The following is a 72,089-nucleotide window of genomic DNA, read 5'->3' on the forward strand; positions in this document are numbered from 1 at the left end:
AATAGTTTTGTTAATTAAATCTTTAAAATCTGATAGACCTAATTAGTAATTTACCTATGTTGATGAGTGATTAATAGAAACATTAAAAAAGGGTACTTGTTTGTTATTGTCCCACCACCAACTTGTATACAATTCATCACAACTCTACCAAGTGATCTTATGTTGGTAGTCTTGGATCCAAAATTTAAAATTTGGATATTCATCGATATCTCTGCATTTCTATGATATCTTACATAGGTATAGTTTAGTTTAGTATATCTTTTATGTAAGTAAAAAAAGGTAAATACCTCATAATATAATAATTGAAATTGTATTATTTTATTATGTTAATTGTATTAGTATGTTTTCTGTGTATCACTTTATTGTATATAATTGCAATTTAAAGTTCATACCTATCTGACAAAAAGTATTAGATTATTTTAAAATATTTTTAGAAATTAATATGAGTAATATTCATTTTAAAAAGTAATATTCTATAGTTCTATACAATTTTATATTTATTTTTTAATGTTATGTAATTTTTTAGAAAAATATTCTCAAATTAAAATTAAACTATTATTATATTTTTTTTAAGATTGAAAACTCTAGTGTCTGCGTCCAGTCATAACAGTGATGAAATATTTTATGTATGTAGTATAGCGGTGTAATTCCTCAAAAAACTATGTACTTATCACACTAAATTCATAATTTATGTTTTACTTGGATAAGAAACATAACTCAATTAAATTAATATTAGAGGTTTTGATTTGTAAAAAATAGTTTTTTAGTTATTATTTAAGAATTCAGTTTCAGTGTTATAGAATTTTGGACTGTTGACTTGGTTAATGTTTTTGTTATATAATTTCTCCATTGTTTTTATAAGTCTTCTATTTTTAAATCTATCAACTAATGAAACTGAATAGTACTGAAGTTTACCTAAATATAAATAAATATATTTACTAAAAGATAAGTTTGTTAAATATTAATTAAATATTTTTATTTTTACAGAAAAATAAATATATTTAAGTTTGATACTCTACGTATAGCTTATAGTATTGTTATTTTCTGTCATTTACACTGCCATTCGGTGTCTCATTTTTACCAAACATTACATTTACTGTCAGTGATTTGTGTACTTCCCAAATATTTAAGCTGTTGTACATAATTGATCACTTGATGCTTGATTATCTAATTGTACATTGTAAATGAATAATTCTGCTTTTTTATATTTGCATTCAACATTCATAAGGCAAGGCATTGTTTTAATATTTCATTAAATGCAGCGTGTTGCATACTATTCAACCAGCTTCCATTATAACGTTAAGATTCGTATTCGTAGTGATGAATTAATTCAGGTCAACTAATAGACAAATCACAAGTGAATGTTTTGTAGTTTTACTTGGTAATATATAAATTAAACATAGAATAATTAAATATTATTTTAAATCATTAATTGAAAATGAATAGGTACATTTTTTTTCTTATCAAATAATTTATTTCACAGCTTTGCGTTGAATTTGTTGTAGTTAACATTTTTGCCATGCTTCTATACAATTATAAGTTATAAAACTTCAGTATTTAGAAATGAATTATAATAGTCTATACTCTGTGCGACAGAGCAATTCAACGTTGCTACTGTTCGGCATTCGCTGACCCAATCTAGGCAATCTAGCTAGTCGTCCGATCTCCGTTAACGTTTAACCATACCCCTGTCATTGCTGCACATAGCCAAACCACCGTGCCCAAACCTTAGATCATAGACTATGGATCATGACAAAATATATATTTTGTCAAGCTATGGACGTATAGTCACAGCGCACGGATCTATTATCCGTGGTCTCAGCGTAGAACAAAAACAATATGTTGCCAATATCACTGAATATTAGGAGATGTTCGATAAGCCCATGCGTATTGCAACTCCTCGCATAATTATCCACCGGTAGAATGGACAATTAAATTTATGTGTGGATAAATGTGCGAAAAGTCGTTTCGCGCATGCGTACATTGAACACTTAATTCGGAGACTCGTCGCTAAATCGACAACAAAATAATACACACTGTGACCACGGACTGAGGCAGATACATACTTGTCAATGGATAGGATGTCTTGGTCCGTGATTATCACTACATCCGTTATAGTATTTGATGATCGAAGAGGCGAACCGCAAACACACCGCGTCCAATAATTAATTTGTCCATCTTTTATCAACGCGCCGTTAACAGTCTGTCGATCTGCCGTTATAACAGCACTGTTTCTCGAACGACTGCAGCAGCGCAACCACGTGATCGGCAGCCGTTGTCGGAGGGGGGGGGACGGCGACCGTCATATCGTCGGACGCTGCAGTGTGTAGTCTGATACTTTGATAGTAGTGTCAGTAGTTGTGCGTTTAAAAAAAAAAAAAAAAAAAAAAACAGCATTCTACAAAGCATGGATTTTCTATGAACTCATCGACAGCCGATTAAACGCGGTGCCGATGTGCGTTCAGTGCGCTTAGACAGAGAGTGTGCGTTTCCGGTTTTTGTCAGGTCCGCGGACTTGGAAAACCGCATCGTGTGCGCGGTAGCGTGAGTGTTTTCTTTGCGGACTGCGTGCACCGACTACACCGTGCACGGCGTCATGTCGTCTCTGAGACAAGTGATGCAAGTCATCGGCTCGCATCACATTTCCAATCAGTTATTGGAATCGGATTGCGACAAGTCCGGCGGTCTAATTTCCAATGGCGAGTATGCTTGGTTCGCCGCCGGGGCGAACATCATACTTTATTCGAAACGGCTAGGGTCCATTGTTTCGTCTCGGTCGTTTGCTGCAAATCAAAAGGACAAATCGTTGACGGTAAGTCGTATATCCACGTCGTGTCCGCCCACACTCGATTGAGTTTGTGTCGGTTCAGCAAATAAATTGGTAGGCATATTAAATACTTATGATCTAGATGACTTGATCGGTTTTGGAGGGAAATAATTGTACTTAAGCAAAAACTCTGTAAGACCCCCAAAAAATTAAAATGATGTAAAAACAAAAAAATAATTGTATAATTCCGGCTTGTGTTGATAAATATGCCGTATGTTTGAAAAATTGTAGAAAAATTTGTGGGTACTGTGTTATAACGCCGCAAATATACTATACTAAGCACTAACGCCGTAAGTATTATTGAAGATATGGCATTTTATCTTAGTACATAATACAAATTATAATTGACAGACATTTTGGCTTGCAAATAACAGTTGTTTTGTTTTGTAAATTCTTTAAAAATAATTATTTACCAATAAATATAATTGTGTATAAATAATTCTTAATTATTTATACAATTAAGAAATTATTAATTGCTGCATTGTTTGCTTTGGAACAAAGTATCAAAAATGTTTACCAATAGATTCTAAGGTGCAACATGAAAAGTAAAATATCTTGTTGAAAATTCATTTAGGTTTCATTGTATTTGTCTGGTAAAATTACATAGGAAAACATATATCATAATTAATATTTAAATAATTATAATATACAATGTGTTATAATTTTAAGAAAATGCAAAATACTAAAATATGTTTTTTTTTAAATCATTCTACGGTAACTTGCAGCGTTTTTACTTACGGCCATGTACCAATACTTAAGTATCTGTAATGAATTTATGGAACAATCGACTAATTTTATAATTTATGGTATACTTTAATAATATAATATGCATATGATTTTAAAATTTAAATAATAATTAAGTAGGTAGGTATATTATTCATGTCAAAGTGAATTTCCACTTTTTTTTCATTTTATTTTATACCTACTTAAAAAATTATCAGATTATTACTATATTACGGCCTATGGCCTTAATAAGAAGTAAATCATTTTGCGCATATAGATTAATGACCAGTGATTACCTACGTTGTTTGTATATTGAATGAGTGAGAGATGCGTTAACTCAGATGTATTTAGGCTGAGACATGGTTTACTTTTCTTGAGGGCCAAAGTCTGATAGGTAAATATTTTTTGTTATGCTAAAATTCTTCTACTAAGTACCTTAAACTATTTAATATTTTTTCTTCTTCCTTACGAATAGGTTTATACGTATTAAAATATTATGCCACCTCCACAATAAATATAAATCATTTTTCAATTTCACATTTCTTTTTTATTATTATCAAGACTTGGATTTTATTTAAAAATTAAATAGTTAAAAAAATATATACTTTATTTATGTTTTAAAATTGTTAGAAAAAATGTTTGTATTAAAATTATTAGGTATTAGGTAAAGTGTTAGGTATATTGTATTTAAATTTTCAACTTTTTAATGAAAATAGAAATACCTAAAGTTAAACTGTCATTGTCAAACCATTTTCCCTTTTCAAAACTCATAATGGTCATTTTAATACAACTACTACATATAATAACAACATGTACTCTACTAATTATTTTATTATTCATCTTTGATAATAAACTAAATTATTTTGATGACAAAAAAAAAAAAAATGTCATATATTTCTGATAATAATAATGTAGTAAGTGATGCGGCTATTGTGATACAATTAAAAAAATGTTAAAAATTGTCAATGTATTCAAAAATTAGCAAAATTTGCTGAAATTATTTAGAAAAAAATAGCAAAACAGTTTATTTCATTACATATAATCAGAATGATATAAAACAAATTAATATACTTAAGAGGACATCATGCCCGCATGTGTTGTCTTCATCTTACAGTTGTATAACATGGCAAATTTTTGTTCAGTAGAATCAATTTTGTGTGATTAGCTTATAATGGGTCATTTCACTCTAATATTTAAGTTTATCACACAAAATTGATCCTACTGAACTAAAATTTGCCATATTATACGTTTGTAAGATGAATACAACATATGTGGGTGTGATGTCCTCTTAATACAAGAATTATTTTTTTATCATCCTCCTAGCCACTTGCTACCATGCGTTCTTATTCTTATTTGATATTTCATCATATAAAAAACTAAAAACATATTTAAAAAACACATTACACATTTTCCTATCCAAATGTGGTATGTGGTTGGAAACCTGTAATATATTTGTCTGTGTAGCCTAGCTTGAACCGGTATGGATAAAAAAAATTACATAGGTAATAAATTATACAAAAAGTTCAGTCCTCATCGATGTAAACGAGGATATAAATTAATTTGTAGATGTTGTAGGGCATACCAATGAGAAACTTTTATTAATAATCTTTGTTGATAATGACTAATTAGTAATAACACTATTAACCAATTATTAAAATGATTTTTTTTATCTCATTCATATTTTACTAGATTTTCTTTGATATACTTGGTACTATTTTTCTTATTCCAGATTACTTTTGTTCAAGAATTACATAAGAGCAAAGAAACAACTAACTTACTTTTGGTCGGATGTTCTTTTAAATCTTCTGGGATATTATTTGTATGTCAATTGCCAACATTAACCACAATTCGTTGTATTCATATACCAAATCCAGTAAGTTAATATTTAATTTATTCAATTACCTTAAGAGGGCACACTTCCCACATCATTAGTCTTAATCTTATAAAACAATATAAACCATTTTGTGTTAGAAAATTTACTTAAAGAATGAATTTGCCTATTAATAGGACAACAAATAGGAGTGTGACAGCCTCTTAAGTAATTTTACTAAATAAAAAACATAAATTTTAACTATTGTTTAAATTATTTAGATATCTTATATTTCTACAATAAAAAACAAAACCCTTGCTGAAGATCAACTTTGCGATGAATTTAAAGTTATGTCCACTGTATTGTTAGTTGGTATGGCAACTGGAGCAGTTTTCGCAATTGATTTAAGACAACAACACATTGAAAATCGTACGTTGAAAAAATATTATACCCTTTAGATAATAATAAAAAAAATTTTCTATAGAATTAAGAAGAAATGAAATTGTTGTAAATGAATTAAGACCTAGTAAGTTATTCATTATAAGGAAAAATGAGGATTGCCAAGAAGTAAAAGAAATGAGTGATGATAGTGATTGTCATTTAGCAATATTTATAAATGGTAAAATTATAATTCAATAAGTAAAATTCAAACAATTTATTCATAATTTATTTATCCTTATGTTTTATTTTAGAAAATTTCTGTATCTATTGTAAAAAACAATACAGCGGTAAATTAAACTTCAGCATATCAAGTTTGTTTTATAATGAAGAAATCAATACTGTTGCCATTGGATATTCTACAGGTCACTTTCAACTATGGGACTGTAAAATGATGCGGACAATGTAGTTATTTGATCTTTAGTTAATAATAATACTGTATTTGTTTTATTCAAATTTATAACCCATATTATTTTTATTATTTAACTTTAGATATTTATTAAAAGAGCCTAAATGTGTTATGCCAGTAACCCATATTACATTTCTTGAACCATCTGATGATCCAAACAATCTATGTTATCTTTGGATTATTCAATCAGATAATTCTAGACTTCCCAATGCAACAATGATTGCTTTAACATATGAACAGAGAACGATGATGTCAAATGGATGTTTTTCATATAAAGTGAGTTCAATTTTAGAAGTTTAGAAGTTAAATATTTTTATTTTTTTTTATGATATGATGTGTTTGTATGAAGGTATACAAAGGAAATGGCATAAAATTAGAAATGTCATTACGAAGAGAAACTGGAATTGGTCGATGTATATCTGCATTAAGTTTATGTAATGTGAACTTGTCCAGAAATGAAACTGGTAACTAAAATATTTATTTTGTGATTAATGTGAATCATCATCAATAAATTATATGCCAATATATGTTAACAATATTCTGTAATAATTTTAAACAGTTGTTTTTTTTTTTTTTTTTTTGTCATTGTTTAGATATGGATGAAGATTGTGAAATAAGATTATTTGCAATGTTAATGGAAATTCGTCAAAATGTGGATGCCAGTCCCGAATCTTACATTTTTTTGTTTGATATTAACCAGTGGTATAAGGCCCAGATGCCATCAAATATAAATCATCTTAAAGTATCAAATTCTTATGCTAGTTTTGTGAAATTGCCTCATATTGCCAGTTATTTAGATTTAAATATTTCCGATAAAACATTACGCCCTTTTGGTTACAATTTTAGAAATAATGTTGAAGAACTCTATTATCCATCTTCAATATATTTTGGTAACAATATAAAAGTACCTGATAGCTTTTTGTTCTATATGTATAGTTTTAAATTTTTTTTCAGAATGCGATTGTTTGTTAGACAATGAAATAATTAGATTTAAACATGCTGGCGTTCAACAAGAAATTTTGGATCAATTACTTTTAAAAAATTGGAGGTTGTTAATAAATCCAACTTTAATATTCAGTCAGTGTTTACAAACAAATTTAAGACCATTCTTTTGGGATAAAACAGATGATTACGTAAATTATAGTTTGGTAAGAAATAAAAAATAGATTTTGTTTTCATGAAAACAATTAATTAATTTATACTCAAGTTATAATATAATATATATTGGTGATCAAATTTTGGTTTTTTCAGCCTGATAAAAGAAGTTTTGTAATATCAATTATAGTGGAAAATAAAATAATGTCAGTTCTTAGTGCGTGTGCAGAAGAATGGAAAAATGGAACTTATGTTTCTAGTGAAGCAACAATCTTACATTTAGTTCAATGTCTTTGGAAACATGTCATGGTTGTTAAACAATACGCAGACAAATTATGTAAATATCTAATTTGTTCAATATGATAACATTTATCGCTTTTAATATAAATCTTTTTAGGTGTTCCGTTATTTGATTATTCTGGTACACAGCTGGGTAAAAAAAATGAAAGAATATTAAATCATTGTTTATCTCAAATGTTGTGTGTTAAACATTTCCTAGAAGATTTACATAATGCATACGGTATTCATATAATAAATGGTAAATATATCTAGTTTATGATAGTATATTATATGTAAAACAATTAAACTAAATTTTATTTTGATCTTCTTATTTCAGTTGATTATTCTTATCGTGTATATACACTAAATTTGGTTACTCAATATTTTAAAGCAGTAACATGTTTTCTTAGTTATGGACTTTTACCAGAATCCATCGAAGAAGATCCTACTCGGAAATTTATAAAATGTGATTTTTCATCTCTTATCCAATATGCTATTAAACGGTTAGTAAATAAATATTAAAAATGAAGTATTAAATTAATTAGATAATAATATTATATTTTTAGGCGAATGGAATTTGGAGATTTGCCTTTTTATCTTATCGACGCTTTTGTAAATAATGAACCTAAAGGAAACAAATTAATTGAACAATGGCAACATGAAGGTGGTGAAGCAACTAAAGGATTGTATCCACCTTCTAATGTCCAGTGTCTATTAAGAATCTATTTGAATGCTGCACTTTCTAATCAAATTAAAGATTTCATTACTATTTATTTTTTGATTGACATCTGTTCATCACAGGAGTATGTTTTAATATTTTAAATATATTAATTACTTATTAAAAAATAATAATATTTAATATGATCAATTTTAGGATAGATGTAATAACTGCTAATCGCATGTGTAATTTTGCTATTGAATTTGATATTGAAAATAAAGGATTGAATACTCTTTGTCGTGCTAGCTGGTTAATAGATCACGACATGTTTGAAGTAAATATTATTCTTATTCTCACTATTATGATATTTTATTTTCATTAATTATTTTATTTGTTAATTTTCATAGGAAGCTATGGAAATTCTGGCCAGTAATAATGAATGGATGGTTAATGATAAATCTTGGGATTGGTATCATTGGACTGTATTAAAATTACTTGTGTTTAGAAAAAAATATTTTTGGGCACGGTTTTACTTGCAACTCACTAAAATTAATTTGGTCAACATTGAAGATCATAAGTAAGAGATATTCTGGTATAATATTTTATTTTTGAATAGCCCAAAATCTGGCTATTTCTTCCATACTTGAAGATTATTGTTAAATTTGTCATCCACTTGTATTATTTATGCACTGTTTAGACTGATTGTTATTTATTTGATAATTATTTTATCAACATATACTTAATTTCATAAAATCTTTACTTTTATAAAAAAAATATAATTCAGGGTATTGAATAAGTTTGTAAATATTTTACAATTTAATTATACAACAGTGTTATTTGTTACTATTCCATGTACGTATTAATTATATTATATATTCATACAGCGATTAAGAGTTTCTTAATAAGTTTCCAACTACAATGTCTGTTATAGGTATACAAAATTATTACAATGAACGATAAATGTATATTTCTTAATACATTTTTTTTTTTTAATAAAGAGGTCTTAAATTTTAATTTAATAATTATGGTACGGGTTCTGAAATTTCATCTATATTAATAAAGGAATGTATATTAAAGTATGATGTAAAAGCACTTATCATTACATGGGTATGTAATGTCAATAATAAAGTGAAATGTCCTGTGCAATACTTTGCAATTATACAGTGTAGGCACATTACAACAATTACATATTTTTCAAGATATAACAATACTATTGCACCAAGGTAAAAATCTATAATACAAAGTTGCTATATATAGTTGTTTTTTTGTGATGTTAAGTGTGAAAATGTATAGCATTCAATTATTAATCATCATTATAGAAAATGATGCAAATCATATATAATACGTGAACTCGAAAGTCTAAATGACCACAAAGAAATATCCAGGTGGAGGACCTGGGATAAATTATTTAAGTGACCCAAATAAATCAATTATGTATATTAACATTATTAACTAAAATAGCAATTTATAATTTATTTATATAGTTTAGTATAAAAAAATTAAAAATAGTATCGATTACATTTTATTAAAATTAATTTATTTTTATTTCAGATTTTATATTAACTTGCAAATAATGGACAATCAATGTTTCGATACTTTAATATATTTACGAGAAAGACCCTTCAAAGAAAAACAAACATTGTTTGATTACTTCTTCGATCGTATGTTAATAAGTATATATTAATTAAAAACTTATTTTTAATATTTTTATATTTATTATTAGGATGCAGAGAAACAAAAAAATTAAAATGTTTAATAGAGTATCTCTGGGAAACAGAGGAAGCCGAATTATTTTTGTCTTTTTTGAAAAGATTTGATGATACTGAAACATTAATTTTTCAAGTATTATTCTTGTTACAACAAGGAAGGTAAGTTGGATTATTATTTCAAAATGTATTTATAATGTTGAATGAAATTCTTGCATGTTACAGAATTGTATTTAACTCAACATTTTTTTTTATTATTGTTTGTAATTAATAATAATACACGTATAAAATCTATTTTTGTTATTAATTATATATAATTTTATAATAGTATCCATTCTAGTCAATATATATACTACATATTATAGCAATTAAAATGTAACTTTTACTGTAATATTAAATACTCATTCAAATTAACAGTTGAGATGCTATCCAATTAATTTATATTATTGAGTGATTATCAGAAAATTTTGTGATGTTTTTAAATTTAATATGATTAATATCCCATGGACTATACAATTAGATTTAAAAAATATATATTATTGATAATTAATACTTTTTATGTTTACTGTTAGCTAGATATAAAACAGTAAATATCCAATAAAATTTGTGTATAAATAAATTATTTTTAATATTTTTTTTTTTTTAGACATAGAGAAGCTATCAAATTAAATCAAACATTAAAAGTAGGCCTTACATCAAATAATAATGATGCATTAAAAATTACCAGTGTTTTAATTGATGGACTTGAAAAAACTATTCCTGATGATATAAACCAAAATTATAGTCATCATCTTCGAAGTATATATAGTAAACCAGGTTAGTTGTTTTTTTAGTTTTTTTATTGTAATTAACCTACTATAAATTTTTTTTTACCCTTATTAATCATTTTTAGATGTTGTTATGAAATGTATGAACAATGAAAGTAAAATGTTTATTATGGATATGAATAAAACAAGTCCTTTGGTTAAAAGAAAGAGTGAATCTTTGACACCATCAAATTCAATGTAAACAATTATTCATTATTATTCTTTAATTTAAAAAAATACTACCTGAATATGTATTAATTTGAATTTATTTGTTTAGTGATCTTTTCTTACCAGCAAATACTAATTTAAGGAAGCGGTCACCTATAGATGATGTAGTTACTAATGAAAAACGAAGAAAATTAGAAGACAATTCATTAAGTACACCAAACACTGTTAATGAAATTGTAAAACCAATTGAAAAACATGTATTAGAAATACTTAATACGCCATTAGTTGAAAAGACCATATCATCACCATCTATTACAAGTTATTCATCAATTTTAAAGGTACATATTTTATTGTATTGCATAATATATATAATTTTATAAATCTTTACTTTTCTTATTGTGTGTTAATTTATTATTTTGGTTGGCATAATTACTATTGGTTTTATAAAATGCAGTTTCATACTCTTAAATAATGATTTTCTTAAATATATAGCATTTTTACATTTCATAAATTAGTTAAATTTCATATTTTACCATACTTAAATAATCAATCTAATGTATTAAAATAACAACCATTATTTGTGTACATATTCTTTACATTAGATTAAGTAGGTATTATATTAATAGTTTTATATCATTAATTAATATGTTTTAAGTAGTGTGAAGAATTTCTCAGCTTTAATTAACAAGTCATTGGTATTGTGGGGAGCGTGGCGTTTATCTTGTTAGTATTTTGAGAACTACTTATTTATTGCTTATTTGATGTTACAATCGACATGCGTCTAAATATACTTTTGTAAATATAATAATTTTATTAATATTTCTTGGTTAGATATTGACATGCAATGTTTAAATGTTAGCATTATTCATAATGTGTGCGTTACGGCCACTCAGTAATATTGATGTAATATTTTTTGAACAATGAAAAATGAATAATAATGATTATATTATTATATATAAAAAATGATAAAATAAAAAAAAAATATATATATTTTTAAGTAATTTGAAATTTGAAATCTTGGACGTTTTTCTTCAAGAGCTATATTCTTAAATAAAATATAATGTTAATTATAATTAAAAAAAAAAAACCATCTAATTAATTAAAATAAAGTTTTGTATAAGACATTTATGTATTTTATTATGTCTTCAATAAAAAAAAAAACTTATTATTTAACTAAAAACAATTTTACAGTATTATTAACGAATTCATTTTTCTTTTTATAATTATGAATATAAAATGATAAAATGTGTTTTATTGTTTTGTATTAAGTAACACAATGCAATCAAGAAAAGTAAATAGTGAATCAATTAATTCACTTTTTGTATTTTTAATTTTATTCTGATTTATAGTGTCTTAAAAAAAAATTGCCAACTATTACAAAATTTAAATATAAATTAAATTATATTAACTTATGTATATATGTATATATGAATTCAATAAGAGAAAGATACAATAAGATTTACTACTTTGTTATTGAATTCATATTCATATTTATTGATCTGTTATTAAATTAACTATGATTTCAGATGAAATTGGCTGCAAACAATAAACAAATACTGTCTCCAAGATCTTCAATAAGATTTAGTCTACCATGTAATGATGACGCTACTGTCAAAAGGTGTGTTATGATTGTTATTTATATTAGTTTTTAGTATTTATTAAATTTAGATTGTTATGATGGCACTATAGTAGATGTCGCCTTTTCCTTTATTGCATGTCAAATTGTTTTCTTGATGATAACAATTATTTGTTTTTTTATATAGTTTATCACATATTTCTTCCATAAAGTTAATTCTTTGATAAAATGGTAAATTTTCAAGTTCAGTATGAAATATTAAAAATTAATATATAATAGTGTTGTAATAATATTGGATGAGTGACATGTCATACTTTAAAATAATGTTGCTGCGGTAGTACATTAAAGTTGTGACTCAATAAAATTGCTGTATACCTATTCTTAGTTCTTTGTTAAATTAAATTTTATGTTAATTATTTGGGTATATTTGGACAATCGTATAAACATTGTATATATGTTTATTAATTGGGTATTAAAGTATATAGGTATAATTCATATAATTTATGTTTTTTGATTTCAGTATTACTGGTAAATCACATTCTATATAATCATAAAATAAATTAATTAATTTGTTTGTAATTAATTGATAAAAAAAAAATATTCATCTAGGATTGGCTTGACAGTATCAACCAGAATTTTTGGGTTGTTCCCTCATATATCAAATAATAAGTTAATTCATAATAGCTGGTGTTCTTAAACTTCCATTAATCTGGCTATAAGTTGTCGAATCAGATAACAAATTTAGGAACATACAAATAGTTTAAATATATATTTTTAAATTCATAACAGATCTGGATTACAACATTGAATAACCCATGCACAATAATAATTGGCAATTATTGGACCTCGATTTATAACATGATATGTTAATTTTATTAATAATTATTAATTTTTTAATCAAACCATAATATTTATTTTTTAGAAATGATCCTGAAGAAGTAGTAAATATACAACTCGCTGATAATCCTGAAAATGAAAGTTTTTATAGTGTTGGTAGCAGTGATGTCAATGATTTAACAAATCAAACAATCTCGGATCAAATACCTATAGCTTTCCAGGAATCGATTAAAGATAATTCCAAAATTAATATGAGTAATGAATATGAAAAAATGGATATTTCTGAGGAAAATTCATGTTCTGAACAAGAACAATTTGAAATAGATGATGTGTCTGAGAATGAAATTAAAAATAAAGAAATAGTTTCAAATTTAGAAAATGATGAATGTATTATGTTGACATCTGATGAAGAGGATGACAAAGAAATGCCAGTTTTAGCATTATTACCAAAAAATACAAGTTCAACTTTGAAGGAAGATATTAAACTTTCTACTCCAAAATTTGTTTCATTAGATGAAAATAAAACCTTAAATCCACATTCTTTGACCTTGAATTCTTCAGGCGTTGAAAGTGATTGTCTAATTCCAGATATGAAACAAAATATAATTAGTAATGAAAAACCACTATTGAATGAAGTTACAACAGACTGTTTAAAACTAGACACAAATTCCAATGACTATGATCCTGTATTAAAAACAAATAAAAATATTGATGTAATTTTATTGGATTCAGAAGATGAGCACGAAAGTGATATTTTATCTGATAGTTCATACAGTGAACAGCCCTCAGATAGTAGTGTAGATAGTGATTTAGAAAATACAAGGTACGGTAGATTTAAATCTCAAAAGAGACAATATGGTGAAGATAGTAATGACGATGAACTTGGACAAGAAAATGAGGAAGAAGAAAATGAAGAAGATGAAAATGAAGAAGATGAAAATGAAAATGAAGAAGAAGAAAATGAAGAAGAAGAAATTGAAAATGATATAGAGTTAGATATTTCCAGAGATATATCAGAACAGGATGTTGAAGATTCAGAAGATGATAATGTTTCAGTGCAATATAATGCTGTATGTGAAGAAAGTAATTTGAAACATCCTTGCCTGAATGATTTAGATCAACAAAGTGTTAAATTTGATGAAAATAATGAAGAAAAAGTAATTTATCGCATGACATATTTTCATGGAAACGAAGAGACTGGATCTGAAAATAATGTTAAAAGAAATGATGATGATAACTGTGAGAATAATTCAGGACATGTTTTATTTATTAATGAAGATGAAGATAATGATCTAGAAATCTCTGAATATGTTAAAAATGATGAATATTCAGATAATGTAGCAGATGAATCTTATAATATAAATGAAGACAATTTAAAAGATTCAGATGTCATAGTTGATGATGCAAGCGACGAAAATAACTCAGCAGAATCAGATATCATTATTGATGATTCAAGTGATGATGAAAATAATTCGGAAAAACAAGATGAAAATGAAGAAAAGGCAGATGCACTAAATGTCATTTCTGATGATGGATTGGAAGAATACAACTTAGATGAACCAACTGACACACTTGTTAGCAAAAAAGTTGAAAATTTAGAAGAACCTGTTGTTATAGTTGATGATGCAAGTGAAGAAAATAATTCAGAAGAACTTAATGTTACAAGTGAAGGAAACGATTCTGAAGAACAAAATTATATAATTGATGATGCTAGTGAAGAAAATAGTTCAGAGGAATCAGATATCTTACTGGATAGTGAAAACGAAGAAAAGAATTCAGAAGCATTTGAAGATTCAAGTGATCATAACAATTCTGAAGAGTCTGAATCTGATATCATACTTGATGACGAATGTGCAACAAATAATTTGAAATCGTTTGAAACTTTAAAAAGTGAGAAAACATTAGAAAAAAATGAATTAGTTGACTCTGATAAAATGATGGATCCTATTGATACACAATCCAATTCACTAGTAAATCTTGCCGAGGAGACTCATTCTAATAATGAAAATCAGATAAGTAATGAAGAAAATGAGAATTCTGAAAGTATTATAGTTGAAGACGACAAGACAAATGATATATATGTGTTAGAAAACGATGATAATGTTATTAAAGTAGTAGAAAATACAGAGGAAGACAATAAAGAAAGTTTGCCTGTTATTCTAGATGACGTTGACAATAAAGATGATTTATGTTTTGACCAGAATGAAGATAACCATTGTGATGAGTATGCTTCTTCTAATAAATATCATTCTTTTGAAACATCAAGAAATGAATCTAATCCCATACCTGATGATGGTTTTAATCATCTTACTATGACTGGAATTGAATCAGATCAGATAGAAATGGATGTTAATCAGTCGACTCCATTTATGTTTGGGGAATCATTTTTTGGTCAACAAGAAATTCCCGAGCAAAAACCTATGCTTCTATTTGGTCATGTATATTCTTCTGAAAATGAACAGTTGAATGTAAATGTACAAGTTGATAAACTTGAAACCCAAGAGTTAGTTGTAGTTAATACTGAAGAAGATAATACTAATAAAGAACTAGAGGTTGAAGCAGAGGGTGAAATTCAAGATATATTGGAGCTAGAATCATTACCAGAGAGTAATCCAGACGACAATATTGATACACAAAACATAGCTGAAACTAATAATTTACAACCAGAGTTCAAAGAAGCTAATGAAACATTGTCTGATGATGGCCAAAATCTCTTATTAGGTAATTCCAGCCTTCAAAAACCTATTTATTTTGGAAACATTGATTGTGTACAAGTATTTGAAATTGAAGAGCAAACTCCGAATGTAAGTGTAAATTTATCAAAAGAGTCTCTTGAACTGGAAAATGAAGATTTAACAAATCAAAAATCTTGTGACTTACTAACTATCAAACAAATAAATCAATCCGTGCCCAATGAATCAGAAGATCAATTCAAAACAGAGGGTATTCTACCAAATGATGTCGAAACTTTTGCTAAAAATTCTGTTAATACAATAGAAACAACTGATTCATCATCTTGTATCATTGTAGATGATGTAAAAACTTGTTCAATATCTCAAAGAAACATTGAAACAACAACTCAACCAAAATACTTAAAGAATATCATCAACACCCAAGATGAAGAACTTAATTCTAAATGCACTACATCAGTTGTGTCTTGTTCATCGACCATTGAACAGTTTGATAATTTCAGTGATAATGATCATCTAGTAAAATCTAAAGATATTGCACTTCAACAAGTTGATACTAATGTTTTAACTTCTACAGAAGAAAAATGTTCAGTTGACAAAGTACAAAAATGCTATCCTGCTTCATTTGAACCAAGTTTAATGCTAACGTATGATAATCCCATTGATAAAAGTGTAAGTGAAAAAATTGAGCTACCAATTGAAAATGTTGTTAAAATAGAGTCCGCAGACAATACTATTATTCTGCAATGCCCAGATGTTCCTAGTAATACTCAAAATTTTGATGATAAAAAAGAATTAAATTTAGCCGAAAAATTGGATAGAAGTCATCAGAAAAAATGTCTGGTTATTCCACAAGTTGAAAACTATAGTTTGCGTTCGTCTTCTAGAAGAAGTATTTCAAAAATAAAAAACTGCTGTTCATTGGATGTTCCTTCCAAAATAGAAAAAAAATTAACTTGTGGCAAAATTAATTTGTTATCTGATCCAATTCAAGAAGATAATTCATGTACACCTTTTGTTATCGAGCAAATAAAAAAAGCCAAATCGATTCCATCAGTGGATACCAAAATAATAACAACAAGATCAAGAGCTAAAAGTGAACCTAAACAAGTTCAATTGGAAACTATTTCTTCAAATATTTTCCGCAGTTCTGATATGGTTGAAGATAATAGTAGACAAGTGAGGGTGTCATTATCAAAAAAGAAATCTAAAAGCCAAGGAAATATTTCATCGATAAAACGCAGAAGTGGACGATCAAAATCTTTAGCTCCCGTAGAAGAATCAATAGCTACTAATAGAAGAACTGTGTTTGGCTTAGAAGAAATACCTGAAGAAGATACTTCAAATGCGGAAAATAATATTCCAAAAACTGAAAGTGCAGCATTAAAAAGAAAATCAAAATTCAATTTCTTGACTAATGCATCGAAAAAAATAGAACATAATAATTTAAGCACAAAATGTCAACAAAATACAAAAATTAGAACTCCAAGAAGATCTAAATCAGTTGAACCAGATCCTGTTCTAACATTTTCTGTTGTAAAAAAAAAACCAAAACGAAGTTCAAGTGTAAATATATTAATTTCAAATGAAGAAATTTCTACTCAAAAAGATGATTTAATAGGAGTTTTAAAAAAAGCATTGAATTCGCCCAAAAAAATTAGAAAACGTTCAGTTTCGGAATCACTCAAGAGTAGAAAAAAACAAAAAATCCTAAATGAAGTTGAGGAAGAAAAAAAAGAAGTTGCTGAATCAGAATTAAATTCAAATGAGTCTTATCAAAGTAATCATAATTCTAATTCTTCTTATTCTTGTGAACAATTATCACCAATAGCTGGAAACATTTCTCAGCATATGTTGTATACTCCAGCAAAAAAACGTTCTAAAATACGTATGGCCAACTTAAATTCTGAAAATGAAGATTCTTCTTCAGATGAATCAACAGACTCCAAACGTATTATGACTAGATCAATGATACAAAATTCTAGCAATATAGAATTAGATCCTATTCACCGTACAATTAAGAGTGAAATCAGACCACCGGTTAAATCAAAAGTACCCATTAACAGACCGAGAAAATTGTCTGTTAGCAACACACCCAAAATTAAATCTCCAAAGAAATCAGCTACAACTCTGTTTGAAAAAGAGGAATTATTGCCTAAACGCAAAGCTAAAAATATAAAGGTAAGAGTTATTTAATAATTTTAACTATTAATCTTTAAAGTGATGTTTAAAAAACAATATTATTATTTCAATTGCACAAATTTATATATAAAAAATAATAGTCTTATTAACAATATAATAAATCTAAGTAGAAAAAGTAATAAATACTTTTGAAGCATAGGAAAAAAATTATTTACAACTTACGTATTTGGTTGAGATTTTTCAATTTCTAAAGATGTTAATACAAAACCATTTATTAATTAATGTTAATAGTTATAAGAAAAAAGTAACTTAATAGTTTAACTTAAGATAATGAGTTTCTTGTCTTTGAGTAATGCAGTATCTTCAGACTTATTAAAGAGTCTCCTTTTGAACTGAAGTTACAAATATTTATAAATATTACAAGTCCAGCTTTTAAACTTTACAAAAAGAAGTTTTAAATTTTTCGCAACTTATTAGAGTATCAATAGCATTAATAGTATTATCAGTTTTTAATATTTATCAAAAGCTTACAAATATATCTGTAATTTATTTTTTGAAATAAATATCTAAAATATTTCTAAATTTAGTACTTGAGATCATAATATCTAGTTAATCCTCCTCTGAAATACTTATCAAAACATATGAAATTATATTTGCCAACCTTTCCAACCTACAATATGTTCTGTTTCAACATTTCTTGACATAATGAATAAATTATCAATGTCATAATATTGATATTTTTGTCAATATTTTAATTTTTAAACTAGGTTTGAGCATTTTCAATTTTAATATTTGATATACTCATATCTTGCATATAAATTAAAATTTATAAAAAAAATCAATCTTTCGACACTGATGTTTGTTTTAACCTTTAATTTTCATGATAGGTAAATTCTCTAATATTAAAGCTACAGCTAACACTTAATGTGTTCTACTGAACGCAAATTTGTTGCATATACAGCATATAACAGTTTGACTTGACCAAAAAATTATGCTACTTAAACATATGACAAAAATTGTTAATATTATATGACAAGTAAATAAATTAAGAAATATACTCATGTCAGCAAATTCTCAAAAATCATATTTTTTTAAAAATTATAACGTTCCAAATTAATTTAATAAAAAAATATTGATATTTTAAAAAAAAATTCTGAAAAATAAACTACTTGACTTTACCATCAAAATTATTCTTATAATCAGATTCACAAATTAGCTAATTTAAATTTATTCATAAAAAAAAAAATTAAATTAAACATGTAGCGCTAGGGTCTCTTAATGATAAATAAATATCTATCGCCATCTTAAAATTAAACCAATAATATTAATTTTTTGGGTTTTTGGTACTAAAACCAAATTTATTTTACTGTGGTAAAACCATACAATATACATGCTTAGTCATTCAAGTATTCAATTAACTGGAACTGAATTAACCAAGATTTTATGTAATATAATAATTAAATTTGCTAATGTTTGTATTTTTGAAAATAATTTGTTCAAAATTTGTACTTTAAAACTTAATTTTATATCTAAGTTTTTAAATTTTGATTCAAGACTCCTCACAAGTAGTGCATACCAAAACCTATCTATATGATGAAATCTAAAAAAATGTATAAAAATAATTATTCTTTGTAGACATTTTAAGTTCAAAATTGGATGAAATTATTTATTCAAACCTTTAATAACAATGTTAATTATTTTATTATAATTTAGAAACATTATTCATGGAAACTTAAAACTTTTTCATGCATAATAATATTATGAATTTTACTTTACAAGATGTCATTTTTTGATTTATTTTTAGATATTATTAATTTTTACTGTAATATTTTATTATAATAACTAAATACTAATAATTTAATACCTAAATGCAATGTTTTTTGGAAAAAATCAGTTTAAAGTTTTTAGTAAAATAATTTTGATTCCCAATATACTTATAAAATCCTTTTTGCATCAAAACCACACTGTAAATGAAAGTTAAAAAATAATATCACATTCGTTATTATTAAACTAATTCATCCCATTTTATTAAATATCTATCATAATACCTCATATTAAAAAAGTATATTATATTATAAAAATAATATTATATATTTTGAATTATTTCTAATTTTTGTAATTTTAATAGCTTTTTAATTCTTTAATAGTAAAAATCTAATCTGAATGATGCTATTTAATCATCTTATGATTGTAATTTTGAAGAATTGATATTTATATATAATATATTAATAAACAAATAACAATTCCACTATTTGGTAATTTTCCTTTCTAGTGTTCCAGGAATATTAGTTGATTTTTTTTTTTAATATAAGTGCTTAAACAAAATCAGCTTCAATATTTTAAAAAATTAGTTGTTTATTAAATTTTTTTCATGGTAAAACTTATATTGTATTAATTATTATTTCACTTGAAATAATAATAAAATGTATATTAATCAAATTTGAATCAACATTTAAAAATAGACTAAAAACTGTATATGAATACTCATAACATTATAAATTGCTTATTATATTCATAATAATTTAGTAGACAATTTAGTTAATAATTTATCATGTAATAATCAATATTTATGCCATGTTTTTTTTTCATCCACCTCCGTATAATTGAGCTCATCATAATAATTATTATTTTTGTTGTTAGATTTTATTGTCTACAGTCAAATAATGTTTTAATCTCAATTTTTCAAATTCTGAATTTCATGATAATTAACTATCACACATTATTTATCACCAATTTAGCTTATAAATAGTTAAATAATTATTCATTTTTTTTAAGGAAACAATCGTTCACGCACCAATAGAACCAGCAATTGTTGAACCACCTACTTCAGAAAGACGTATGACACGTTCTCTGCAATCAATATTAGATAAATCATTACAGTCTACGTCTATCATCGGGTAAGAAATTTGATTATACTGTCCAAATTAAACTGTAGAAATAACTTATATATATACATATATATATTATTAGTTACCTAAGCTATGAACATATTATTATTTTTATATGATTTATCTTTATCAATAAAAACAGATTTAATCCTTAGTAGTAACATTCCATATAAAACCCCATAAGAGATTCAAAATATGAGTTATTCTATTTGTCCAGTTTTTTTTGTACCTACTAGAATCTTTGTTGACTTTATTTAAAGAATATTTCTCTTGAAGAACAAACACGATATTTATATTTTATAACAACAATTAAGTAATACTGGAACAATTTATCAGTATAAATATGTTCTTATTAATATGGTGTATAGTTTGCTAATCATTCTATCTTATAGAAATTATATTTTTAATTTTCCTTTTTATAAATGTGAAGTCTAAATGTATAACTTAATTATATTATTAATGTTATAAATTATTTGAAATATATGAATTTTATTATTTTTTTCAGACAAGATACAACAATTAATAACACCACTGTGCCAAAACCAGAAAAGAAAAGAAATGTTAGAAAAACAAATTTAAAAAAAAATTAGTAATTAACATTAATAGAAAGTTAATATTTATATTAATAGGAATATATTTTTATTTATTAATAAAAATTAATCCTATAAATTACCTAAAACTTAAATTCTGCCGTATGTTGTTATTGTACGTATACATGTTTAAATTTCAAAAAATAGATTTTCATCTTAGTTTAGCTGTGGTCATGTAAGATTGTTAAAAAATATAATATTAAAAATTAAATCAACTGTATAATTTCAAAATTTGACTTTGAATTTTATTATTATATTTATAATTATGTATGTTTGATATTGAAATAAATACATTTTTTTAGTATCAAAACCTTATTTAATCATTTATGTTTTGTAAGTTTTGATTATACTTTGATTTTTGTTAATTGTTCACATCTCCATTCTTCCTAGTTTTTTAAAGAACAAATATAATCAAGTTATTAACTAACTTATTCTAATGACATAATGTGTATTCATTTATTTCTGTACTTAAAATTGTATTATTTAACTGTTATAATTAGGATACATTTATATTTATAATGAACTATTACAAAAATTGGATTAACATTAAATAAAATATATAACTTTGATATAAAATTGCAATTGGATGTTAAATGATTTTGATATTCAATATTTAAATTGTACTAAATATGTGTTGTTTTTATTAATTAATAATTATTGTAATTGTAATACGTCTAAAAAAAATTATTTTATTGTTCACAACTAAATAAAATGACAATAATTTTTCTAGAGAAGTAACATATTGTCTCCCATCAAACATCCTAATAGGCGCCCTCGTCTGGTATAATATTTCTAAGATATAGCTTAAGAGGACGCTACGACTACACCCGCATGTTATGTCTCAGTCTTTCATACAGACAACATATAAAAAATGTGTGTTCAGCCGAATCAATTTTATGTTGTTAGCTTTAATATTAGAGGAAATTTAAGTACCTATTATCCAACTTGAATAAAATAATATTATCAAGACCATCAAGACCGTAACTGAAAAAAATTTCAGGGGAGGATCTACCTTTTTTTTTAAATTTAAATGCTAAAAATTATTAGTCAATAAACTATATTCACTTCTAATATAGTTCTACTTTTAAAAATTTCGGTGGGAGGGGGGGTACGACCTTGGAGGCCACCACTTGGTGGTTATTGATATTATATCATTTTAAAATAAATTATAATCACCTGTCTAAAATATTTCAGTTAGTACACCTGACTATAATATACAGTATGATATTCTAATGTAAATAATGTACAAATATTATAGGTAACTATAATATATCTATTTAACAAGTATTTTATTTAAACGTAGGTATTACACAACTATTATATTTATGATTTATAATATAAGTTGTAATAAGTAGGTAGGTACTTAGTGTAATTTAATTAATTGTTTATGATAATTCTAATCAAATTAACTAGCATTAACTTAGTGTTAAGCAATATATTTTACCTACAACCTATAACAATTTGTATGAATGTTAGTATATTTTATTAATAAATAGCTATAAAATTAATCTAATTCTAAATTACATAAGTTAAACATCTATAGATATTCATACTAAGGTAAATATTAGGCACATTAATTTCATAAAGTGATTTCATTTCTGTTGTATTAAATTGACATGGTACTTATTTTCTCTACAAATATAACTACAGTTTTTGTTTCTACACCAAATATGACACCCAAGTAGATGTTTTTTTTAAAAGGTGTAAGCAAATTTACTATGAACTATTTCACTTGTATTTCATCAACTATCTCTTTATATTATAATTTCCCAAATATCGTATCAATTTCAACAAAATTTGACTTTTTTGAGCAATTGACAAGAAACAATTGAAATATTTGAAATTGTTATAATATTATAAAATTGATTTTTATGAACGTTTGAAGTTCAAATTTATTGTATGTGTACATTGCATAATTCATCGGTAAAATAACTATTTCTTAAAAATTAAATCAACCTATTAAAATATTAATAGTAAAATAAATTACTTCATGAAATGTAGGTACCAAGTTATAGGTACTTATAAGCAATAATTTTATAGACCATCTCATTTCAGAATTATTTTTTTCGTATTCAATAGTGTATCATTGAATTCAAATTTAATACTTCTATATCACAATGAACGTACTCAATACTTACGGTAGTCGGCAGTCAATTCGTAAATTAAGATAAGTAATATTACTGAATGTATTGTATAGTATATACCAGCTAGTATACCACAGATATCAATCATTGTGGTATTTACACTATTTTTATTCAACGGATAATGGAACAATGGAAGTGGATGTACATTCTAAGATTAATAAATTACATAAATAATATATAAACCTCTAGGGCTTTTTTTGATGAATACTCAATTACATAACACTAAGATACTCGCAGTCGCGTCATTTTATTAGTACGAGAAATACGCGAAAAATAAAATTAAACACTTGCTAAATGCCTAAATGTAATGAAATATATCAACCAGTGTCGGTCTAGCCCACCCGGCTAACCGGCGTTCGCCGGGGCCTGGGGGCCCTTCGATATTTTTCAATGTTAGGGGCCCATAGCCAATCGTATACGTAATAAAAAATATGTATGTGTTTAAAATTCTAATCGGGTACAACTCAAATAAATATGTAAACGTTGAACATTGATACATGGTAATTATTGTGGTCTGGTGATAAAGATAAACGCAGTATTTAGCTTTAGATCTTCATTAAGCCAGCAATATTTGGATCCTTTAACTTGTTTATTTGAGGAAGATGATATCATTCAATTTATAAACAAAGATAAAGTTATTGATATGTTAGGACCGTCAAGCAATGAATTAAAAAAATTACTTTTTTAATAATTTAATAATTTAATGTTAATTTTTAATTCAAATTTTGTATTTTATTTGTAAAATTGTTAAGTTACAATGTTGGTTTATACTTTTATATTTATAATTATATTGACAAAGGCATTGAAAAAAAGGACCTAATTATTATTATTATTATTATTATTATTATGTTTTTTATGATTAATTATGTAAAAAATAGTTTTGATATTTTATTAAATGACAGTTAAATTTTTTTTCGTTTAAGTTGAAATTAAGTTTGTAGGGGGCCCATTCAAAATTAGTTATCCAGGGGCCCAGTCATGAGCCAGATCGACACTGATATCAACCACAAAATATTACATTAAGGCTACAAAAAAGGGTTGTGGACATTTGACAGAATTTATATTTTATATTGTATATTCATAATAATCATAATATTTCAAATAAATCATAAAATCAGATAATGAAAGTGTTGTGTGTGTGTGTGTGTGTGTGTGTGTGTGTGTGTGTGTGTGGGTGCGTATACCGATCAGCGACAATCATATTAGGCTGTTAATCTATATATTACAGGTCGGGATGATGTAGGTACATGCGGGGCAATTTAAAAAAATATTATTATTTTTTCCCACAGGACGACGCGATTTTTTTTAAAATTTTGTAAATGTATGTTACTTGGTCTATTTTAACAATTGAAAGTTGTCTATTTCTGAAGCGTACTGCGTGTGTTAGATTAACTTTTAACCCCTTTTATGCTAGGGTGTTAATAATATTAGATAAGACACTCAGCTGTACCGAGTACAGTTTACTGTTTACTGTGTATTAAAATAAAATATTAATATAATATATTTTATTTTATCAATGTGTGATATTATTTAAGAGGGTGACTTGAAACGCAAAATTTGGTACCAGGGCCACATACGTAAGACGCATTTTGCATGCCGGCAGAATGAACATCACGGCGCCGTCTATATAGTTCTATATACGCAGTGTCCTTAACTCCTAAGAGAATATGAAGACTGAAGAGTGCGATGTTTATTCTAAACAATATGCTGCAGTGCTCGAATTGGAAAAAAATTGAGGACCGACGCTGGTTTTAGTTCAGAAAACACCGTTTCTTAGCAGATAAATTGTAAAGTAACCCGTTGTGGACTTATGCACAACTTATGACTTAACCTCTGCACATATAGTAAGGTACTATAAAGCTTGTATTTTTATTTTTTCCTCGCTTAATTTAATGAAGGAAGACGATGAAATCTATGAAAAAATGAAAACAGACTACGTCCGCCTGCGACCCCCCCTCACCAATTCGAGCACTGATATGCTGTCGCGCCACGATTGCGGTACGGGCGTACCGGTCAATGTAACTAAATAGTAAATACGAACGTTTTTGTTTATAGCACACTTGCCGTATTCACGTTTAAGTAGGGTGTGAATATTAAAGAGTAGAAGAAATTTTAAATTACTTACAATTGGATTGAATTAACATTTTATCACTAAAAAAACAAACATTGGCGTCATTTAACATATATACACCAATATATATTATATATTATATATAAACAATAATATTATACTATATTGTTTGTGACAAAAAAAAAAAATAATCATACAGACATAATAATTAATTATCATAATATTATAATATTGTTGTATACGATAACGACCAATAAGTATTATCTGCAATATTTTTCACAAATATATGAGTGTCTACAAAAATATTAACACATTTTCCTACAGGAAATAATAACATTATAAATAAGGCTCGTAAGTTGTAGATTTGTATTTTGTATATTATTCTATATGCTTTCAATGTATAGCAGACCGCGACCAAAAAAAGACAACTAAGCAAGAAATATCTAGTTTTTGAAATCAAATTTTACTTTAAACGGAAATTTAATATCGGACAAAAATATAATACCTAATTACATAAAATATAAGAAACATATGATATTTCAAAAAAATAAAATAATTAATTCTTATCAGTGTAAAATATAAATTAAAATAATAGGTACAAGAAATCTGTAGTCTGTAGAGATAAAATATATAACATAATTATTACAATATAATATATAATTATAACTTATAAGTAAATACTAAATAGTAATAAATTATTATTTTGTTATATAATTTGTGGAGAAGGGCTATTTATTTTACCCAAGGCCACAAAATGCCTAAATCAGGCCCTGTATGTTAGGATTATGTATATTTTTAACACAAGTTTGGAAATAACAAAATTTAACGTTTTGAATAGGTACCTATTAAAAACTTATAAGAAAAATAGTAGAATAGAAATTAAAGTAAATTCATAGAGTGCACGTATTAGCAACGTCATATACATACATTATCCAGTGTGAAATTTTCTTTTAAATTTAGTGGTAGTTGCATATTTGGACGGTCATATCGTTTCCGCCAAAATAAAAAAGGTTCAATTTTCATTTCCACCAAATCTATTTCTATTTCTATTATTTAGCTGGAGTTTGAGGACTCCTAGTCTGTAGTAGTGCTATCGACCATCGATGTACCTATGTCGATAAACCATTTAATATTTAAAATATCAGAAGAGATAATTGAAATACCTGCATAATGTAATAAATAAATATAAACTAATTTAACGTGTAGATATATCAATAGTGTCTATGTTATCGACGACGAAATTTCGAGTATTATATAGCTGCATATTACAACATTTAGCCGTAACCGCGTGAACCGTGAATAATATAAGTATTTATTAAATATATTGGAATTTATATATATATATTTTATTTTAATGGAATTCCACGTTTAGGTAAAAAAATGAATGTAATTGATGGATTTAAATTTAATTTTTCGTACAAATCATGCCAAACAAATATTTCACGGTATCGCTGTTTCGTCAAAACTTGTTTCGCAACTGTTTATGTTGATGACGACAATATTTTAATCAGTAAAACAGGTATGTTAAAAAAATATATTTATTTTAATTTTACTTTTTCTTCAATATTTTAAAACTAATTATGTGCTCATTAATTACTTGTACTCTTTTACCAAAACATTAAAATTAATTAAAACATGACATATTTGTAGTTCTTGTTCCTGTAAATCTTAAATTAAATTAAATTAAATTAAAAAATCAGAATTATGAGATCTTTATTATTTCAGAAGATATTGCAATGGGTAAATCCTCACGGGACACTGCTGTAGATATTTGTTGCTTACTTGTATTTTTTTAACTCTATCCCTAGTTTCCCTTGTAATTTACCAATAATTTTATTTATCCTCACGCGTTAAGATAAATGTTTACATTAGGCAACTAAGTTTAACGCGAGTGCAATTTGTAAGTGCAATGAAGTGCACAGGGATAGCAAGTGTGTTAACATGGCTGTATGGATACATTAATTTATATTTATTTTTTTTTAAATAATATTTTAACTCAGTGTTTATATACGTCATATATTTTAATATTTTATGAATTCATAATGCATTAATACATATAAATAATGATTTACAATATTTTTTTATTTATACTTAACACATTAATTAAACATACTTATTTTTTTATTAATTATTGTAGAGTTTGATTATAACGATTGTTATTAACTTATAAATTATAAATATGGATTTGTATAGGTAACAAATTATATAAAATGATAACCATAGAATTGGTAAAAATTGAATAAGTACTTGCGTTATTATTTTTCAAAAGTGTCATAATAATGCTTAGACATGTATAACTGTTTAATGTTTGACCTTATTTATTGCCAGAAACCATCATATAAAACGTCCTAAGAATTACATACTATAAAATATATTCTTAAATATTTTCATATTTCCGATGAGGCGAAACAATTTTATGAACTTATTTTCAAAAATATACACCATAAGAATCGATTAAAGTTCCTTTTCAATAAAAATAAAAAAATGATTGAGTTCTTATTAAATTTTTTGAAATCAAAGATGATTGCAATATAGTTTTATGTTATTATGTAACCATGTAGGTATACTTAGCACAAGCATCTAATTTTTTTTATTTTTAACGATTGAAATTCATTGTAACATAATATGCTTCGTTTGTATATATTATTATAAATCAGAAATTTTGTTTGTTTAACACGTTCGCTGCGTATCATATTTTAGAAGCACCTATCGCGGTGCGTACGCAATCTTCAAAATAAATTTTACATCGACACCATTTGGCGTTGTTAGCACTATAGAATAAATGCACACAATCGATATCAATGGATACTAAGTATAACACGTCTATATTTAAAATATAAAAATAATTATTGTGTTATGAGGATTACGGATCGTCATCGGCTGGGTGTGCCTGATAATAAAATAACATGATAAAAGTAGGTAATAGGGAAGTACGTAAATAGAAAACAAATGGTTGTTTTTAGAAACGGTTTTCAAAATAATGTTTAGCAATTTTTGTAGATAACGCTGACCAAAAATTAGTGCACAGGTTCTAACGCTGACCAAAATATAAGCCCATAAAAATCGGTATATCAGATGACGCCAATTGGAGTTGACCGCACATGGAGAGTACGCTATTGACGCCAATTGGCACGCAGCGAACGTGTTAAGAAATATTTTAATGAATATTAATATTATATGTAAATAAGATACTAATATACTATTGTACACACTACCTACACATTAATATATATTATACACAATATTGAATATGTTATACAATATGTATATGTATGTGTGTACCTACTCTAAAGTAATTATGTGTTAATTATTTACTTAATAAATAAATAAGTAATAGGTACATCATTTCATAAAACTAAGTAATATAAATTTATCATATTAATATATTATGACAGCTGTACTAAAAAAACACTTAGTACCGAGTACTCGCTTTAACTATGATATGTATAACATTGTACGAAGTAATCGTAGAATATTATTTTATTATTCTACAAGCATAATATTCAATACCACCCATCTTTGTATTTTTACTAATGCAATCAATGGCGTATAAAAGGTGGTGACGAGTGGGTAAACCCCCCCCCCATTGGCTTTTTACTTTTTTTGCTTACATTATGCAGTATGCACAATAATATAATATTTTGTCATATTATTATCCATCGAGCTATTGAATTTTGACAATTTTGTTAATACTAAATACCAATATACCATTATAATTTTATTTTATTTTATTTTATTTGTAGCAAAATAATGTTTGTTTAGTCGAAATGGTCAATGACGACTATGTTTATACTTATATTCTTATTATTTATAGAGACAATACTTTATATATAATAATATGTATGTAGGCTCGATTAAAAGGGCTATGCTTTCACTGTGAGCCTGTGTTTAAAATGTTATCAGATATTATCGTTGTTATTAAATTGTGAAAAATGACAACCTATAATGAAATCATTACCGCTACGGCCGCTACGGGTTTAGTTCACCGCGTATACGTAAGTACACTAGTACATAGTACGTAATTACGTTTATTTATTTGAAATCTAAAAAGACACTCGCGGGTTTGTTGAAAATGTGTGAAAATGTATTAGTTAAACGGCTAAATGGCCTGCTAACATTTATGCCAGTTTAAAGAAATATTTAATTACAGCAGAAGTTTTAAACTAACTAGCAAAAAAAAAAAAAAAAGAGAAAACTAAATTTGTTAATTTAATTATTATTTATTTTATTTTTTTATTTTGTTTTTTATTTTTTTTTATTTAATGATGTATCATTTTATAATACAAAAGTTTTAACTTTATGTGGATCATTGGAGTGAATACTCTTCCATATTGTGTTTAATGTGAATTATGAATCAATTCAAATTATATTCATTGTTTCTAATTTGTTCTTATATTTTACTATCAAAGTAAAAAGTTTTGGGAGGGCGGGAGAGTTTTTAATTTCCTCCCCTCTCATTTAGCTTTCTTTTTTTTTTTTTGATCCCCCCTTTCAGAAATCATGTCTATGCCATCGAATGCAGTTAACGGTTAACGTTAACATTTGTATTGTGCTTATAAATATTTTCAATAATTTTCATTATAAGTAATCTAAACGACGCCAAAATCCAAATTATATGTTAACACACAATTACAATAATCAATGATGCAAACATTTTTGAAATTTTCGAAAGCAATACTTTTCAGTTGTTCTTAAAGTTATAGGTATAAAGTACAATGTACATATATTATTATTTATTTAATTTTGAATCATTAAAATTCATGTATATATTATATGAATTGAATATGGATTTTGATTTCAGGCTAATATGAAAATTAAATTAGTAGAACCTCAAGTACAATACAAAATAGATAGTTTCTTTACTTTATTTTAATTAAATTTTAAACATACATATATACATATATAAATTCAAATGTTTTATGATGAAATCAATCGGTTAATAGAATCAAAATTATCCAAACCAATATGATCACATTAAGCGGAACTCACTGTATTTATAAAACGTTTATTTCGTACATTACTCGGGTATTTTACACGTTATCCACGACTGAGTAGGTAAAGTACTTTGATAAAATGTATACGATAAAATACCGATTGTAGATAATTGTTTTTGATGAAACACACGGAATAATATTTAGTACAGTACTAGTTTGTCTTAATACCTACACGTTCTTACGTCTTACCTCGTACATATAGGTTTTTAAAATGAATTCAAGTGAATGATTTTACGAGTGTTTTTACAAAATAGTCAATGAAAAAAATAATAATTCAGTTTATTTATCGGCAGTTAAGTATAATGAAATAATTTCGGAAATTAAAAATGTGAGATCAAGTGGAATAAAAAGTAACAAGGCAAATCGAATTTTGAAAAGGTACGACCTTATTGCTATTGGAGAAGAAAATAAATTAATACTGCCGTTGTTGGAAGGTAATACAAACATTTTGTACTATATTACTAATGAAAATATTTATGATGTGCTACACAATGTATATTTGAGTATTGGACATAGTGAAAAACACCGCATGAAAGCTGAAATTAAAAAAACGTATACAAATATAACACAAGAAGCAGTGTGCCAGTGTCTATTTACTTAAAATTTTGCGAATCATGTTAATCAGAGCAAAAATCTAAAATCAAAGGTCTAGTGATTAAACCAATGGTGTTTTCGGAAATTAATAGTAGGTGCCAAGTAGACCTGATATACAGTCGCAGGAGGCGAAGAGTTCCGGTTTATTATGGTATATTAGAATAACCTTACTAAATTCGTTCAACTAAGACCCTTAAAAACAAAGAGAGCAGAAGAAGTTGCAAAACATCTTATCGACATACTTACGATTATAGTAATACGAATACTTTATCCACAACACACCGGATAATATGTAAATTTATTGGATAATACATATTTAAGGTGGATTATATATACATTAAAATTACTTTGTTCATATGGATAAGGTTCCCATTATCCGGGTAATATGTACATTAACCGTTTTTGGATCTTACCCGTAACATATACATGACTCAGAATACAATTAATTTTGCAAAGGCAGGTTAGGTGTTCGTAGAATGTGCCGTTTTTATTTATATGTTTTCTCATATTGGTCATATATGTTATATACCTAGGTATACCTATATTATATTGGTCCCTAATGTTACGTTTGAAAAATAAGTTGACTTTGGGTTGTTATTTTGTTCATACAATTCTAGTGTATCTTTGAGTAGGTATATAATATCGGTTTTTTTTCCCAAGAATTCATATAAAGTATTTTTCTATATCCAACGGCAAAACCTGAGTTGGGTCAACGATGTTATAATAATACGTTCTCAAATTGGGCCGGTCTTTGGTTATATTTTATCTTAATGTTTTCTTGATGACAAAAGTTATCAAATTTTAAGCCATTTTAAGCACATCTTAAGCTAAATTAAATTAATTGTATAACTATTTTAATAGTTTTATAATTTTTAAATCAGACCGTTACCTTTTTGTAACAAAAACCAAAATTGTTGGTAGACTTTCTAGCAAACTTCCATTTTGTGTTTCCTACAGGTAACGCTAATAGGTTGATTCCAATTCATATACTTTATAAGATACCCCGGGATCCAATTAATGTCGTTTTTTAATTTAAAATATGGGTGGCTTTTCTAAAGGGGGCAAAGGCCCCCAAGACATCTTCCTCTTTATTTTGTCAAATATTTAATCGATTTCCCAGTATGAAAAATAGAAATTTAAATTTTGAATATAAGTAACAACAATTAAGATAATTTAAATGTATAAAATAAATCTTATGACTTTCAAAACTACAATTCTTAATTGTTTTATTTCAGGATATGGACTAAATAAATATATCCTCCATAGTCAGGGTTATATCAAAGGTGAATTTTTAAACATGCTTACAACATTTTTATGCTTAAATTATGTGTATATTCAAATTCTCATTTATACATAGTTTCAAGTTATTAAAAAACAACGTTTTTATTAAAAAAATTATATTTTAAATATTTTTGATCCTTTTTAAGTTTTTTATTTTTTTGAATGACAACATAGTTTTAATTTCATATATTCTAAAGCAGAATATTTTTCTCGAGTATTTTGATTGATAAAAATCGAATTTAGGTGAGTAGTTTATGAGTTATACATATTTAAAGTTTAGACAAGCGGAGTAGTGACAAACATTATGTGGGGTAAACCCGTATCACTTCACTACGCGCATCTAAACTTAAAATACTTATAACTCATAAACTACTATTGCCCTAAATTTCTTAGGACAATAAAAACTCAGAAAATTTTTCTGCTTTGGAATATGAAATTAAAACTATGTTGTCATTCAAAAAAGTAAAAAACTTAAAAAAATATTTAAAATATAACGTTGTTTTTTAACGACTTGAAACTATGTAAAAATCAAAATATGAATATGTGCATAATTTAAGCATAATAATGGAGTAAGCATGCTTAAAAAATCACCTTGTATACTTATTTTTTATTTTATTAATATTATTCAATTAAAAAATAAATTTTTTATTTATCATATGAATAGTAAATACACTGTTAATTTTACACTAAATAATAAAATAATACACTAATTTTTGCTATATTATAATATAAACACTCTCTGACTAATTGTAAGTATTATAGTTTAAATATATACATTCCAAAAAAAATTGCCCCCCCCCAGGCAAAGATTTGTGGCCGCCCCTGATTTGGAACACGAGTACCCACTTCAACGAACATTTTAATTTATGACTATTTTTTAGTGTTCAATACTACCTTAGTTTGAGGCACACACGTACGAGTGTTTTGAATGCATCAACGCCATCAACCCTCGCACGGCCGCACGATGTTAATTTATAACTTATTTAGTGCTGTAAAAATTCTAATAATTTTTTTCCTTATAAGCATGGCGTGTGCACAGAATCAAAATATTCGATACTGTTATTAAATACCCGTATAAAAAAGTAGTGCGTATTTACCCTACAGTACCTTGTACCTACCTATATATTTTGATTATTTGTATTATATTTTGTAATTTTGTGAGAGAAGTATTTCTGTGAGTGAAAGGGTTAATACAAGACTCCTGATGAATTAAAGGAAAGTAAAAAAATATTTCAGATGTCGCGACTATCTTCCTATACCTATTTGATTGTATAATTTCAAATATGACTAAATAATTCTAGTTTAAAAATTTAGTAATGGCAACACCTGTAGATAATTTTTTCAGACTAAATTTTGAACTAAGTATTTAATTAATTTATTATTATAAAGTAGATTATAACAATAATATTTTATGAGAAACGTGTACAGTTAATACTTAATTTCATATTTCTTTAGGGTTTTTTTTTTATTTCTATTAATTCATTGAAAGCTGGGCTATCGCTAAAAACTGTATAATTCATACATCTAATACTTTAAAAGAATTAACCAATGATAATTTAAAGCTTATTTTACAGGAAAATGTTTACAAAAACGTGTATCACTTATCACTTATATAAAATGGCTTTACTATTATCAGTCAGTTCCTCGTGTGAGAGAAACTTCTCTGCTATAGGTACGTCAGATAAAAACACGATTACAAACGTCTAATTTACTATAAGGCCGTAACTGAAAATTAATTTCGGGGGGGGATTCCCCCTTCCCCATAGGTACGGCCATGTGTATCAATATAGATTCAATCCGGTGTCTATCTTGTACATAGAAAAATACGAAACAAAAATTACAGATCGTTCTTAAAAAAATTGCAGATGAACATAAATATATTATGTTATTATAATTATTATAAAAAAAAATGTTTTTATAATGAATATAAAATTTGTATATGGTTTTGTAAAATAAATAATTTTGAAGTTTGTATTTATATTATAAATATTTGCAATTATAGCAAAATATAAATATAGGTGATGCGGGGGCGAACGCCTCTGCGGACCTATGGCCTGTTGTGATTTTAGACAGGATTTATATTATGCGCTTAAAATCTTAAGAATAAAATGTTTTTATGCTTTACAATTTTATCAAAATAATCTTTTATATATATACATAAAATATAAAAATATGATTTTTCTCAAAAATATTTTTAATACAAAAACAGTAACAGTTTATAAGTTATAAAATAGTTAAATTAGTCTTTATTTTTAAAAATTATTGAAATAGTCATATTTAATCTATTTAAGCTATTAAATAGGTAGACAGTTTAATTATATTTTATATGTGTGGCTTCTACATACCGGAATCGAGTTTTCACCAGCCCCTAGTTGGCGTAGTTAATAGTTATATACGTATAAATATAATGCAATAGTTAAATAACAAAAATATAATTGATCCACCTGTAGTAAATATAAATTCTTCATTTTCTTAAATAGTTCGATACACTGATTCAAATTCTCGTTTTGATAAGAGAAGAAAATAACGGAGGTCAAAAATGTTTTTGTATATTTTTATAAAATGTTCAAATTATACTCCAATGTGGAGATTGGTGATGTATTCCTAAAATATATTATTTTGTATAAAATATTAATTTATCTTGAAATGTGTTTTTTTTATGCGTTATAATCAACAATCTTCTTAAATAGATATATATATATATATATTCATTTATTTATAATTATAATTATTAATTTCTGGTCGAGATTAATATATGTAGACGTTGCTTGTTTATTGTCACGGAGGAACATTTTTCGCATGACAAAATATATTTTATCATAATTCTTCGTATCATTACGTGAATTGTTTCTTACAAGAAAAAGAACCAGACCACAGAATAGCCAGAAAGGACACTTTTTGAATTTAACACGGATTCTTATGGGACACAGATTTGCTTCACTTATTGAAATATCAGTGTTGCCTATGGAAAGATATTTCCCATTATTCTATTTTTCTAGCAAGACTGTGATATTCTAAATATTTGAAAGAATTTGTTATTGTTTACAAAAATGTATGCTGCAAATCAGTGTAACCAGACAAAAAGAATTTTACATTTTCGTTGTTTTATGGATACACTGATATTTCAACAAATTGAACAGTATTTTTGAGTTCATCAGCCAGCAGTGTCCCTTTTGGTTATTCTATGACCAGACAAGAACCAATGGTAAATACCATTTTCAGTAACAGAGCCGGTAACATACAACGCTGTCCGCCCTTGGTCAGTGGTCACCAAACGCGGTAATCACGATATTCTTCCAGATATCAGGAACATCCTCCGATTGGCTTTTGTTCATTCATTCTTTGTTTGGTTATATGAAGTACAACACTATCTACGCATTTAGTTTATTTGTTTAACCACGTTATTGCCTGCCTATTGGTCGCGCAGTAACTGTAAGTGTCATTAAATTATATAATCAAATTAATAATAATTTAATTATCTCATACTATAAGGTTCTTTGTACTGATTCGATTTCGCGCATGCCCTAGTTCTTGCGTTTTAACGTTTTCGGCGTTGTATACGCCGCATTTTTTTATCGGTGTTTTTCAGTATCTGTTGTTGTTTTATTTTGTTTGCAGTGTTCGCCAAACTCGTTTTTTCAGACCAGGTGTCCAGGAACAACATTAATCCGAATACTGCGGTGATTATAATAATATTATGTTGATTGTAATTCGTCTGTAATGGGTTAAAATGTTTGTATTGCATTGATATTATACAGTGATTGTTCTCACATCAACGCATCACGGATTCAACGCAAACGATGGAAGTATTAAAAACGCATAGAATCCTATTTCCTTCTGGATTGGATCGCAAAGATGTGAAGGGAGGATGGATTGACGGCACTCGGTACGTATGGTTCACGTACGGAGCCAACATCGATCTCTATTCAACGGAAACTAGGTCTGTTGAGTCTTCCAGATCGTTCAATGATGTTCAAACTGATAAATCGTTAAAGGTAAGAACATTTATATGTTATTAAATTATTGACGCTATTATATGGTCAACTGCATTGCGAGTTTGTGGTGTTCATGGTTGGTTTGTATTGTAGTATAGGTACTTTCTGTAGTGGAGTTTAAACATAAGGAGGATAATTTTTTGATTGTTGACAATTTCAAGTTTTTTATTCTTTTCTTAAAAACCGTACCGACAACACTTAGCTTCCAGGTACGCCTTACAATGGGCTTACACATATTTCATACTATGTTTGCTGTGACTGATTAAAATGTAAAATGACAGTGCTATTGAATACTGTCAAATGATTTGAATAGATTAAACAAAAATAATTTAATCTTAGAACTCGGCTACTTATATTATTATTTTAGGTTCAATACTTATAAGGTGTTCATCATTATTTATTAGAAATAAAAAAGTAAATACATAAAAAAACATAAATTCATATTAGCATGTAATAATGCAGATATTTCTATAGATTGACCAGCCAATTAACTTATCAAATTGCCCATATTTTTATGCATAACATTAATAACACTCATTGTATTATTTATATCATTTTTCATATAAGTGACTGTTGTGAAAATATATTTCTGATAATCTATAAGAATAATTTGTTTATTAACTACTTGAATATAAAATATAAGATAAAATAAGAGGTTAGTACATTAGTGATAGTGTAGAAGATACACCAGTTGTAGATAAGATAAAAGATGCATTTTATTTAGCACTACTACTGTAGTTAATGAATGCTAATCGATAATTAAACTTAAAGTACTTATAAGACTATTAATACTTTTAAATAAGTTGTATTTTTAGTTTTATAAGTACTTTAGTAATAATTTAATAACATAGCATTATTTAAAATAAATACCCAAAATTAGTTGAAAATAAAAAATACTTTTATCTAAATTTAATTTAATTACTGGGGTTCTAGATTAATAAAAACAAAGACCAATTGAAATATACTTTAAAAACAATTTATATGGTCTGGGTATTTATAAAATTTGATATTAACTGTATAATCAAATTAAGATAGTTAAAAAGTGTACTTCATTTGAGAAGAGAATGCAATTTGAACACACATGAAATTATGTTGCTCTTGCATCTTGAGGTTTAATCTTGTTATTTTTTATAAACTACTCTTCTACAATATACATTAATATTTTTAATGCTCAATTTAAGGCATTAAGGAATTATAAATGTAAATAAACCAAACTTAAAATATTATAACTATAAAAAAGAGAAAAAATATTTTTATATTTTTGACATACCTAATGAGTGATATCAATAAAAGAATTACCTAGTATACTCAGTGGCATGGCCAGGGGAGAGGTTAGGGGTTAGTATCCCCAATTTACTTTTTTTTTCGCTAACTTTCAGAAAATAAATTATTGGAGAATAGATTTGTTATAAAGACATTACTTTTGATTATTAGTAATAAGTTATTGCTTATAAATTATATTTATTATAATATATAAATTTAATTATAATTATATATACTTTATGTTCTCTCATTCACTGCATAAATCATCTATTCATTTGATAAAAATAATTGAATATTTTTACTAATCGAGAGAATCAAAAAAATTACTCGAAATATAACTATAGATTATTATAGTAAATAAATTATTTTATTTTATTTTATTATTTGTTGGTGTACTTGTAATATTATTATTAATTATAATTTATAGTTCATAATTCAAAACCATCGAGCAATTCAATAGTTAATACTTGTTATAGTCCTAATTTAGTTAGAATATATTGTATGATTATTATTCATTATTGTTTAATAGTCTCATATTTAAATTGTTAATAATACTTTTAATTAATTAGTTTTTATTGTTACATACCTACTAATTTAATATTATTACATAAAGGGATATTTTTAAAACATAATTTGTTTCATAGTTTTGACTGTTTCAGCATCTAATAATCAGTTATCACCAATGATAGTTTTTAAAGAACCAATTACTCTAATAGCTCTTTTAATTTTTTTATTAGCTTGTATTAATGTTGCACTGTGACTATAAATCTAAAGACAGTTGAGATAATTCAGACAACACATCACACATAAGTGCCAAGTCTGAAAGAAATTGTTAACTTTCTAACCGTTAATAAAGACCTTTATACTTGGATGTAGTTTTTTGATCATAACACTTATTCTGAGAAGCTTCTTTAGTTGGATATATCTTCCAAATTACTTTTACTGTTTTATAGCCATTAGCTACCAAACAAACATCGGTATTCGATCAATTTTAAAAATATTTCATTTTAACTTTTACAATTTTAATTTTATAGACGATAGACTGTACAAAGAATATAATGTGTCAAGAAAATGTTGGGAATTATACCCCGCTGTAATATCTTTTAATATATCATAAACTGCCGATTTTAACCTATGATTAATACAATGTCAACTAAATAATATTGAACATTTTTCTTTTAAATGTGCAACAAGTCCATTAGTTTTTCCTAAAAGAACACTAACACTGGCTTCATTTGTGACAAATGATATCCAATATTCTTCTAAATAAATATCAGTAAATCTATGTTTATTTAAACATTCAAGTAGTTGGTCTATGATGTTTATAGATGTTTGATTTTTCAATTCAATTAAAACCAAAAATATAAAACCTGGTAAATTATATTATGATATCGAAGCTTTGTGATAAATTAGTATACCAGATAATGAACTATTTGTAGTTCATTCATCTAATAATATAAAAATCATTGAATTGGTTTCTATACAATTTTTACAATTTTATTTCTCATTTTAGTAGTTAAATGATCAATAATTGAAGTACTTGAATATCTCAAATGTAATATTTGGCCTAATTTAACATTTGTTGTCATTCTACAAGATCTAAATTTTCATCAGACGGCCGGTTACTTGTTGCAATAAAATACACAGTATGGAAATTTTTTTTGTAGATTAATAATGTTTAGAAGTTGAAATTTCAAATAATGTACTGAGTTTACTATGCGTTTTTTTTTTTTTTGAAATATTTAAAACAAAGTTGTATGCTTTAGATCTATTGTGTCTTAAAGTACTTAAAGGAATAACCAATTTAGAATTTATAGTTTATTTGATTCCATTCAAATAAAAGTTCAACACCTTGAATTTTACATGTTTTTAATTAACCGAAATTAAACTACTTTTTAGCTACTTTACACGCCCTTATCTACCTGAAGGGTTTGCTCTCAATGGGTTTTTTAATCTAATTTAATTTATAATTTTAAAGGCTCTCTTTTCGATTTTGTGTTTACCAACTTAAACCATCTTACAACTGAAATTTCCCCTGAACCTCTTGTACCACGCGACTCCTTTCATCCTACATTATAAATCTGTTTCAATTTATCTCATTCTATTTCTTTTTGATAGTTTACATTCATTTTTTTACTTCAAAAAGGTAATTATAGTAAAATTTGATGTTGACCTTTTTTACAGCTTGATTTAAATACTGCAGTTTACTCATTCTACGGTGCACTGCATTATTCAATCTTAAACTATACTTCCACATGGTATTTTGCTAAATCTACTTTTCCTTCTTGGGTTACTAAAAAACTTAGATATTTTATTCCTAAATAATAAAGCACATTCTCATTCTAAATCTACACGTGATCCACTCAATTACATGAAATTTTTACTACTATGCGCCAAGTATAAATTCTTATCTAAGCAGTAACATTTTAGAAATTATTTTTCTAATACTCTAATTCAAATCCAAAACTACACTTAAATAAAAGTTATTAGCCTTTAATGTTTTTTAAAAGTCTTAAAAAAAAATCTTGTGCAAAGTGTGCTATAGATAATGTCAGTCTTATTATTAATAAAATTCTTATTGTTTGTGTTCATAAAATGTATATCCATTCATCATATTATTTCTAATAAACTGAAAAATATAATTAATTTATTAACTACTTAAACAAAAGCTAAGAAAAATAAGAAAATAATTCATAATATGATAATTCCAAAAGATTTATCTTCTAATATGGCTATAGATTGGAAATACGGTTCTATAACACATGTTGATGTTGAAGCAATTGTTCGACAAATCACTATTAATTTTTTTTTTTTTTTTAATTTTTTAACAGTATACATAATAAATTCCTTCAAAAACTAACATTTTAAATATCTAATTTTTTTTAATGTTTATGTCTAAATTGTATTACATGTATTAAATTTTAATGAATAGTCAGCATTCTATGATTAATATTTAATAGTAGATATAAAATATATACATATTAGACTTTTAGACCTATATTATATGTATTATTTTGCGCTTATTTTTATTGATTGTGAAAGTTTTCAAATCAACTATGTTATTTATAGGTTAACATCATCATACATTTATAAGTTTTATACTTAAGATTCTGTTCATTAAACATAATAACTTCTCAAATAAGATTGTACCATAGCTGGCTGTGGAAAAAATAGATAAATTGATGTGATACACTTGTATACCTAATTAATTTTTTGTATTTTATTTTTCAGATAACCTTTGTGAAAGAAGTACAAAGTGAGAAAATTATTGATTTATTATTGGTTGGATGTTCGTTTAAATCTTCTGGCATATTGTTTGTATGTCAATTACCAAAATTAACCACAATTTGTTGTATTGCTTTACCAAATCCAGTATGTAGTTGACATTATTAAATTAAATCTTTAGTTGTTTAACTAAATAAAAGGTATTCATATTAATTAATTTAGGTATCATATATTTCAACAATACTAAATAAATCACTTCCTAACGATCAACTCTGTAATGAATTAAAAATAATGTCTACTATATTGTTAGTTGGTATGGCAACAGGAGAAGTTTATGCAATTGATTTAAAAGAACATTACATTAAAAACCGTATGTTAACCAAGTATATTATAAAACATTATAAAAATATTTTTTATAAATTAATTTTTTATAGAATTGAAAACAAATAAAATTGTTATAAATGAATTAAAGCCTGGTCAATTATTCATTATAAAGAATAATGATGACTTCCAAAAAGCTTATCAAATTACTAATGGCGCTGATTGTCATTTAGCAATGTTTTTAAATGGTAAAATTACAGTTCAAAAGATAAAATTTAAACAGCTTATTAATCATCATGTTTCATTTTAGAAACTTTCTATATGGATTATAAAAAACACTACTGTGACAAATTAGACTTCACCGTATCTAGTTTGTTGTATAATGAAAAAATCAATGCTGTTGTCATTGGATATTCTACGGGTTATTTACAAGTATGGGATTGTAAAGTTACGCAGTCGTAAGTATTTGATCATTAAGCTTACAAAATACATATTGTGTAAATGCTATGTTTATATTTTGTTAAAATTGTTATTATTTTATTTAGATATATATTAAAACATCTTAAATATGATATACCAATAACCCACATTACTTTTCTCGAACCATCTTATGACCCAAACAATCTATGTTATCTTTGGGTGATTCAATCAGATAATTCTAGACTTCCAAATGCAACAATGATAGCTCTAACATATGAACAGAGAATTATGATGTCAAATGGATGCTTGTCATATAAAGTGAGTTTAATTTTAGAAATTTAGAAATTAAATCATTTTGTTATAAAATATTGTTGTGTTTCTTATAAAGGTATATAAAGAAAATTGTATAAAATTAGAAATGTCTCTATGGAAAGAAGCTGGAATTGGTCGATGTATATCTGCATTAACTTTATGTAATGACACCTTGGTCAGAAATGTTACTGGTAATTCAATTTCATGTAAGATAATACAGTATTAAATTAGTTATTTTATTTTTATTATACTTGGCATCTTTGAATATTTTATAGATATGAATGAACGTTCTAAAATTAAATTATTTGCTATGTTAATGGAAATTCGTAAAAATGTAAATGCCAGCTCAGAATCTTACATTTTTTTGTTTGATATTAACCAGTGGTATAAAGCCCAGATGCCATCAAATATAGATCATCTTAAAGTATTAAATTCTTTTGCTAGTTTTGTGAAATTGCCTCATAATACTAGTTATTTAGATTTAAATATTTCTGACAAAACATTACGCCCATTCAGTTACAATTTTATTAATAATGTTGAAGAACTCTATAATCCATCTTCAATATATTTTGGTAACAATACAACAGTACTTGATGATAGCTTTTTGTTCTGTATGTATACTTTTAAATTTTTTTTTCCAGAATGCGATTGTTTATTAGACAATGAAATAGTTAAAATTAAACATGCTGGTGTTCAACAAGAAATTTTGGATGAATTACACTTAAACAAATGGAAGTTGTTAGAAAATCCAAGTTTAATATTTAGCCAGTGTTTACAAACAAATTTAAAACCATTCTTTTGGGATAAGACTGATGATTATGTGAATTACAGCTTGGTATGAAATAAAATATTGTATTAATTTTTTTCATTCAAAATCTATGTACTTTGATCTGCTTATAATCTATTATAAATCCATAGTTAATTGATTAATTAATATTTCAGCTTGATAAAGTACATTTTTTAATAGCTGTTATAGTAGAAAATGAGATTATGTCAGTTCTTAATGCATATGCTGAAGAATGTAAAAATGGAACCAATGTTTCTTATGAATCAATATCTTTATTAATGCAATGTCTTTGGAATCACTTTACGCTTGTCAACAAATATACTGATCAATTATGTAATTATATATTTTTCCAATATGATTGTTTTCATTATTATTAATTTAAACTATGTTTAGGTGTTTCTTTATTTGACTACTCCGGTGAGCTGTTTTGCAATAACAATGAAAATATGTTACACAAATGTTTGTCTCAAATGTTGCATGTAGTACATTTTTACGAAAGTATGCATTCTGCAGACAGTATTCAAATATTAAATGGTAATATAAGTGAAAATATTGTTTCATTATAAATACTTATATTCAACTAGTCGAATAGTTAAATAAGGTTTATCAGAAAATATTTTGTAAATACTTTTTAATACAGATTTTTCTATAAAATGATAACTTATTTACAATATAAGAATTACAAAATTTTGATTTTTTTAAATTATTACATTTTATAAATGGTTGACTCACATAATTATAAACTATAATGCAGAATATTCATATCATATAAAAAAAGCCTTAGGCATATGGTCTTAACGACGACAATAACTTACTTCTTAGTGATGCCCAGTTATCTTTTTGATATTAATTTAAATAAATTTAAAAAAAAACTGTGGCTTATGTATGCCTTGTGGAAATTTTACTTATTTCAACAACCACCTAAAATTTTTTTTGCTAATTAAGCAATTTTTGAGTGTGGCAAACTGACAGAAACAAAAGTTATCAAAAAACCATTTATTTAGGGATTTAGTCTAGAATTTTCTGAAAATCAATTGCCATCCTAAGTTATTCTTATATAATACTGAATGTAGTTATAAATTTAATATTAAATCAGAAAATTAACTAACTTTTCAATTTCAGTTGACTTGATGAATCGAGAGAAAAAAATGAAGTGTGTCATTCAATATTTTCAGTCTCTTATTTATTTTATTAACTATAAACTCTTACCAAAACAAATGGAAGGAGATTCTATGTGTCAAATTCTTCAATTTAATTTCTCATTTCTTATACAATATTCCAATAATCGGTTAGTGGTTAATTATTTAAGAATGTACAATGTATTAATTAATTTTTAAATATTTAGTCGAATGGAATTTGGAGATTTACCTCTTTACCTTATTGACGCTGTTGTCACCAATGATCTTAAAAGATATAAATTTATCGAACAATGGCAACAGGAATTTAATAATGAGTGTAAAGGCTTATATCCGCCTTCCAATATCCAAGATCTATTAATGATTAATTTGAACACTGAACTTTCGCAAGTTGTCAAAAACTTCATTATAACTTACTTTTTGATTGATGCCTATTATTTGCAAAAGTAAGTTTTAACATTATAAAATTATTTAATTTACTAAAAATATATGATTTATTTTAGAATGAATGAAATAATGACAAATGTTTTGAATGACATATCTAAGAAAAATGATAGATTATACAAACTTTGTGGTGCCACCTGGTTTTTAGATCATGACATGTTTGAAGTAAATATTATTTTAGTCGTTTATTTTATTTTGAATAGATAATTATTTTTTAATATATTTTATTTGTATAGAATGCTATGCTTATCTTTATCAATTATAATAAATGGTTGATTGATGATGATTCTTGGAATTGGTACCATTGGAATGTTCTGAAACTACTAGTATTTAAAGAACAGTATTATTGGGCAAAAAATTACATAGATCTCTTTGAAATCAAATTAGTCAATCTTGATGATCATAAGTAAGAATTTTTTTACCTTAATATAATTTGTTTAAAAAAATATAAAAATATTAAATTGAATTTCTACATTTTTGATATTAAATATGTATTATACTATCATAAGTATACAAATGATTAAATCTCAATTTTGCAAACTATTTAATTATATTTAAATTAGTTATAAGTTCATATTACAATTATTAATATACAGGTTATAAATTATATTTTTCTAAAAATGTATTTATCTATCTTAGTTTACATTAGTAGTTTGAAGTTATTGCTTAGTTAAAAATATTTTATTAAATATTATCCAGCTCATATTATTCTGAATATGTATATTATAAGCAAAGGCACTGCTTTGTGTGTGCAGGTATGTTGAAACTGCAATTTTAGATATGGGTTTGACTTATATTACATATTTTCATTTCTATTTTCTACTGCAGCCTGTGATTGGTAGGAAGCAGATCGTCAATTATATAATACTATAATATACTTAAATGAATAAAATATTAAGCTTGAAAGTAATAATATACTATATATTGTGTTTTATCATATTATATTTAATTTGCAATTTTGTAAAACCTATGAATAGGTATTATATTTAAAACCACCAGCACCCATAAAATGCCACCGTGAACAATTAATAAATTAAAAATTTATGAATAATTATATTTTAGATTTTATGTTAACTTGCACATAATGAGTAAAAATTGTTTTGAAGCTCTGGATTATATGCATTCAAGAGGAGATATGAATGAAAAAAATATTTTATTTGAATATATTTTTGATCGTAAGATATATACAATTTATTTATTGACTTATATGTTATTATTATTAACTTGAAGTAAATTTCTTAATTTTAGAATGCAGAAATACTAACCAATTGCAAAAAATATTTAATTATCCTTTTGACGAAGACGAAAAGATCTTATTTTTTTCTTGTTTACAAAAATTTGATGACACTACATCAATTCAATTTAAATTTTTAATTGAAGAGAAGAGGTAAATTGAATTATAAATTAAAAATATTAGATTTATAACGTACATTGCAATAAGAATCTATGTTTCTCTTAAGTGTGTTTTAATTTAGTTCAGTAAGAATTGGGAACAAAATATAGAAATAAATACATTTACTAAGTTCTATAATATTTTACCTGGTGCTAAGTTTTTATATTGCTTCTTAAATAATAAGTAGTATAAAAAATACAATTATACAAACCACTTACTATTCTGAACATAAAATATAGCATAGAACAACTTTATTTTTAAGTTAAAAAAATAAAAATAGAAAATATTTTGGAGAATTATATTCTTACTGAAGTCTGGATGGGCGACACTAAATTTCCGCTCAATATACCTTTCTTCCTACCTGATTCCGCACATTTTCATAATAAAAAATATTTTTTTTATTTAATCCAAATTTAACATGATTCCGCATAAAAATTGTTGCAATGTTGCCAGTTATAAAGAAAAATAATTATAGTAATAATATTAAACAAATTATTAAAAATAAATTTTATAGAAAAATATATTTCAATTCTGTTATAAATAATATTTTGGTTTGGTTTTTACGCATAAATATTAAATTATATATACTCTATTGTTGAAGTAAAAATAAAATAATACAAAAATAATCAAATTAGTTAAAATAAATATTTAAAATAAGTAGTAAATTACAATATTTTTCCTTGATATCGAGGACCAACTTGTGATAAAAATTGAATGATATCAATTTGATTTGTTTCATACTTACTATATGCATTTATGGTGAATTCCATACGTTCTATTTCTTCCAATCGTATTAAATAATTCATCTGATTTTAGTTTCAGTTTCCGACTGAAATTCCATCAATACTATTATAACTAAATAAATATGTAAATGAGGGTGATCAAATTGGCCATTATATGTGTGATGAAAGCTTTCAGAACCATTAGTTGTCCTATAAAAAGTATAAATAACTATTTTAATTATGATATATTTTTCTTTTTAATAAAAAATTAATTTTACCTTGGATTCATTGAAAGCTTTTCTGCTCACAATTCTGATGGAAATAAGCATTCATCTTCAATGTAATTCTTCAAAATATAGTCTGAACTAATATTCTACAGCATTGTTGGGGCGAATACTTATAAGTTCAATGAATGCTTCATTTACTTCATGACATTCAAAGAAAGGTAAAGCGAAAAATTGCTTCAACCCCTTTCCGAGTTTATCATTTGAATCCATATATGGTACTCTTAAACCAGATTCACTTTGAATCTAAAAAAAAATATTTATAAAATAATTAAATAAATATATAAATATATAATAATATTGTTACTAACCTTAAGCCACCAAGATTGCCTTAAGTGAAATCTGCAAGCAATTATTTTTACATTCGGGAAAACAGATAGAACTGTCTTATGTGCACTAATTTCAAAGTCCTGATGTATTATTTTTATCTTTAATATTTTATCTCTGAATTTTGTCTTTAAAAAATATATATACTAGTAAATAAAATACATTTTTATAACTATGTATTGTGTACAGCTGTAAAAAGTACTTAGGTGAATAGTCAAATGTTCAAAATGTATAGTTATTTATTTCAATATTTAACTGAATATTCTAATGTTAGTTTTTTTGCTCTTAAAAGTATTTTAAGCAGAGCCGTGTCTAACGGATGACAAAGGGAGGCAATTGCACCGGCATCATAGTTCTCATATGTTAAGAATGGTGTCAAATATTTTTATTAGCAATAACCTATTGTAATTTGGAAAATTAATTTGCCCGCAGCGTCTTTAACTCTTAATCGGTCACAGATTTTAAGTACAAAATGTTAATAGTGTGTTATATTTTGACCTAATGAGACTTATAGCTGCTAATAATAAAAATGCTTTTAGGTAAATAAGTTTGGAAACCTCAGTTCAAAATTTTTAATGTGGCAACATAATTATATTTAAAATATTAAAAATTAAGGATATGTTATGGATGGTATTCTTTATACTTTTCATCAAATAATAAATAATTATATTTAATTTAAAAAAATAATAAATAATAATTATAGTTTAATTTTATATTAATTCATTTAGATATTCAGAAGCTCTTGAAGTATCCAAGTTAATTGGCGAAACAAAAAATTTTAATATTACATCTGTTTTGGTAGACGGATTTACAGATATTATACCTTCAACTAACAGAACAGAATTCAACAAAAAAATATATTTGGATGAAGGTAAATTAAATTATTTTTTTTATAATTATGGTATTTAAAAAATATGTATTTTCATATTACTATACTATTTTTATAACTATTACTATTAATATTAATTTTTATGATTTTTGACCATTGCAGAAATCAATAACTTGTTTATGAAAGATGATCTTTTTAATATCAAAAACACAAATGATATTGGACATAATAAATCCTTTCAAATGTATGTAATATGATTTTATTAATTGAACATAATAATTTAATTTAATTTATTAAATATACAAGATATTTTAAACTTTAAAATTGTATTTGTATATTTTTTTAAAAACATTTGAAATTATTAATCAGTTTAAAATTAATTTTACAATGTAAATTGTAAAATGCAAATTTATCACACAATTATTTGTAGTTCTGCTGTTCTTACATATTTAAAACAAATTTCAATACTGCATCTTTTATATTCTACTATAAAAACATAAAAGGCTTACAATGTAATCATCATTTATATAACCACTCAAAAATTATTCATCATACCAAATTTGTAATATTTCTAACTTCAAATACTTATACTTCATTATTAGCAATGTGATAATCAAATTTTTCTAAACTATGTTGTTTCACTTATACTTCACTTTCTTAACTAACTATATTTTTAAGAATTAAAAACTAAAAAGAAACATTAAACTCTTTAAAATAAATTACCAATACTTTATAATTTTGAAATAAATAAAATACTGATTACAATTATATATTGCTTATATTTAATTTTTTATATTCATTGGGTTATTACTTAAGTTATGCATTTTTTTTATTGTTACAGTAATCTTAATAATCCAGATGTCAAGTATAATGATGAAGCTATAGATAAATTAAGAAGACCAAAAATCATACTCGATGAAAATATTGATAAAAGTAATTTAGTAGAACTAGATATTGCACTCAAAAGTGAAGGCAATTTAGAAAAACCAGATGATGACATATTTGATAAAGAAAGTGTTGATAATAAATCTGAAAAGCCGAGTGAAGACTATTTAGAAAATGAAGATATTAATATTATTACAGAAATATTAGTGGAATCAATTAAAAAAGACAAAAATAGAAACAATGAATGTGATTTAAAAGAAGTCGACATACTTTGTGAGGAAATTGTGGACAATACTTTTGATAGCTTCGCTGTAGAGAATCGTTCAAATAATAATAATCAGGTATACGAAGAAGAAAATGAAAATACTTTTGGTAATATAATCAATGGCAACAAAACTTCTTTTATGGTTAAAGAATATCATGTTACTAAATTATTAAAAAATAAAGATAAAAATTCAAGTGCGTCTAATTATTTACTAGGCATTGAAAATCATAAAGATGATTTATGTAATGGCCCAAATGAATTTAATCCTATACCTGAATATAATTTAAATTATCATAATATGATTGGAGATAATGAAATTCACCCAATATCAATTTCTATTAGTGAATCGCTTTGGGAAAATTTTAATTTAGAAGCGCAAGCTAAAAAAAATGGAACCCAAGATTCAGCTGTAGATAATCATGAAGAAATAGTTATTGATGAGATATCAGAAAAAAATGAATCATCTTGTGTTTATAAAAATGTGAAAGATGAAAAAAAATCCTTAAATAGCGTAAAAATAAAAACGAGTGAACTAATACAAGCTTTAACTAATGAAGAAACCTATTTTTCATTCAATAAAAATTCTATGAAATCTAATAAAGATAATGATAATTTATATTATCAAGAAATTAAAGAATCTAATGACATTGCACTTGATGAAGAATTTAATGCAAAAATTTTAGAATTTGAAAAAAGTATATGCACCTTTGAAAATAACAAGTTAAAAAAAAACTATCCTTCATCATCATCATTTGTTCTACCTAACAAATCGAAAATAAATAAAGAATTTCTTCATAGTGATGTCAAAAAAAATGAGCCACCGATTCCCTTTGTTGGCACCAAAATGATAACAAGATCGAGATCAAAACAAGCCAAAGTTGAAAGTATTTCTTCAAGTACTCCCTCATCCACTTCTAAAATTATTGAAGATTGTTTAGACAATAAATCAAAAAAGAGATCAAAATGTCAGAAAAAAAATGCGAAAAAAAAGTGTGTTGGTAAACCACGAAAAAACTATTCTCCTGCATCATCAAAGCATAACAAATCGAAAATAAATAAAGAATTTCTTCATAGTGATGTCAAAAAAAATGAGCCACCGATTCCCTTTGTTGGCACCAAAATGATAACAAGATCGAGATCAAAACAAGCCAAAGTTGAAAGTATTTCTTCAAGTACTCCCTCATCCACTTCTAAAATTATTGAAGATTGTTTAGACAATAAATCAAAAAAGAGATCAAAATGTCAGAAAAAAAATGCGAAAAAAAAGTGTGTTGGTAAACCACGAAAAAACTATTCTTCTGCATCATCAGAGCATAACAAATCAATAATTATTAAAGAACTTCCTCATATTGACGATGAAAAGAACATGCTAATGTATCCAGTAGTACTTTTAGAAAGGTATGATGTTAAAGCATACAAACAAAGTTTTCAAAATCAAAAATCAGATTGGAGAATAATCCCTCCTAGTATTGAAAACATTAATGATAACACAATACTCAAGATTCGAGTTGGTCGATGTAAAAAATATTAATTAACATTAATATATGATATACTTAAATTTGTTGGTTTATATCAATTCATTTTTAAATTTAGTTTAATTTAAATTTTGTAAATATCCATGTATTAGAATTATGACAATTTTTATTTTTTTTTACCATACTTTTTATTGTATATTTATTTTATTATACATTATTGAATTTATGTAACAGTTTTATATTATTTTCACAATATCAAGATTTATTATAGGAATGCTTGTCATCATAATTTTTATTGCGTATTTTGAACAAATTTCAATATTAATACATTTATATCATTATATTCTACAATAGAAAAAAATGCAAAAGGTTTTCAGTATAATCATTTATAAATTATCCATCTTACCAAATTGTATTAATAATATTTTAAGGACTTATTAACTTAGAACATATTTTATACTCCTTTAGCATTTTTTTTTCTAATTCAAATTTATTGACGATTATGTAGATACAATATCTTAATTACCCAGGCGTCTTTTCAATGGTTTCATTTAAAATAATAGATCTTACTATCACATTGCAACAATTGATAAAATCAAGATCTACTATCTACTATACTTAATTTTTTATAAAATATAATTTACTGGTTATACAATATTTCTTACAAAATATTTTATTGCTCACAAATATGGAAGGCATAGATCATTTCCTAAAAAGCATTCTTTTATAATTGTATTGTATTAATTATTAATTAATTAACGATTTGTAGTAATTAAATAAAAATTGTTTTTTTATTTGTATAGATAATAATTACATTATTATTTATGTCACTTAATATCACACAAAATAAAGTAATACAAAAATCAATAATAATATTGTAAAATGAAAAGCTAGATTTATTTCGTAATTAATTTCATTTCCTCAATTAACATAAATTACAAAAATGCATGATACAAATATTAGGTGGATAATACATAGTTAAATATAGACTAGTATATACAGAGTACAGATATTAACTAAAATAAAAATATTATACATTGTACAGCTCATAGAATACAGATAAGTATAGCTTATCGAGAGTTAATAGTAAGAATCATACAGTTGCCAGAAAACAAACATTGATTTTAGCAAATTGTATTTCCTGCATTAAAATAAATTAACAATAATAATGATTAAAGTATCAAAATATATTTAAGAAAATATAATGTGTAATATGGTAAATAGAAAAATTAAATATATAACTCATATTGAATTGTTAGTAGATAAGTTTCTAATGAGATAATAAAACCAAGTGCTTAGGGAATATAGATCAGCTAAGAATAAATTACTACTCTACTAAAACAGTCTTTAAAAAAATGATTTAATCAATGATATAACAGGATTATTGTCATTGAGGATGTAAATGAAACATTTTTGTAGTTTAATATATCTATACATGATGTTACACAATACTACAATGATACAATATACAGCATAGGTTAATGTATTTTCATACATTATTGTAAAAACATCTCAATAAATCACAAATGAGCATGTGGAATCAGTCCATTCATACGGCAAACCACTTCTTGTCGTACATTTTCTAAAGTCTGATAAATTGTACGAAAAGTTGGACGTGAATCAGGCTTTCGACTCCAGCATTGTTTCATGAGCTCGTATGCCAATTTTGGAGTATTTTCAGGACAATTCATAACATTGCCATCTTTGATGAATTTAACAACTTCTTCGTGTGTCATGCCATAATACGGTTGAAGAGCAAAAGAAAATATTTCCCAAAGACAAACACCAAATGCCCAAACATCTGATTCAACTGTATACTTGTTATATAGAATGCTTTCTAAAGGCATCCATCTAACAGGTATAGCATCGTGTTCATCACCTTTGTAATAGTCTTGTAAATACATCTTTTGTGAAAGCCCAAAATCAGCTATTTTTACTGTCATTGTATCATCAATCAAACAATTTCTGGTTGCTAAATCTCTGTGCACAAATTTTCTGTCAGACAGGTAAACCATACCAGAAGCAATCTGTTGAGCTATTTTCAACATGTCCAAGTTTGTAAGATTTAAATCACGAAAAACATCACCCCTAGCTTCAGCTGAATGTACAATGTAATTGCTTGGTGCACATGAACGAAGAAATTCGTTTAAGTCACCACGGCCCATGTATTCAAAAAGTAAGCACATTGGTTTACCTAAAGCACAAACTCCCAATAATTTAACAATATTAGGGTGATCAAATTCTGACAATAAGCAAGCTTCTCGTTCAAAATCGACTTGAAGGTCATTTGAAGCTTCATCCTTTAACATTTTTACAGCGACCAATGTAAATTCTTCGTCTTTCAATAGACCAGGTGCTTTCGCCTAAGAATTATAAAAAATACATTAAGTCAAAATTCAAATGCATTTTATTTTATTTTTGTTACCTGAAATACACGGCCAAATGCTCCTTGTCCCAAGTCTTTTACATATATTATATTGTTTCTAGGAAATTCAAGTTTTTCTAATTTTGGATTTGAACACATTCCATATTGATGGTATGCAGAATTACTTGGTAATTTATCTAAATCTATATCAACTTCCTAAAATCGATATTGTTTCATGTAATAAAAATATAATAATATAACAGTATAATTGATTAATAATCATATATATTTACTCGAGTTTGTGTTGATCTGTATGAAGTTTTATTTGACAACAACTTGTTGCACAACACTAAGATTATAACTGATATTAAAAGTATCAGAACTCCAACAATCACAAGAAATATATGTAGATGTGTTGTTGATGTTTGATCAATGAACATTTCAACATGGTTTAAAATCATCGTAATAATATTTATAGCCGTATCATTATTAATGATATCAAATTTTGGTTCCACTAATTCAGTTTCATTTTTATCTATAATCATGAGTATAAATAAATAAAATAATAAAGACTACAACACTTAGTTTAAGTATACTATAGCTAAACAATAAAACAATAATTAAAGTCTTACCACAAAGAGGTACATCACATTTTTGCCATCTCACTTCAGGATCCATAGTATAACACCACGGAGAGGACACTTCACCTCCAGCATTTCGGCAATAATTTTCAGAATTTTGAACTTCTGGAAATACATTAATTGGTGGTCTTACAAATTCATGCGGAACTTTTGAATCCCATCGTTGGCATGGCAAACCTGATTTGGTAACATTAATATATCCTTGATAGAAACGACCATTTCCACGAATGCAATCAACTAAAAAAAAGATTTATAACTGAATACTTTGAAAATAATTAAATAAAATAACTAAGAGAACATCATACCTGCATATGTTAACACACATACATACCAAAATCCAGCAATTCCAATTTTGTGTTGTTAGCTTAAATGTTGGTGTGAATTAACCTATTATCAAATTCAAATTTAAGAATATCTGTGTTCTCTCGTTGGTTTTTCACAATACGTTAATTTTTAAGTGAATTATCAGCATTTTTAAATATTAATATTCTACATGCTAATAACTCTCTTAAAAATTAAAATACGTAAAAATCCAAAGAGAAAAAAGATAATGTTCTTATCTTTAAGTTAGATAATAGGTTATTTCACTCAAATATTCAAGCAAAACTAACAAAATTCAAACTGCTGTACATAAATTTTGGTACCATATATGTTAGTAAAATAGAGACAATAAACTGGGGTACAACATTCTATTAAGGGAATTGAAAGAAGTCATTTTCTGGCTTTGTCTATTACATACATAGACAAACAAAGAAATTTGGTCTCGATCTATATTTTATGTACCTATTAATTTAGTGAGTATTGAATACAGATTTGAATTGCTGTTAAGTTTACCTGAAATTGACTTCCACATATTTGGTTTTAAAAATTTGTCATATTTTAATTTTTAAAAGAGTTAAAATCAAAAATGTTGAAGTTAATCTCATAACTAATTCTGATCTGTTACCAGAATTGTTATCGTTTCACCAGATCAATTAGTATATTGGAAATACATAACGTCAAAATTCTTATGTTACAGATGTGATAAACTAAAACAATAAATTGCAACAGCACTACTAAATCCATTGAGTATATTTATTTTAATCTCTAAATAACAATTATTTTTAGATATACATTTTTGTAAAGTTATTAATCATTTTAGTTTATTGAACTTATATTATAGATTGTTATATTAAGTAGATACAGTATAAAAAACCTTCTTAAAACAATTAATTTACATTTAAATAACAACCTAATAACATAAACAAAATTCTAGATAAAAAAATACATTTTACAAATACGAGTACAAAACAGTATAATTGTGTATATTTTATTATCGTAGATCAGAAATAAATTAAAACGATTAAAATTGCAAACATCCTTAGCTAAGTGTCATAATATTTTGAAAATTATTTAATAAATAATATCATTATTATACGTAAAAGTTCATGTTTTCCTGATTATTTTGATAAATATGGGAAATTTACTATTTTCAAAAACACTATTCCCAGAAAACCAAAGATAAATTTACTATCTTTAAAATTGATATTCAAATTATTTTTTCTACTTCAAAACATGATGACAGATACAAAGAAAAAAATCATAATAGTAAAAACAATACATTAATAACTCTCTCAGAATCTAAAAGTGGTTTTTTTTCCTAGTGGCTAATATAATAAAAAATAAGTATATAACTATTAAGTTATTTTAATATAAAATACTTACTAGTTATTTCATCTTGTTTTAATTCTGTGAGCATGGCATGTGAACATACAGGTTTACCATTCTGTGAGTTATGTGGTAGGTTCTCACAAATTGGTAAAGAAAAATGTCCTTTGGATTTATAAAAAATTCCCCTTTGTTTATTCGCTTCAATCAAAGCCCATTCTTTATAACAAAACAATTCTCGTACTGCTATACAATCTTCATAACAAAGTGGAAAATAAGATTTATCTTGTTGACAATGAGGAAATGCATATAAACATAGAAGTTTCTGAAAAATAAAAATTAATTAATTAATATAAATCTAAAATAATCAAAAACTTTTAAGCAAAATATACTTCAGCTGCTGGTCTACATGTTTTTGAAAAACTTGGTAACATTTCTTCCCATAACCCGGTAGTGATAATTTCATTTTGTTCACTTCCTTCATTTTTCAAAGTATTGTTAAACCATATAAGAATTGAAGCATTTAAATATTTTCTACATATCTTCCCATTGTACTGAGCACAATATCCGTCAGGAGAATCTAAAATAGAACCTCAAATCATGAGTATAAAATTCGTATAGATTTAATGCTCAGATAATGTAACATTTGAATGAAATAAAAATTATGTTTACTCATTTTATTTTTTGCTAAGGTCACATTTACTTGCTTATTTAAAACTCATTAACCAGTTTATTAGTTCAGTAACAAATTAAAAAATGAGTTATTGAATAAGAAAATAATATCTGAACATATTATATTATATCATTCCAAATTTAAATACCATACAAACATAACACAATCTAAAATATAATTTAAAATTTTAACACAACTCATTAATACCCTAAAAAAATTACCCAAATTTTTAGATAGGTAAACAAGTGAGGGGAAAATTATGGTATAAATTTTGAAATTTTAGTTGAAAATGATTGTTTTTGTTATAAAATAAAATTAACATTGATTTCTAATAAAGAATTATTACTATCTTACATTCTTACTTATAAAATCTTTGAATTGGAATAAAACATTTTTATTTTGCAATTCATCTTTGGTCTTTATGAATATTATTCATTTAATAATTGTTAATACATTGCATTCAATTGATTTAAAAACTATACTTTAATGGATACTTACTGACTTGTGTTGATTGCTTGACGAGTAATACCGACAATACGAACAATAATGATGCCCGTTTAATGAAATCCATTGGTTATTTTGTATTGTTTTGAAACTGCATGTCATCTGCGAATCGTTGAATGCCGCCTCCTTGGACGCGTTTGCGTAGAGCGTGCAATTATACTGTTCAGCCAGTCGAGGCCCAAAACAATTTGACTCTCGTCCAGGTACCTATTGGGGTCCCGATTGATTTATGCCAGGCGGTTCGTTAAAACGGTTCGTGCCGTCGACACCGCCGCAATAATGCCCACATTCGTCGAGCGTCGTCGGACCATCCTCGACTAGACCAGCTCAACTGTTCGACGATGAAGCCGCAATCTGACCGACGGACGAACAGCGGTCATCAAAAACGATTACGCAGTGTGAAAAATATACTTCTGTAAGCCGCGTAAATACATTTAATGTTACAGTCGATTTAAACGCACAAACATGTAATTTATAAAATAATAATAATAATAATTGACAACGATAATTGATAAAGCACCAGTGTACAAAGTCGGTCGATATTGATAAGCGTATTGTACGTATTATGTGATACGACTCGATGTAATATCGATTCCGCAGTGTGGCGGTCTGCGATACTGCCGGCGCGGGTCGGCGATGCAATGAATATATTGGACGTATTCTCCGGGAAAAACGTCACGAGGTCCGTCCGACGACACTCGGTCCCCGCGCCGACAGCTGCCGTGGGCTCCCGCACGTTATTCGGGTAATTCGTCGTCAACACAGTAGTGCTTCTCAACCGGTGTTCCGCGGAACCCGACGATTCCGTCGGCCGGTGCCGAAGGTTCCGTGAGAAATTTGGGAAATTATAAATAAATTAATAATATTTTTGATTTGAATTATGCTTGTAACATGGAATATGGCTCCGATAAACATGTGGTGGTTCCACAAAACGTCCAGGCTCCTGCAAAGGTTCCGCGAGTAAAAGAAGTTGACAAACACTGGTCTACAGGACCGTCGTTGTCGCGGAGGTCGGTGTCTATTTTTTGTACATTTTGCTACTACACGATTTTTTTTTTTTTTTTTTCATTAGCTTATCAGCTATAGACAAACGTCTTTTAATGGTTGCCACTAGTAAACATTTACAAACAGATTCACACGACCAAACCACCCCGACGTTTTAAAATAATATGTTTGTTTCTCTAATCATTCCGAGCCTGGACACGGTTATTATTTTATTTCACCTATATACTTATGCAGTTAGGACAGTTGGGTATACCTAACGGTATAAATGGTGCAATAAACAATTATGATATTAATAAATATAAATATATAATATATACATACAACATTGTAGTAGGTATACGAATACTTTTTCGAAAATATGGAGGTATTTATGTTTTAGATTTTATAAACCTGACATATGTTACATATATATAAAATATATAATAATTATTTTATTTCACCCACAGAGTACAGAAAATTGTATATTAAGTAAAAAATAATGTTCTCAAAATATTCTTTAGAAGACTTTCAATATTTTCCTTTATAAATATCTATAAAATATAGAATTGTATACTATATAATATATAAATAATATTTTCACGGCGAAAGAGTTGAATAAAATTACTTACCAAAAAAATCCTTTTTGAAACTACGTGTTTGCGTGAACGCGTGGCAATTGCCTATAAATATTTTAAAAGTTAATAAGCCGTAGTATATAAAACCGAAGAATTTATTGCTGCTGCACGATAGGTTTCAATAAAACATTACACACATAAAACGATTCTAAGCGACAGAGATGAACAATTCGAACTTCAAACGATAAATATTATCAAATAAACTGCAGTTCACACATAATAATATGTCTTATCGATATTTTTAATTACAGTAAAATCAACTTAGGAGAGGACATTGCATCATATTTTAAATTTAAGTACATACGATTAATCAAATTAATTAGGATCGAAAATGTTATCTATACCATTAAATTCTGAACAGCAATAATAGTCAATTTCTGCAACTACAAAACATATTAATTTACAATAAAAAAAAAAAAAAAATATACTAATTGTTGAGGTTCAGAAATCATAGGAAATAAAACAGGCAAGACATGTACGAAAAATTGTATAACATGCATAAAAAAATGTGAAATACACAAAAGAAATTATTCAAAATTCCGAAAAAACACCCAAAGGTTGTTAATATGCACAGAAACAAAAATAAAATTTAATTCATAGGTAATATTAAAAATATAACAAAAATTGATTGGCATTTAATATATTTTTAAAATTATTTTGAATACTTTACAATTTCAATCGTGTACAACAAATAAACAATAAATTAAGTCAATATAATTTATCGATGATAATATAGTATTTCGACCATTTCGGCATATATTAGCGCGATATAGATTAAATGTACATATATGTATGTATATATATATATATAAATAAATCAGGTATAGAAGTACCTATATAAAAATGTAACCAATTAAACTAAACATAAAAATCAATGAATAAATATCTAATACCTACAAAATAAATATATAAATAATAAATTATACTATTATAGACTATAGAAGTTTATTAAACTTTCTACTTGCGAGTTTTTAAGGCGTTTAGTATAGGCAATTTAATTTAAATTAAATTATTTCCTATCAGACGCGTATCCAGGAACTTTTTGTGAGAGAGGGAGAAGTTATATCATTTAAACTTATTTATTAGTAAAGAACCACTCTTTACTTAATGTATCATTCAATTCAAAATTAATAATTTTTATTGCAAAAACAAAACATTATATGTATAATATTTGTATTGATTTCGGTACTTATTGTAGGTTTGGTTTACATTACGTAGTCACGAGTTACAAAGGTAAAAAAAAAATAATTTTTCAAGTTAATGTATTATTTGAAAATTCATCTATAATATTTAAAAATAATAATATCAACAATTTTAGGTAATCAAAAATATAATATTACCTATCTAATATAATTATATAATGTTCTATACTATTTAGTATACTAGAATTTATTAGAATATAGTACATTTTGGAACATAATATATTGGATGTAACAATTTGTTCCAATTATTAATACTGAAAATTAAATTGTCAAAATGTCCTACCGTGATGAAACGTTTAGACGTCTTATAACTTGTCTCGTTGAAATGAAAATGAAACAAATAACAAAATGTCGAAATACTGTGGTATTTAAGTAAAACAGTGTCTCACTAACTTTACACAATAATGTGCTTGTATTAAATGAGGGCAATAACTAAAATAAACTTTAAATACAGACAGTGTTATCGGGACCAGACGACGAATTCAGCGAACTGATTTAAAAATCGTCATCAGTAATGTGATCCGATTATAAATATTAATGACTAATGAGGTTTTGGAAACCCATTTTTTGGAAATATTTTAGAAACACTGTATTTTAAATGAATTTATTATCTCAGATCTCAAGTTTATTATCTCCCCCCGAGGAGGTCTGACCTCATCAATACGCTACCATCTAATATAATATTTGAAGATATTTCGTTTGATCCAAATGATTTACTTTGTCGTTTATTATTTTAAAGCTGTGCATTTTTTAAGAATATTATAACTTATGAAATAAAAAAAATACAATACCTATAAAATTCGTATATTTTATGTGTTTGTTTAAAAGTACTTTCTTTTAATATATTTATTATTTATATACATAAGCGATGTTTATATCGGTTATAAATCGTTATGGTTTAATATTAATTTTATGAAAATCATGTAATAAAATATATCGTTTTAAGAACCAATAAATTTAAATGTAAGTATGCATATAGGCATATTATTGCAATATAAGTAATAGTCGTAGGAAAACCGGTTCATTCAAAAACAAAGTTCTCCTTTGTATATTTTTTTAAATAATTAATAAATACAATTAGTTAGAGAAAATACTTCAGACCAGTCTTCAGTGACGAAACCTAACTAAAGAATCTTATTTAAGCATATCGGCATATCGATTGAAAGTTGGAAAATCGTATATTGTTTTTACCATATTACCTACCTATGTTTGATAACCTGTTATAAAAAATATTTTAAAACTGCAGTTTATGTTTGTTTTTGAAATTTAAAACATTTAAACATTTTCTATAAACTCTAAAACTGACTGTGAGTTTATTTATAAATGTATTTTATGGCACAGCATCTGTATAAAAGCGTGATATAGGTAGTATACCTTATGTTGCTAGGAATTGAATATCGAAACCAATTGTCTATAAATAGACGTCTCACCTGCGTTTTAATGGGTTAATGTAGACATGTAATACCTAAATTATAATAAGTATAGATACTTGGAATTTTTACAGTGCCTTCTTTTTATAGCGTGAGTGTATACTAAAAAATAATCTTACAAAATTCGCATTTCGAAGAGCCAAAGAGGGACTTACACAGGGATTTGTTGCCTTGTTGGATAAAAATAAATGATAATTATTTTTTTTTTATAGAGTATTGTTGCCATTGGTTACAGAAAATAAAATAGTATTATAATTGGACAAATTTTAGACTAGTATTTTATATTTAAAAAGGGTGGTGGGGTGACTATTCGTCCTGGGTTTTCCAGGACGTTACCGGTTTAGAAACTTTTCAGGACAAGGTGTTGTTACCGGGTTTAGCTATCAACATAATAATGTCCCGGAATTTAACTTCTTTTTAACGAAATTTTTTTTAAATTATTTGTTGATAATAATTAATAATAAATAATCACACACAAATACGCATATAGATGTTAAGTATCGGGATATTTTAGCACATACTAAAATAAGATAGCTATCATTATCACCTGCTATCTGATTTCAATGTTCAGTGGTTTAAACTTTTAATATTTAATGTTTAATACTTCATAATGAATTCCCCAAGTAAAAAATGTTAAGATAAAAATATTAAGTAGTTATGGTTAGATAGGACGATTAGGTCAAGTTAGAATTTATTGTCCCAGATTAAATTAAAAGAATTTAATTTAATCTGGCCACCCTAAATTATACGGTCAAAAAAGACCACTCATTTAACGTTACACTCAACGCGTATTTGTATAGCTATTATTATAGGTATATATATTATATACTAAACAACAACATCGTATATTATACTAATACCATAAATCATAATAATAATGTAGATTTCAATTTGCAACATAAAATTCATTTCAAAAGAAACATTTTTTTTTCAAACTAATGACTAATGTGGAACTATAGTACACTAGGTCCACCCAAAATCAATTATATTGCAATAAATTAAATTGTGATTCGAATGAATATCAATATATTATAAAAGTACATATTATATTATATTAATCTGGAACTGGAAATTGGAAACGTATGCCTTGACTTGTCCATCTTGAATGTTGAAATCAGATATACTACAAAACACATGCCTGTTTATAATATATGCCTATTATACAAAAATAATCAAACTGCATTTTTTATGAAACAGAGGTTCCTAAAGCTAATACTTTATTCTACGAACATCGACATCTTATAATACACGAAAATAAAACCAGGTATATTGTTTTATTATTAGTTATGATATAAATCCACATTTTGAATAAGAACTTAAATACTCATGTATTAAATGATTACTTATAGCATAGACTATAGACATATACATCATATTATATAGCTCTATAATAGGTATTTAGTTGAAAATCATTAATATTAAATATTTATTATAATGATAAGAATTATCAGACTAATAAACAATATAAATATATGTATACTGTTATTATTATCGTATGTTAGTTCTTACATGAACAATTATTAATTTTTCTTTATTGTTATAATGTAATATTATACTACTACACACAATATATAATTTTATAGAATAGATTTACATTTTCATTTACATATACTAATCTGAGTAATCGTATAAATTCGGCGCTCCTCCGGAAAGTGTTGAGTGTATTTTGTACATACCGGTATATACCGTTTGCATCACGCAGTTTAAGAACCGATGATATATATATATATATACTAACCTGCATAATATAATAGTCTGTGTATTATAATTTTTATGTAGTAATTCAGTAATGTATAATATATTACACATTTTCATATATAGTAGGTGCCTATAATATAGCATTTTATATTTTGAGCATTGGGTCTGTGTCATCTAATCCCGCACCTATATAAGATAAAAATATTGAATTAATGTTGTATGCGTTTTAATATGAATAGCAGTGACGGATATAATTATAATGTGTGAATAGAAAACCTTATAGACGAAAACCGTGATGTTCATTTACATTTAAACTCGTTTTCAAAATAGGTATAAGTTTATAAAGCCACTACTCACTATAGATATATTTTATTATATAGACGATAGGTAGCTTATAAGATTATGTTTATGTGTACCTAAAATGTATACTAGTGATGTGCTATCTAAAAAAAAAACTGATGAAGTCAAATGTAAAAAACCTGTTTAGAATCCTTTTTTTAAACATACAAAAAGTAGTAGTTTAACATTAGTTATAACTTATATTTAATTTTTACATACATGCGTCGCTGTTAAAATTACACATATTTACTTTCTTGGTAAAAATGATACAAATAGTACAGTTATTATTACTTATTTAGACATACCTAAGTACCTTACATAAAGGTATTATTATTTATTTTTCCATTCAACAATCTGAACAGAAATAATTAAAACAATAATTTCTTAAAATCTGTACCAATATCTACCTATACGGTAAACCAATTAAATAAAATGATTATTATGGCCTATGCCGCCTAAGGTTATATACTTATATGTAAATATGTAATTAAACATATTACACAAATTAGACAATTCGGTGGATAATTAGGGATACTTTTATGCTTGAGTGTGTGTAAATTTAGGTATGTGCAGGGAACTAATTGACCAAAACTGAACAGTCAAGGTGAAATATTTATCTAAAAAATGATTATAAAATATTATTGTAGGTAAGTCGTACAAACATATCTTTATAGCTTATAGTTTGTGAACTTAATAGTATAATGACTTGACTGCAACAAGCGGTTTTTATACAGTTTGAAATAACCGTAGGTAAGTACACAATATTTAATAAACCTACCAAAATAAAATAAAATAAATGCAAAGTGATGTAATAACGACAAAATATAATTACGGTAAGCGTAATTAATTTAACTATGTGAGAAAAAAATACTCCTTTCTATTATAATAGTAATACTACTAACACTAAGTAAAACAAACCATAGGTAAATAGGTAATACCTATGTAGTTTAACTGACTGCTATTGTATAGGCGTGTCTTAACACTTTTAACTTATAACACATCATATTATATCATATCACTTAGATATTATTAGGGCGTGGATTTTTATGAACCAAACAAAAGTAAAAAAAAATTAATTTATAGTTATACAATATTTTTATCAAATCATGTATTAAAAAAAAAGAAAATAATAATACTCAATAAAAAAGATTTTATTTGATATTCATTTTTTAAATGCTAATCATATGGCAACAATTTAAGGGATTGAGTAAAATACAAACGAATAAATAAGAACAACTATTAGCTACTGGAGTAAATATTATATAGATGGCATAACCAATATGGCGATGTCAAAAATCATTACCTGAAGTCCTGATCTATCTTACCTTGTTAAATTTAATACGACACTCTGTAAATCGTTTTAGGGCGGATAGGTATTAAATTGAAATAAATGTATTTACCACATATTAAAAGGAATAATGATTACTGACAATATGCCAGTGAATATAGGTTAATATAAAAAAGGTACACTTTTACACTTTTATGGTACTGCTCTGATGTTCAGTAAGGACGATGTCGAATAGGTCACTGTGATGGATGTGTCAATTCTTACATCGTTGTATGTAAAAAATGATTCTTAGTGAAGACGGTCAATCAGTCACAATCATCCACTATCAAAACATTGTAAAATCAATACATTATCGGTCCGCTCAGATTGTAAGATGAATTGAAATTCAAAAAGTAAAGAACAAAATGTTTTATAAAAGTATTGTCTTCTTTGATTTTTAAATAAATATTTTGTATAATATAATTATTCTTACTTTATTAGAGCCAATAATGTTCTTGAATTTCTAAGAATAATAGTTATGTTACCTAGCAAAACACGAATTATGTAATTTAATTAATTTCGATTGGAACTTTGATTTTTTTATGACAATTTAAAAACATCTAATTATTAGTGAATCTTTCAGTTAAGATTAAAAGTTTTAATTTTTGATAACCGTTATTTTGTATGTCAATTCATAATATGTAATCAATAAAAATTAATTGTTTTACTTTTCATTTTTCAATAATAAAATATTTATTTTACCCTAATAATACTTTTATATATACTTAATTAAAGTTTTCATTTCCATTACTTAATTTTGGGTTTGCTTTACAAATTCACGATAATTATAATACTTAAAATAGGTAGGTAACCAGTTTTGCTATTTAGCTAACATAATGATAAGACACAGCTATTGTTATTTCTATTCAAATAAAAACTTTAATTAGGACTTTTGAACCACACTGTGTATATATAATAATAATAGGCTATCTAGTCTATATTCAATGGAACAGTCTTTCATTATAATATTTATATGTGTAATCATCACATCACATCCTAAACATGGTGTTATTATTATGATAAATGATAATATTGTTAATATTTATAACGTTATAAGTCATTACTGACATAGATATAATAAATAATTAATTTCAAAATATATATCAACCGTCAACGTTGAGATAATATTATATCTATAAAAATACTCAACAATTTATTTTCTCTGGTAGTCTGCCGGTCTTTATTTGTGCAACGACACTGTACTTGCACTGATTTTTGGGCCAGCTCTAGCAAAATAATATTAATGATGATAAATACAATTTAATTATTAAACCAAGTTTTAGGATAACAATTTAGAAATTGAACATAAAAACATAAAATAATATTTTCGGAGATACCTATACATGGCTACATTTATAAGTTATACATCTAGTTATGTACTTATAACGATTATAGTACCTATAACATAAATAAATATTTTATCGGAAAATGACCGAAGTTTTTTTAAATAGCAGAGACAGTAATAGACAGATTCTATGCTCGAGATTTATTTATGAATAAAATGTTATTGCTAACAAAGTAACAAAATGTATTAAAAGATTTATTTTTCATAAAATATATTGTTTTCAAAATACTAAATAATTTAATATAACCTACTCTATCATTATATCATATTAGATATAATGATATTTATTGATTTATGTTATGTGTTATGTACTCGCACTTCGTCCATACATTGTAGGCATAGTATAAACTATAAATAATAAAAATAAAAAATACAAGTACAACTAAATATAAAGGTACTTATTCGTCATTTAAAATTTAAAAAAAAAAATACAACAATGAATACTTATTAAGTATATTATAATTACGTATTTTCACTTAATATTTTATTCATTATTCTTGTTTTTTAATATATTATTTTGTACTTATATTGTATAGTTATATAAACATATAGTAATGACTAATGGTACATATATTATTTTTGACTGTTTTGTTTAAAATATCAAATATTTTGTGAAGACAACAAAATTATATATTTTTTTACTCATACTTATATATGTTTGCAGCAAAGTATTTGTATCGGAGTGTACCCGAAAATGGTGGCTAATTGACCGATATTTCACTATGTGAAAAAATGTTATTAAAACGGGAAAAACTATTGTCTACTACCTACTCTACTATATAGTCTATAATATACGTACGTTTTACTTATCTAAAACAGACATACTATAAACCGTTCGCAATTCGTTGGAAAAACATTTTTTTTTTTTTTTTTTTTTAACATAAGATGATGTTATCTAAGCAAATATAATATCTAAATAATTTTTAGTAAAACAAATAGGTAATATGTTTAGTTTACTTTTCAAACTTACACTAATACAATAATTAAATTTCTATCGTATAAATATTCAACTATTTAACATTATTACCTAACCTTTGTATCCAAAACACCATAATACCCCATAAGAATTTAAAATAATATATTAATTTGTAAATACTCTATACGATATTGTCCATAATGCCATATAATAGCTGAAGTATTATGATTATGTTTATTAGATGTCTAGTGAGTAGTGTAGGCAGGGCCTGATTTAATAAAATTAGGGCCAAGTGCACAATTTTTTTGGGGGCCCTAAGTCAAAAAAATGTTCTAGAAAAATTATGCATAGAGAGGGGGGGAATGTTAATAATAAAAAAAAAAGTATTTATATGTTATAAATGTTAAATACCAAAATACTTATCTCAAAACTCATAAAATATTTGTACATTATTTCATGTACTATAAATACAATTTAGTTACTTTGTCTAGTAAATTAAGGACAATGAAAAGACAATACTAATTAAATAACATAACAAAATTATACTATATTAAAATATTAAAAATACTTAAGGATTTTATTATATAAATTTAAATTAAAATAAATTAATTTCAGTCTTCCATAAAATTATAAAAATAGAAAATAACTTATTAATTTAATAATTTATTCTATATAATTAAAATTAAATAAAAAATGACCAATTTCTATTTACATTTTATCATAAAAGAGTTTAAATTAGTTATTAGGTATTTTTGATATTCAAACAATTTTGTATTATTATTATAATTTTAATATTTTGTGATGGTAACTATTATTAACACTGGGGTATGGAATGACAAAAATAACCAAAATTCAACTGACAATTTAATGATAAGAATATACTAAAGTCTGAACATTGACAGTTGGTATTACATTATAGAAAATAAATTTTTGTGGAATTAATTCAAAAAAAATAATTTTCTACAACTTACAGAGTCCGGGGACCTCCAGAAATTGGGGGCCAAGTACAAGTGCTCCATCTGCACTTGCATAAATCAGGGTCTGAGTGTAGATACTTCATTATTTAATAGGTCAACTGTTTACTGTTATATATTGTTATATTACTTAAATTTGAATTCAATAATATAAAATATAAATCATTATATATGAAAAACGAAACTATAAGTTGAGAATTTGAGACGAACTGTCATATATATATTTTCAGGGATATTTTATTATATATTTGCATATCGTTATTAATATTAATATATAAATATGGTAGATAAATTAAACTAATTTTTACCAAAAACAAATCATAGCCATTATAATCTCATTTCATATTATTATTAAAGCTTATATTATCTTATAAATCAATACCGATGTAAGTATACTAGCTGTTGTACACCGTCATGATTAAGTTCGTCATATAAATAGTTTAAAATAATAAAATTAATCTAAATATTTGGAACTTGGTATTGGTATAGACGTATAGTGTAATGAGTAAAGAATAAATAATAATAATAATAGGTAGGAACTAGGAAGTAGTATAACTTTCAGTAAATATAATATTTTTTGAATTACAAAAAAATAATATTTCGTAGATGTGAACATTAAAATTGTTTTTAACTAAAATACAATTTGTATTTTTTTAAGATTTGAATAAATTTTGTAAAAGTTTGAAATTTAAACGCTTAAAAAAAATGTCATCACCCACTATGTATTTTCGAAATATTTTAATTGAGGTATAAACATGCAACTTATGAGGAATCATCCATGTACTTATTCATTTTTTAAGTCTTTTTATTTAAAAACAAAAATGCTATTTTACGCAGAAATAAAAAAATCTTTACGACGTTGTTAGTAAATAGAAATTAAAAACTATTGTAAATATATACAGACATGGCTCATAGACTTATTTATAAGTGTTATTTGAAGTTCAATTTTCGATAAAATTCATCGAAATTACGAAAATTTGAAAAATATCTTGTAGTTAAAATTTGTTTAATATATTCAATTTTTATAGCTTAGTCATGAACATTTAATACATAAGGTTCCTTAAAACAGTTTTTATAAAAACTCAGCAATTTTTAAAATATAGAAGCAGAGCTTTTTTTATAGTTATTTGAAGTTAAATATTAACGAAATCGGATACAAAGAATTACGGTTTTAATTGTTTTTTATTGTAATTCATAGATATTATTCGTGTGTAGGTAATTTAAACGTTTAAAATATATGTATATTAATATTTTGTTATACTCAATACAATTTTTAAAAATCCATGATATAAATATACACCACTATAATAATAATTGATAATAAAATAAATGCGATATGTTTACGGTATTTTAAATAATAAAAAATCAAAAAAATTAATTGATTCAACCTACCATAAATACCTACATAATACGATGTACTAAGTTATATAGATTAATATTTGATGGATGTTTCAGTTTGCCCCCAAAAATGAGATAATATTTTCCTCCGCACTGTCCTTAAAAAAAAAATCCAAAACAAATCTTGATAACTTTCTATAATTTTTAACAAAATAAGAAACTGTCATCTGCTTATTAATTTAAATAGGTATACGTATACCTATTGTTTTCTCACCAAGAATATTGCTCAATAAACTTGCACGTATTAGTAAACACCAAACATGAAATAAATTAAATTGAAAAAAAATTGTAATCAAATAGGCGTATAGCAAAATATTAATATTATTTTTTATAAATATATACAATATAATAAATTAATAAATGTCTATTCGTCTATGCTTATATTCAACAATACAGGTAGTGTAGATCTCTTAAGGGTTCCGCGAAACTTAAGTGTTTTTTTTTCGAAATATTCAAAAAAAAATATTTTAAAAATCTATTACTTATTTATAAAATATTAATATGTTTCAATTTTACATTTGGTTAATTACAGTATGAAATGTACGTTAAATAATAGTACTTACATATTTTTATTAATAAAAGTCAAATATTATATTACTTTTGAAATTTTGAATGTTATGCTTATGATACCCCCTAAATAAACAATTATATTACATTTTGCTGTATTTAGTATATTTGATACATTATCATTGTTGCCGTTTATTGTCATGTTTAGCAGTATCCTCCTTTTTTAAAGATAATTTTAATAGGGGTTTCGCATAAATAGTCATTATTGTTTGGTGGTGTTACGTGATTTCAAAAAGTTTAAGAAACACTGGTGTAGATCACATATCATAATGTTGTATGGATATCGTCGGTATTGACATGTTACCTCTTACCTAGTGTAATTCAACGTTTTTATTTTTATTAATTTAATGCATCGTGATCAATACAGACGCAGCGACCGCGCGACGCCAATGTTGTGCGCTGCCACTGACGACGTCCGGACAAATCGGAGTCATCGGGGACCGGTTCGCGTTCATACAGTTTCGTCGTCGTACTCTGTACGCATACCTGTTGAGTGTAGTTCACTGTTGTAGTCGAAGCGCGGCCGTCCCGCGATTACGTTCTTATTGTACTCTGGTAGTAGATAATATAAATTATATTACAATATTTATTTTTTTTTCATTTCGAATAAGTGACTGTTAACAATTTTCGAGATTGATAACAGCAGCTGTGCGTGTGCGCGTATGAGTGTGTGTGTGTGTGCCATTGTACTGTTATTCTTATTCTTATTATTATTATTATTATTATCATCGCCGCCGTCGCCGCCGTCGTCGACCGTCGTAAGTGGCTCGCACGGAAACGACACGGACGCGCTACGCCGTTCGACGACAATTATAACTACATCATCTCAAATCCGTCTTTGAAAAACCGTCATTCCTCCGTGCTGCTGGTGCCTGGATACACGCGCGAGACCCCTGTCGCCTTCCAACGACGGTACAGATAACACAACCAGCAATTCGGTTTAGTTTTCAAAACACTATGATGCAGGTGGACAAGTATGAATTTTGATGCCGAAACCTCGGTGAGTTTGACACGAACTTCTTTTCAAAACTAAAATACTATTCGGCGTCATTAACACTGCATTTGTACTCTGCAATACTGCAGGAACCTCGGTTGAGGACGCTCTAAGAGGGCCATTCGAAAGTGGGACGTCCCAATTTTAATTTATTCAATCGGGTCACTGATGATTTGGCAGGAACCAATTTTCGTGAAAGAAAGCCGGGTGAATTGAGCATATATACATAACATGCAAGGGTATACTCTGTTCTTTGTCTGGGGCCTATGATAATTGTCAAATGAATGCTGTGCGCTATGCTTATATTAAACGGTGGGGAAAATAAATAATTATATTTTGAACTTTGAATTGTTAAACCAAATTACAGATTTTGGGATATACGAGTATATGACTATTCTAAGAAAATAAAAATCGTAGAATCCCTTTTTTTTATCAATCAATAAACCTACAAGTAATATTACTATATTGTAACGGGTCTTAGTTATTTTATTTTTAATAATTCTTGTTGATTTTTAACATTCAGCAAATATGTTTTTCTTGTTAAACCTTCTGTCAAAAAAATTGACAGCCCCAAATAAATATCTGGCAATTCTTTCAATGTTCCTTGTCGCTGTAATTGATCAACTGTTTGACCCATTTCATATTCTATTCTCTTTGTCAAATTACTTTCTTAACTAACCAATTATTCATCTAATGCACATTACCAATATTAAATCTCTTTCTCTCTTTAATTAATAAGCCTATAGTTTCCTTTAATCATTAATTTTATACTGTACATAACATGATATAATAGTGGGTTCATATCCCGTATTCTAAAATATAATATTTATATTATGATTTGCAGCAGCCAACATGGAAATTATGGGGTGAAGAAAGAGAAGAGGGTGCTGTTTATACAATTTATTTAAAAAAGTGCGTTATCAAAATCCTACAAAAACTCTTCTGTTGGTACGTTATTTTTTCAATCAGTAATTTGTTTTTAATTTATATTTGTTGATTTATAATATTTAAAGAAATTAATTATCTTGAATTTACTACAGGAATCTGATGATGAACGATCACATTTAGAATGGGAAACGATCAGAGTAAAGTTCATTAAAGCTGGAACAATCGAAAAATTAGTTAATAGCTTAGCATCAGATGATGGCGAATTAGAATCTACATTTGTGAATATATTTCTTGCCACCTATAGAACTTTTGCATCACCTCATCATGTTTTGTCATTATTAATTGAAAGGTATAAATATTTTTTTTTTACACAATGGTCTATATATAATATATCTTTAAACTCGGTATTTTTTTTTTTATAAACTAATAAATTATGAATGTTGTATAATATATTCTTGTATCATAATCTTATCTGAGGTACTTTTCTGTTATCCCAACTACCGGCCGATGCCGCGACTACCGCTGATCTAACTCTATTATCGAGACTTCTAGATTATACAGTATACATGTTGATGACCATCGTCTTCAGTTAATCTTTGCGTCAGTACTGTTAAACGATAATATTAATCGTAGCTAACTGACATCCAAATTTATCATTTTTAGTTATAATTTAGTATTTATAATTTTGATTCTATGAAATTTACCGAATAGTGAAAAAGATACCGTTGAATTATTTCAAGATAAGGGTTTACT

The 72,089-nt window shown here is 26.0% G+C and overlaps 3 protein-coding genes and 1 pseudogene across 3 annotated transcripts; 3 read left to right on the forward strand and 1 right to left on the reverse strand.

Moving 5' to 3' along the window:
* Nucleotides 1–2,367: 2,367 nt before the first annotated feature.
* On the forward strand, nt 2,368–21,952 carry LOC113555572 (MATH and LRR domain-containing protein PFE0570w-like). Its single transcript, XM_026960005.2, has 24 exons — nt 2,368–2,812; nt 5,280–5,423; nt 5,642–5,789; nt 5,845–5,979; nt 6,053–6,203; nt 6,291–6,483; nt 6,557–6,671; nt 6,801–7,097; nt 7,162–7,355; nt 7,459–7,639; nt 7,700–7,840; nt 7,919–8,084; nt 8,148–8,384; nt 8,456–8,573; nt 8,647–8,816; nt 9,791–9,900; nt 9,963–10,107; nt 10,592–10,761; nt 10,838–10,949; nt 11,029–11,257; nt 12,446–12,537; nt 13,418–18,203; nt 20,940–21,061; nt 21,558–21,952. Exons 1-24 carry the CDS (start codon nt 2,597–2,599, stop codon nt 21,640–21,642), a joined length of 8,457 nt encoding a protein of 2,818 aa, XP_026815806.1. The 5' UTR covers nt 2,368–2,596; the 3' UTR covers nt 21,643–21,952.
* A 9,209-nt stretch (nt 21,953–31,161) lies between these two features.
* LOC113555679 (protein ELYS-like) lies at nt 31,162–50,017 on the forward strand. The gene is made up of 23 exons (XM_026960172.1): nt 31,162–31,285; nt 36,345–36,406; nt 36,485–36,721; nt 41,216–41,356; nt 41,432–41,579; nt 41,644–41,778; nt 41,841–41,988; nt 42,076–42,268; nt 42,339–42,469; nt 42,554–42,834; nt 42,904–43,097; nt 43,205–43,382; nt 43,443–43,583; nt 44,172–44,337; nt 44,395–44,631; nt 44,689–44,794; nt 44,866–45,035; nt 45,692–45,804; nt 45,878–46,016; nt 48,084–48,226; nt 48,347–48,428; nt 49,026–49,875; nt 49,961–50,017. The coding sequence occupies exons 3-23, from the start codon at nt 36,527–36,529 to the stop codon at nt 50,015–50,017; spliced, it is 3,948 nt and encodes a 1,315-aa protein (XP_026815973.1). The 5' UTR covers nt 31,162–31,285; nt 36,345–36,406; nt 36,485–36,526.
* A 1,662-nt stretch (nt 50,018–51,679) lies between these two features.
* LOC113557382 (tyrosine-protein kinase transmembrane receptor Ror2) lies at nt 51,680–57,201 on the reverse strand. Its single transcript, XM_026962865.2, has 7 exons — nt 56,634–57,201; nt 55,855–56,042; nt 55,520–55,787; nt 53,807–54,052; nt 53,468–53,709; nt 53,235–53,390; nt 51,680–53,172 (listed from the first exon to the last, which is right to left on the reverse strand). The coding sequence occupies exons 1-7, from the start codon at nt 56,704–56,706 to the stop codon at nt 52,330–52,332; spliced, it is 2,016 nt and encodes a 671-aa protein (XP_026818666.1). The 5' UTR covers nt 56,707–57,201; the 3' UTR covers nt 51,680–52,329.
* Nucleotides 57,202–69,978: 12,777 nt separating this feature from the next.
* The window catches only part of LOC113555678, a 6,876-nt pseudogene continuing 4,765 nt past the window's right edge, over nt 69,979–72,089 (forward strand).

Source organism: Rhopalosiphum maidis, chromosome 3, assembly GCF_003676215.2.
Source record: "Rhopalosiphum maidis isolate BTI-1 chromosome 3, ASM367621v3, whole genome shotgun sequence".
Classification (NCBI taxonomy): domain Eukaryota; kingdom Metazoa; phylum Arthropoda; class Insecta; order Hemiptera; family Aphididae; genus Rhopalosiphum; species Rhopalosiphum maidis.

Bases quoted from the DNA above. Each gene is read 5' to 3' on its own strand.
- LOC113555572 (XM_026960005.2), top strand. From the start codon at position 2,597: ATGTCGTCTCTGAGACAAGTGATGCAAGTCATCGGCTCGCATCACATT. The intron at 7,098-7,161 runs GTAACAATATAA...ATTTTTTTTCAG, and splicing joins TCCATCTTCAATATATTTTG to AATGCGATTGTTTGTTAGAC. The intron at 8,817-9,790 runs GTAAGAGATATT...TTTTTATTTCAG, and splicing joins GTCAACATTGAAGATCATAA to ATTTTATATTAACTTGCAAA.
- LOC113555679 (XM_026960172.1), top strand. From the start codon at position 36,527: ATGGAAGTATTAAAAACGCATAGAATCCTATTTCCTTCTGGATTGGAT. The intron at 36,722-41,215 runs GTAAGAACATTT...TTTATTTTTCAG, and splicing joins AAACTGATAAATCGTTAAAG to ATAACCTTTGTGAAAGAAGT. The intron at 44,632-44,688 runs GTAAGTTTTAAC...GATTTATTTTAG, and splicing joins GATGCCTATTATTTGCAAAA to AATGAATGAAATAATGACAA.
- LOC113557382 (XM_026962865.2), bottom strand. From the start codon at position 56,706: ATGGATTTCATTAAACGGGCATCATTATTGTTCGTATTGTCGGTATTA. The intron at 56,043-56,633 runs GTAAGTATCCAT...GTTCTATTTTAG, and splicing joins CAAGCAATCAACACAAGTCA to ATTCTCCTGACGGATATTGT. The intron at 54,053-55,519 runs GTAAGTATTTTA...TCTTTTTTTTAG, and splicing joins AAAACAAGATGAAATAACTA to TTGATTGCATTCGTGGAAAT.